General features: G+C 39.8%; 2 protein-coding genes across 4 annotated transcripts; one reads left to right on the forward strand and one right to left on the reverse strand.

Annotated features, from left to right (window-relative positions):
- Positions 1-12290: 12290 nt before the first annotated feature.
- Positions 12291-33560, reverse strand: LOC101400568 (V-type proton ATPase subunit S1-like protein). 3 transcript variants are annotated; one of them, XM_087430319.1, is made up of 7 exons: positions 33466-33560; positions 26912-26952; positions 26595-26656; positions 24804-25039; positions 19836-19886; positions 17153-17393; positions 12291-12735 (listed from the first exon to the last, which is right to left on the reverse strand). In XM_087430319.1, the coding sequence occupies exons 1-7, from the start codon at positions 33558-33560 to the stop codon at positions 12433-12435; spliced, it is 1029 nt and encodes a 342-aa protein (XP_087286445.1). In that variant the 3' UTR covers positions 12291-12432. The 3 variants fall into 3 exon arrangements, with proteins under 3 accessions (XP_087286445.1, XP_087286444.1, XP_004420453.1); XM_087430318.1 differs by having other exon boundaries at positions 26915-26958; XM_004420396.3 differs by having other exon boundaries at positions 26912-26958.
- Positions 33561-49099: 15539 nt separating this feature from the next.
- RPS23 (ribosomal protein S23) lies at positions 49100-51184 on the forward strand. Its single transcript, XM_004420397.3, has 4 exons — positions 49100-49250; positions 49685-49844; positions 50755-50875; positions 50992-51184. Exons 1-4 carry the CDS (start codon positions 49247-49249, stop codon positions 51136-51138), a joined length of 432 nt encoding a protein of 143 aa, XP_004420454.1. The 5' UTR covers positions 49100-49246; the 3' UTR covers positions 51139-51184.
- Positions 51185-60948: the final 9764 nt, after the last annotated feature.

A 60948-nucleotide genomic window follows, 5' to 3' on the forward strand; every position in this document is an offset into this window, starting at 1 on the left:
GTGGCTAAAAACAACCATTTTTTAGCTCGCAATTCTGCAGGTGGGCAATTCGGCTGACTTCAGCTTGGCAGTTTTTCAGGTCTCTGCTAGGCTCACTTAGACATCTGTGGTCAGCTGCTAGGTCAGCTGGGAGCTGGCTAGTCTAGGATGGCCTCAGCCCAGATGGCTTCTCTCTCCTCCAGGTGGTCTCTCATCCTCTAGCAGGCTATACCCCATAATTGTTTACTTGGCAGCTAAGCAGGGTTTCCAGAAAACAAGTGGCTGCTTAGGCTCAGAATTGGCCCAGCATCATTTCTGCTGCATTCTATTGGCCAAAGCAAATCATTGGGCCAGTCCAGATTCAAATGCTGGGGAAACATACTCCGCCTCTTAAGGGGAGCAACTGGGTAGTTACTTCACAAAGGATGTAGACGGAGAGAGGGAAAAACAGTGGCCATTTTGCAAACAATTGACCAAAGACGGCCTCCTAGCCCCAGGGAAGAGTCTATTAACAAAAGAGATGTGAATAATGGCTCAGTTCATCTATGCTCTAAGGCCCTGGGAGAAGAGCTATTTTCCATTTCCCTACCGTCATATATAGAGAGAGTCACAGGACACAGAGGACCAAGTCCAGGGCATGGGCTCACAAGGCTGACCTGTGGACTGGGAAGGTTGCAAGACCAGAGCCTAGAAGCTGGAAAAACAGAAACAGCTGATTTTAACAGTCTAAAAGAAGACTCCATCCAAAGAACAGCACTGCAAACACATCAGTGTATGAGATGGTGCATTTTGACCATGGCAATTTAAAAATATCTCTTTTAACTATAAACTTCCAGTTATAAGATGAATAAGTTCTGGGGATCTAATGTACATGTTTATTACAGCTAATAATACTGTATTATATACTTGAAAGTTGCTAAGTGATTACATCTTAAATGTTCTGATCACAAAAAAAAATAGTAATTATGTGATGTAATGGAGGTTTAGCTAACTCAATGGTAGTAACATTTTACAAAATGTAAATGTATCAAATCAATATATCGTACACTTTAAACTTACAAAATATGTCAATTATATCTCAATAAAGCCGGAATAAAGAAAGGAAATCAAAGTAGAGAAAAAGTCTCTCTTTCGTGTGCTGTTTCAACAAACATCCCTGGATGGAATGTTCGTATTGCTTAAGTGCACCTTCCTGCAGTACCTCTCCCATTCTTGCATGGACTCACAGTCCTTCCAGAGCCGCTAACACAAACTCTACTCATCCAGGCTACCAGTCTTAAGGAGACCAGCAACACTGATTTGAGTGACACAGAGGACGGAGCAGTAGAAAGTGCCATACTATCAAGTCTACAGAACCTCAGAGTAAAACAAACTAACAAGAGAACTTAGTTATCTCAACAGGTGGTGGATCCTAAATAACACTCCAAACACAAGTTTGTACTTGAACAACAAAAACCTCTGAAAGTTTCATGATTTGCCAGACCCAACAACAGGAAGCATTGATGGATACTCAGTGGTAAGCAATAAGGAGTCAGAAAATGCCCTGCACGTGACTGGCATTTACTTGATGTAATTTGAGAAGCTCCAAAATTCCCAGGACTAGCCCGCCACATCACTGAAATTTCTACCATTAGAGTAGTAATTCTTTCAGTGGCTAAGACATAGTCTGCAAAAAACCACAATGAAAATATAAACATTTCAAATATGTTTGGAAATATGTCACTGATTCTTTAACAATTTATCATTTTTCCATCAGAGTTCAAATCCTGAGCAAGAGAATTAAGATCTGCACAAACTTAGCAGCTTAATACAAATTTCTTATCTCACAGTTCTGGAGGTCAGAGTTCCTAAAATCAAGGTGTCTGCAGGGCTGCGTTCCTTCTGGAGGCTCTAGGGGAGAATGTGTTTCCTTGCCTTTTCCAGCTTCCAGAGGCCACCTGCATTCTTTGGTTCATGGCTCCTTCCTTGTGTCACTCCAACCTCCACTTCTGTTATCAGATCCATCTCCTGCTCTCTGACTCTATCTCTCCTGTCTCCCTATTTCTCTTATAAGAACTTTCTTAGTTACATTGGGTCAACCTGGATGAAACAGGATAATCTCCCGATCTCAAGAACCCTTAACTTAACCACACCTGCAAAGTCCCTTTTGCCGTGAAAGCTAACATATTCACAGGTTCCAGGGGTTAGAACATGGACAACTATGGGGGAGGTAGCATTATTCTGCTTACCATAGGGTCCATTTCAAACACACACACCAAGAGTTTAGGGATTATATATCCTTCCCCTGGAACTAAATATAATTAGCAGTAACAAGGAGCAAAAGCTGAATTCCTATGAGGTTGTGCATAAGGAGTCAGCTTGAAGTGTCAGTGGTGGATAGGGACGTTATGTGGAGCCTTTGGCAGGCCCCTATTAGTAAGTCATAGTGAGGATTTTGCAGCAGAGCCATGATACCCTCTGCAGATAACTATTCTTCTTTTGAGAAATACCTTTTGGCTTTCTATGTGACCTTCGTAGAGATGGAATACTTGACCATGGGCCACCAAGTTTCCATGTGATGGGAGGCACCCATCATGAAGTAGATATTGTCTGAATCCCCAAGCCCATAAAGCTAGGCATGCACAGCAGCAGCAGCCCATCATCAAATAAAAGCAGTATCTAGAAAGCAGGCTCAAGCAAGTCTTGGAGGCACAAGTCAGTTGCATGAGAAAGGGGCATATGCCCATGCCCCCCACTCCTGCTAATTGCCTTCTCTCTCTCAACCCACACCAATGGCCTCATGGGAAGTTCTCTATGAGCAGTTGACCAAGGAAGAAAAAACTCAGGCTTGGTTTACAGATGGTTCTATTCAATATATGGCAAAGAAAGGGGTTACTCCAGTGGTTCCCAACTGGGGGGCAATTTTGTCCAGGAGACATTTGCAATGTCTGGAGACATTTTTGGTTGTCACAACTGCAGGAGGAGAGTGTTATTAGCACCTAGTGGGTATAGGTCAAGGATGCTGCTAAACATCCTACAAATGCACAGGATAGCCCCCTAAAACAAAGAGTTATCTAGCCCAAAATGCCAATAGTATGGTAACCCTGGATTACTCCCATGGTCCTGGTGATTGATCCTCACTATCAAGGGGAAATTGGATTGCTACTGCACAATGAGGGCAGAGATCAACCCTCGGGTGCTCCCATGTTCTGTGATTAAAGTCCATGGAAAACTGCAACAAGTCAATTCAGGCAAGATGGCTAATGGCTCAGAAACTTCAGGAGTAAATGTTTAGGTTACCCCACCAGCCAAGGAATTCCAACTAGCAGAATAAGGCAATTATAAATACCAGCTAGACCACGTGACTAATTGCAGAAGCGAGGAGTATGGTAGTTATGAGCATTTCTTCCTTATATTGATATGAACATCTTTCTATATCCATATTAACCAAATATTTTTATTTTCTTTCCCTCTCCCACTCCCTGATCATCTAACATAAGATGTGCCAATAGTTGTTAACCTTATATCTCAGAATTTAAGTTGTGGGATATCAAAGGGTGAGGTTTCATAACCTAAGAGAAGAATGAACACGACTGAAAACACAAAAGAGAATTAGTATCCACCTTTGGGGAAAGGATTAGCATATTTTCAGTTGAACACAGGGTAGTTGTACCATGTTGGGCAGAAGTATGACTTTGTTAATGTATTTGTTTTTAAAATAAGTATGGTTTACAGAGATGTACGTGGGTGCCAAGTTGTCCATCAGCAGGCTGTGGTGGTTGTGCAATACGTCACTATAGCTAGGCTGAACTGTGTTTCCCTGAATTCACTTCCCTGTGTGTTTCTGGTTAAGGTGGACCATAGTTGAGAGATCTATTTGCATGAGATTTAGAAAGTGAAAGTGAAGCAGGAGCCATATTGTTTTTAACCTTCAAAAGGTAGAGTCAGGTGCATTTGTAGCTCAAGCACATTGTCATTTATCTGCTGGCTCACCTCGTTGGCACAGGGCAGCTCCCAGGCCAGCAGCTGCTCCTCCTTCTCCTGGGTCCTCCTTCAATGTCTTCAACTCTTGGGCCACGTGTTTAGCTCTGTTACTTCATCAAGGTTGGAGGCAGTGAAAACTGGCGCAGCTCCCAGTTCATTCTCATGGTCCCAGCTCCTCTTCACGGATTCTAGCTTGTCCTTGCGCTTCTCCACTTCATATCCATCTTCCCTTCCCAATTGCTATGCAGACTTCAAGTTTTAGCATCAGACATGAAGACAAGCTCACAGAGACTGTTTAAGCAGCTTCCACAGTTGTAAGGTCAAGTCTCTTCAAGTATGTATACACGCACACACAAACACGTGCACACACACACACATACACATTTATACAGGTCTCTTCCATGGCCCTGGAAGGGTCCCTAGTATTGTGTTCTCAAGATTGTATGTTTTTGTAAAAGTTGTAAAAATAAGCTATTTCAAACAGTCAGCTTTTAAAATTTTTAGTTATGGTTTGTTTTCTCTCTCTAAATAGATAAGCACCTTCATGCCTAATTTATATTTGTAATTTTATACTCATTTTCCTAAAGAGGGTCTTCTAAATAGCACGTGCTTCAAAATCTGTGTCTGTCCCCACAGAAGTTCCTGCACCTGAGGTCAGTTCAGAGTTGATGTCCCTGAAAACAATCAGAAAACCCTTTTGCAGCTGCAGGATGAAATAGATGCAAACTGCAAACAAATGGAGAAGGTCAGCAGGTCCCAAGTTCTGACTACAAGGCATTTCATTGTGAAGTGAACTCAGCCAATTCAGTCTTCACTGTAGTTTGCATTAAGGAAAATATCACCGTAAGAAGGAGGGTTGTACTGGAAAATTATCTCTGTCTCAGAATACACACATCCTCAACAAGGAGAGGGATTGAATCAAGGGCACTGGAGCTGAGGAAAGGAGGGGAAGATGAATTAAGGTTAGAACATTTATCCAAATCTCCACAAGCGTACTCTCCTGGACCCTGGACCTTCCCAAAGAGCAGAAAAATTAACAACAACACATCAAGAGATTTTCAGATCTCGTTGGAATGATTCATGGAGGTGGGAACAAGAATATGCCTTGTTTAAGGAGAAGAATTTCAGACTATCGAATAGGTTTCTAGATCCAATGCCTCACATAAATACGACAACAAACTCTTAAGACCAGAAATGAGTTTTGCTCAGAATGATGCCATTGCTGGATAAAAATGAACACTTTGGGAAACATTTTATCACTATAATATAGTCAGAAATAAAATTTAGCTTCTTAATCAAAAAACGTAATAATATGCATTCTACACTCGAGTATTTTGCTAAGAACAAAAAAATTTCTTCATGTTCCTAAACTTTTCTGTGATAACTTTCAAACTGAAGAGCTATTTTGCATCTTTCATGGCCTAAACATATAGACTTTAAACATCCTCTAAGTTTTTTAACATTGTAAACCCACATTCGTCTTATATATGTAACAGAATGGATGGGTGGATGGATGGATGAAGAGAAAAACTGAGATCAATAGATGAAAAGTTGTTATTTTAAACCTGGCTATAGTTTTACCTGGGCAGATGAGAAAGAAAGCATTCTGATGAGGGAGGAAGGCTCTTTGCTTTAAGAGCAACACCACATTGAGCATGTTGGTTATGAAACCTAAGGTTTTTGGGGCCCAACCTCCATGAGAGTTCCGACAAAGAATTAAATCGTTCTACGTAATAAAGAAAGAGGAATTCGCAGTGTCTCATTGTGGGTTCAGAAGAGAAAGGTTTGTAGGCTCTGAGATTGGGAAGATACATAGAAAATTTGGGGGAAGAAGAGGGGAAGTCCCCAAGATGGTGAAAGTTCAGGGTCAAAAGAGGAAGATGGCTAGCGAGAAATTCCCTGTGACAGGGAATAAGCGTTAAACTTTCATGAATAGAGAATTTGAAATTATTCCCTGCCCTATGCTGTAATTATCCCATTATTCCCTAACTATCAGTAAAAGTCTGTGATACTCATGTCAAGGGCAGACAGCAGCTCCAGGAACTGAGAGCAATGGGAGGAGGTGAGGCCACCAGAGGGTTTACTGAAAATCAACAGAGGTGGGAAATCAGAACTAGAAGAAACAAGGAGAATATAAGTCACTAGTGCTCATGCCACCAATCCACCCTCCTGCTGAATTCTCAGCTATCTTGGGGAGCAGACTCATTTCTCACATTAAGGGGACTCGAGCCACTTTATTAGGAGAGTTAAAAAAAAGTTGACTGCAGAAGGCCAGAGGATTTGAGGACACCCAGGTGGCCAGCATCAGAGTCACACGTGTTGCAAAATAATAGACATCATAACTGAATTCAACTACCTACATTTGTCCTACTTTTCCTTCATAAAATATCAGAAGGTCCAAACCACATTTTAAATTCCATTTATTTGGAACTAGAGGTTTTGCTCTCGTACCATTTGGTCCTTATAAAATGTTGTTGAACTCAGTAATTGAAACCATCATTTAGCAAACATTGCAAGCTCTATTATACAGAGAGAAATCTGCAATAAAGGCAGGTTGTCTCAAAGAGTCACAGAGAAAAGCTGGATCCATTCATTTCATTAATTGTCTCTCCAGCTCTTGAGGTGTGAGGGCTGAGAAAGCACAAGCAGGGACAGAGGCAGAAGAGACGGCTGTATTCATTCTCCCCAGGAGGTCGTGTCCTTTCCATGCATCTTCACTGAGGAAGGGAGACAAGAAGGAATTTTGAAACACTAAGGTTTCTCTGAAGACCTTGTTTCACCAATTTTCTCCCTTCTCTGGAGTATACTTTTTTAACCTTTCTCTAGACCCTGGTTCCTTCCTCCTAGCCCAGGGGGTCCCAGCTGCAGAGGCAATCAACTTGGTGGAATGTCCATGCAGCTCGTTAGCAATGATTTTTTTATACTGTTTACATAAATTAGAGAATATTCCAGGCCTGCCCAATAATAACAACACTCTCACATTCTGATATATTGTTTTAAGTGAGGAAGCCTCAGTTTCTTACCTAGGAATTGTCTGTAGCCTGCAGCTACCTATCTCAGCTATCCACGGACTCTTATGCAGCAGGGATCTCAAAGGACCATCTGGCTGTGGAGCCCTGAAAATTGGGGCAGAGGGTAACAAGATGTGGACATGCCTATGGGAGCATATTACACATGTGAACATAGTTGTTCATAATGTCACAGCAGGCAAAAAAAATCCCACCACAAGCTCTGAAGTGCTGCCTTTCCCTACAACATGCTCAAGTTTCTCCCATCTTATTAAGATGGCTGTTTTAAATCCATTCTGAAAAAATGCTAGAAATAAAGCAACAAATAAATGTTAATTTGTCTAAGCCTCTGTATAAGTCTCATTCCCAATAGGAAGCAGGCACCCTCAAATTAGGACAATTTAAGGAGGATTTATTTACAAAGGGACCATTCATGTAGGTCCCAGTATGGTATAGGAGACCCACAAGGGACAGTGCAGTAAACCAGGCCTTGTAGCAATGGAGTTGTTTCCATCTCTGAGCCCAAAGGGACAAGAGAAGAAATTACTGAAACCCAGAAGGAGAGAGTCATGTAGAGGAGGCTGTCTTGAGAGAAGAAGTGACCTTCAGAGAAGGGGTGTAACCAGTCCAAAGTATTCCCTCTGGGAGAAAATCAGGGGAATAAGTACTCTGAGCTATCTCTACTTCCTCTTTTCCATGGAGTATCATGTTCATTAATGACCTCTTATTGGCCAAATCCAAGGAATGAACACTCAGTTCTTCTCTTACTTGATCTCTCTCCAGCATTTGACATGACTGACTACTCCCTTCCTCCCTTTGATTTCTGCCTCACTGTTCTTTTCTTGGTTTGCCTTCCTCCTTCTCTGATTGCTTCTACTCTGGCCCCTTCACAGATTTCTTTCTCATCCTACCCCATACTGACGGTGTTCCCCAGGAGTCTATTATAGTCAATGCTTTCTCCTTGGGTGATCTCATTCATTTCTCCATCACCACTACACCCTCACTTCCCACTTTCCCCTACACCCATTATTGCCTGTCTTAGTTTGGGTTTCCTGAGAAGCAGATCCTGAGACAAGGAGTTGAATGCAAGTAGTCTATTTTGGAGGTGATGCAAAGAAACATCATTAGGGGAGCAGGGAAGTAAGACAGGGCAGAGAAGGAGTCAATAAAGTGAACATTATCAAGCAAGATACCACAATGGGCAAGAGCTTAGTCTTGCTAGGGAGCTCCAGGAAATGGTGTAAAACATACTCTAGAATTATCCCAGTCAAGGGATAAGTGACCTGGGGTATTTATACACAACTCCTGAGAGTCACTGGATGAGGGCTACTCCCAAGGGGGCATAAATTCCTCAGTACTTCCAGCCTGCCATGAACACAAGTAGAGCAGCCTCTGAGGGCAGTTACTGGCAATGGCAAGATGGGCTAAATGCACCGAAATGGTAAGGTGCAAAAGAATATGTGTGTGACACTGACAGCATCTGCTACATTTCCAAATTTCCATTTCTAGTCCCGATCTCTCTCTTTTGCCCCAGATTCATACATCTAATTGCCTACTTGGACCTCTATTACAGCACCTGTCTACAGGAATCCCCCACTCCCACTCCCACTCGTACCCTCATCAGTTTCTCCCTGATTACAGAGACTGGCATCTCCATCCACCCAGCACCCCAAATAAGATACCTACCAGTCATTTGTAATTTGCCAATTGGTTTCCAGATCTCATTGAACTAACCTCCTTAAATACCTATTATAGCTCCTTCCTCTCATCCCACTGTCTTAGTGTAGGTCCTATTATTTTTTGTCTGAATTATTGCAATAATTTCCTAATTGGCATTTCTGTCTCTATTCTACTACACTCACATACCATGTAAACATCTTGCTTAAAATCCTCCAAAATCCTCTCAAGGGCTTCTCCATTACCTAAAGTCAAGATTCTAAGCCTTTAGTTGAGCACAATGATCTGTTCTCTCTCTTCATTCCAGCTTCATCTCTCTTTACTCCTCTAAACACAGTATATGTGCCCGCCCACATACATGTATTCCGAGTTCTCCACACAGGTGATAAAGTCCTGTCTTTGCATATATGTTTCCTTCTGCTATGTGTGTCCTTCTCCATGTCACCTACCTGGTCAACTCCTACTCATGTCAAACATCATTTTCTTTGCCATATTGTTCCAGAACTCCCAGGAAGACAGACATCTCAAAGGCTATGCTCCTGCAGCACTAACAATTACAGGGCAATAATCACATATCTGTTGGGTTAATAATGAAGGTATCCATGGGAATATCTGAAGATCAGAATATACCAGAAGTAATGGAAAAAGACAGATACAGGATGGACAAGTATAAAATTGTTCATGATAATGCTCAACATTAGACATGAAGAGCAAAGACCCTTTTTTAAGAGGTCTCTTCTTCATTCAAGGGATCTGAGTTATGAAATGTCTCAGCTCCGGGAATCCACCATAATGGCTCAAGTAAGGTCTTTTTTATACCGTAACTAGATTTTATTATTATTATTATTATTATTATTATTCAGATGAACAAATACTTCAGTGGACTACCCAGCCACATTTGTCATAGATCACTTGACCATTAACAAACAATCTAATCTGATTAACACTCCTGCCCCTCAGCCCTTTAAGGCTGCCGTGCCGCTACTTGACCTCCGCCACTCCAGAATCCCAGCATCCCTAAAGAGACTAAGGATTCCAGTACAAAGATAGCATCTCCCACCTTCATCCACAGCCTGTGGAGGAAAGCCACTAGAGCACTTTTCAAAAATGCTGATACTACGTTCCCAACGTATTTCTCAGTGCTATGACGAAAGGAGTATCCTCTGGGCCTTTACAGAGGAAAATATTTATGGGAAGGGAGAGCAGGTCATACATGATAAATCCATTCCTACATCTCAATTCTCTAAGTTATTAATTTCTTTTCTTTCTCTATATTATACCAAGGAATTTCTGGTCTCTCTGTTTCATTTAGTGTATGCCACCGTTGAGTGCAGATTTTAATTAACCAACTGAGAAAACTGGTAGAAATATTCCCAGCTGCTCAAACCAGGCCATTTAGTCCAAAATCTTGTAAGAAAACCTATATCAAAAAATTCAGCCTAATCTAAAATTATACACCTCACTCTCAGAGCTAGCACCTCCAGAATCCAGTCCCTCACATATATCCCCCAAGTCTTTTACTGCATAACTTATCAAAACCTTGCAATTTTCTTCTCCCAGATTTGTCTTTACAGCTGGTTCCCTAGGATATGCTAGAATGTGACTCTAATTGCATAGAGGCATTTAAGGAAATTGGCACCCCTGGCAAGGGAACTATCTCTGGTGAGGTCATCACAGGGTCTTCAAGCAAGGCAAGAACAGCTTCACCTCATAGGGGTTGCTTCTTCTAGCAAGAAAAACTTAGTAGAATTTGGGGGTTCAATATTCTTAAAGTCATCTAAATTCTCCCAAAAGTTACCATTCCTATTTCAAGGTTCCTCTATTTTGTAATCAACACTCTCATGTTCATATAAGAGACCTGGCAAGGATCTGAATTCCACCTGCAATGCAGTTCACCAATTTGCAGGGTCAGCCCTCTGTCTGATTTTCAACTATGTCAGCCCTTTGACAAGAGGTAAGAGATCCTCGTAGAGTAGTCTTAGAAATACCCCAGATCTTTCACCATGCCTTGAACTGTGAATTTAAAATCCTGAGTTATTATTTTCTTTCTGTAAGCCCTCCAGCACAGTTACAAAGAGCCAGCCTACCCTACAGGATATCACCAGGGTGACTATAAATCTCAGTTTGCCTGGCATCATCCTATGTCTGTTATCTTAGAATTGTTAATGCTATTCCCTTTCACTTTCAGAAGTGTCCCAATTTGAACAATAAATTATGCCTACCCTCATGTACCCATAGCCTATCACAGCAGCCATTTACACCACCAATGGACACTCAAGGCAACCACAATGGAAATCTGTTCCATTACGGAATGATGTGGGCTATCAGTTTCCCATTCTCTAATGCTAACAGAGTCCCCACTGGTTTTAAGCCAAACAGAGTGAGAGAATCAATCCTAGCTTCCAAGTTTCTTGAAGGTCTGTTCTCTGTAATCATCTTTGGTACTAATAAGTACATAAATCAAGATTCTTAGTTGCAGACTACAGAATTTACTCTACATGTTAAAACAGAAAGAAATTCACTGTAGAGTATTAGGAGCTCACAGAATTCTGAGAGGGCTGGAACCAAACCTATATTTTACAACCAAGAATAATGCAACGAGAAGCAATGTCCAACATGAGACTGTTCTATCAGAAATCCCACAGTCACTGTCATTCACTACTTGGCATCAAATGGGACTAGATTGTAGACCCATTACCACAGCTGCCCAAAAGATCCAATTTCTGTGTGCATGACCCCCTGCCCCACATTGTTCCCATGCGGATTCTAAGTTCTGTGCAGCAGCATCTTCTTAGTAGAACCACGGTCATGTGTGGAATCCTAGTAAGAGAAATACAATGTACTTTTTACACTTAAGATCTCCTTAACACAGAAGACATATTAGAGAAGCTTTGGTGAGGATGCACAGTGAGCCAATCTTCCAAGAATTGAAAATGATTATGGGGAAATCTATATGCAAGAAAGTGGTGGTAGGATCAGTTGTGGCTCCAGAATTTCTATTAGAGAAGAGTTTGGGGGACACTATCTCGTTGGAAGGGGGATTAGGGGATTTGCCTTGAAGCTGTGTTTGCACAGAAAGCACACTGTTCTTACTTAGCTCAGCTGTCTATTTCAAGTGGTACCTAGTAGAGCTAATAGAGTTCTAAATCAGACAAATGAGACAAACTTGGGCACCACAACCAGATGGGAAAGGTAAGATACTGCCAAGACTATTACCCCAACTTCACAGATTGAACCGGGCTGCCTCTGAATAGCAAAGTAACCAATAAGAAAGCCCTTAAGTAGAGGGTTCCATCACATCAACAGGAGTCTTCTAAACAGTTCTGTGAAAGAGAAAAAAAGACTATTTTTTAAAACAAAATTTGGACATAATTTCTGAAAAATGCAAACTATGTTCCAAAATATTTTAAATTCTAAACTTCCAGTTAACCTGGGATTTATTATTTCTATACTTATCACAACCAAACTGGCACAAGCAAGGAAGAACAACTGTGTTTTCCCTTCTCCATATTGCATTCTTCTTTTTTTTTGTCTCCTTAACTTGAAACATCCCTTTGCTTTCAAGGTAGCTTTGGGGCAACAATCACATTTATGTCTGTGGGATTCCTGAGATACCTTTTTTATTGCCCCAAGTCTATCTAAATAGGCCAGTAGATGCTTCAAAAGTGATTTATTATGTATTTTCCTTTTCTTTTTTTTAATCAAGCCATTTGGTGAAAACCTTATATCACAAGTCAAACATCAGAGAACAGAAACAAGTCCTTTCAAAGCCCATTGTGGACTTGAGCGAGACGTGCCTGTGCTGTTAAACATAAATTTTGCAGATCTGTTGGCTTCTCAGTTCATAGCATTCAACTCCCTGGCTCTTCAGCAACTCCTTCTCTTCTGCTGCATCTCGGGCTTTCAGCTGGGGGAAGTGGGCCGGAGGGGCGATGAAACTGTAGTGCCGGTCCAGATAGCGCAGGTAGATGAGCATGTGCAGGGCGTAGGCCAGCACCAGCAGCAGGATCAGGGACATCGCCAGGCCGATCAGAACAGCTGGTGAGAAGGAAGAGGCGCAGTCTCGGGCCTTGGCAAATTGTCCTCCCTTGATGGTAAAGCCTTGGATCTGTCAGGAGAAAGAGAAGAGCTTAAGGGACATATTCTTTCTCTCCTAAGATCTACTTCCCAGTTGGGCTGGGGGTTCTGGACCCCTAATCAGCCACATTTAAGATACTGCGGCCATATTTTCTGAATAATTTAAAGACATAATCTAACAAATGTGAGTGTGCTATGCAGACAGTGAAACAATTTTAAACCAAGACTGACCCAGAAACTCTGGGATGTATGGTTGTCATAATTAAAAGGCTCATGAAATTCAAGGCTCTGAAATAAAACCTCTTTTAATCTGATCCTTAGGAATATTCCATTCATCTAAAACCACAACAGTTGTGGTATCTCTAAAATTCAAAGCACACTCAAAATTTTATAAGTGTTAGTATAAACTTCACAAAGAATTTTAAGTCTCAGTTCCTCTGCCTTTGATTCTGTTGACAGGAATTACACAGAAAGAGTCTTTTAAGGGACGATATCATGATTCCTAATGAGGTAAAACATAGACAATAATAAAAGCTAACACTTACTGAAGGTTTTTTATGTACCAGACCCAGCCTTAACTCATTTAATACTCACAAGAGCCTGTGAATAAGTTACTATTTTATCCCTATTTTATGGATGAGACACAGAAAAGTTAAGTAACTTGCCTAGAGTCACACAGCATTAAGTGCAGTGAAGCTATAATTCAAACCCAGGCAGCCTGGCTTCAGACCACTTCTCGGTTCACTACTCCGTAACTCCTGGTGTGTTCTGTCCCTTCTTCCTCCCGTCCCTACCTCTCCCTCTTTATCGGTCATAACCTACAGACTTGGTACTCTTTTTGGAAGAGCTGCATAGCAGCCCCTCCTTGCTCCCGCCCAGAGATAGAAAGGAAAGCTTTCTCATATGTGCAATGAAGTGTTTAACTACTTGGAACTAGGAGAGGTTCAAATCCACAACTGACCTCGATATCTAGATACTGTCACAATGAAAGAAACAGGGCTACAGAGTAACTGTGCTAAACAAGAGCAACCATTTGTGGAAGGCAGCCCTGACATCTAGCTGGCTTTTAGAATATAACCCTACACAGCATCACCTCATGCAGTCAACTAACTGGTTTTAAAAGGGCACATCAGAAAATTGAATTATCCATGAGTGCTTTACTGAGAATTCATTGTTATGACTTAAGTAGGCACTTTAGCATTTTTCTATGCTAAAATTATTGTAGCCTCCCATCATGCCACAGACCTTACGGGCCTCGTTCACTCAATTGTCTGTGCTCTAGACTGAATCCAAAACAGCTTCTGAAGAAAACTCTTGGCCTGGCTTCTGGGATCCCTGGCCTGCCCGCTCTATGAAGAGGCAAAGTGGCCTTCTCTTCAGACTAGTGCCTGAAGAGTCAAGTTCCTCAATGACAAAAGATGGCCTCATTTGATGCTGCAACTCCAGCCAAAGAGAATGTCCTCACATTGACAGCCACTTAATTCTTAACAGGACTTGGCTGAGACCAGTATCTGTGGAGAATGCCTGAAGGACGTGTTGTCCATCCATGTTCTGGACTAGAGGTTGCAAACACTATATCTAGCCCACAGGTGAGTTCTGCTTGGCCCAGAGTTCTGAACGTCCTGAAAATTTCCCATCAGAATCTGGATTTCTAGCTTCTCCTAAAAAGTCAGGAGATCCAGCAACACTGCATTCCTACAAAGCAAAAACTAGCTGAACTTAAATAAAATATGCCCCTTGTGATGCCGGCTACGCTTTGCCGTGGTCCCCAGTGGGCCCTCCTGAGGCACTGGCATCTGAATTTTTCCCCAAGGCATCGGGGTTTGCCATGTTCGTGCCACCACTCTGTACTCCTAGAATAAGCCAGACCAGCAAAGCTGGATATGTGGAATGCAGCCTATTGTACACACACCTTAACCAGCATCTCCACCACCACCTCTCGCCTGGACTGAGCCTGCGCTCTGCCATCTGTCTACATTAACAAGACCCACCTCCAACACCCAATGCTGTATTCACTACAGAGCTGCTACTGAGGATGCTGGCATGTGTCGCACAACACCAGGGATGGACGTGCTCCTCACAGGCACATTTCCAGTAGTCTTATGAACCCTGGGGACATGTAACTGGGTGATTCTTTCTTATGCTGGCTGCTCCAAAGCTTCAGAGCCAAATTACAGTGCCGCTTCCAGCCAAGGCAGACAGATGGTCTTGCAGTTTTGTGTACAGTGGTTCTAACTGATCTTTTCTTCCTTTGTTTTTCTTAACCCTCATGTCTTTGCCCATTTTTTTGTTTTACATTTTTTATTATAAAATATATACAACATAAAATCTACCATCTTAACCATTTTTAGGTGTATAGTTCCGCAGCATTAAGTACACTCAGATTGTCGTGCAACCATCACCACCATCCATCTCCAGAACTCTTCATCTTGCAAAACTGAAACTCTGTACCCATTAAACACTAGTTCCTCACTCCCCTCTTGCTCCAGCCCCTGGCAACCACGATTCTACTTTCTGTCTCCATATTTGACTACTCTAGATACCTCATATAAGTGGAATCATACAAATATTTGTCCTTTTGTGTCTGGCTTATTTCACTTAGCGTAATACCCTCAAGGTTCATTCATGTTGTTGCATGTATTTGAATTTTCTTCCTCTCCAAAGCTGAATAATATTCCATTGTATGTATATACTAGATTTTGTTTTTCATCATTCACCAATGGACATTTGGGCTGTTTCCACTTTTTGGCTATTGTGAATAATGCTGTTACGAACATGGCTGTACAAATATCTGTTCAAGTTCCTGCTTTTAATTCTTTTAGGTATATACCCCAAAGTGAAACTGCTGAATCACACAGTAATTCTCTGCCTATTCTTTGAGGAACTGCCATACTGTTTTCCACAGCAGCTGCACCATTTTACATTCCCGCCAGCAATGTACAAGGGTTCTAATTTCTCCACATCCTTGCCAACACTTATTTTCTGTTTGCCTTGTTTTTTTTGACTAACAGCGATCTAATGGGTGTGAAGTGGTTTGCCCATTTTTCAAAGTTATTTTTCTTGTAGTATTTCTATAAGTCCCCTTAAGTCATGTGTGGAACAGGTGGAGGCATAAATCAGTCAATTCCTCTGTTCTAATTAGGCAAGATTATGTACGAATTATTCCTTGTTTTCACTATTACCTTCTCATTGTCTTTCTGCCTGCTTCTCTTTTGAAAGAGCAAGAGAGAGACATTACAAATATATATATAGATATATAGACATAGATAGATAGAAGTCTTTGGAACCAGACAGTCCAGAATTCAGATTCTGCCTCTACCATTTACCAGTTATATCATTTTGAAAAATTATGTAAATATCAGAGCTTCAGTCACCTCATTTGTCACACAGGGATACTAACAGCTATCTTGCAGCATTATAATAAGCTTTGAAGACAAAGCATATACAATAACTACAACAGCGCCAACACACAGAGGGGACTCGTAAGTAGTTGCTATTGCTAACCCATGCCTGACACAGTCCTGAGTGTTGCCACATATATTAGGCCATGAATTACCTACATCCATGAAGATAGGTCAGAACTTGAGAAAGTGAAGCAACTTGCCCAGGCGTAATTTGAGAAGTAATTTGAAACCAGGTCTTTTGGACTCCAAAATGCCAGCTCCTTCCCTACCCCAAACTGCCTCTCATCAACACCACCACACCTCTCCAGGCTGGGGGAGGGAGAGTTAAACATGTATATATATGAATTTTTGTTTAAATATGGAAACGATTTGTAAAGGGACATGTAAAACCCTGCCCACTTCAGTGAGTTGGAAGAACAAGTTAAGCTTCTTTCACAGGTAAACAGGACAGAGCAACTTGACCGACGCCTCTCAGCCCGAGACTCGGGCGGTGAGAAGGAAGCTCTTGCGCTCCCATGTCTTTCCCCAAATACTTTCAAGAGGATCTCTGGGATATTCTTGACTCCCTGGCTGACAGTTCCTCTCCTATGCTACCTGCCAAAGCTGTCACTCACACTACAGATGTACTTCTTATCTGCCCTGATAGGATCACTGCTCCACTCCCTGAAGGAAATACAATAATTGTCCGACAATTCCTCTCCCCAGAAGGGCCTCTCACTCCAGGAAGTGTCAGTCACTGGGCTTCATGCCACAGCTTCCCCCCGGCTTAGACTGCTGGCATGCCTCACGGATAGGTATTAGCGACTGCTTACACCTGAATGTGAAAGCAAGGCAGGGTGGGCGTGGAGTGCAGGGAGAGAAAATACTCTATCCGAGTCCATTTCATACCTGAGAAGACAAACAATACCGATATTATTTTAAAGGTATCCACTCCTCTCTTTTCCTTCAACACCTATGTTTCAGTTTCAGGTCTTTTCATACAAACACTGAGTTTCTTTGGCACCAAATACGCAGGTGCATCAAACATACGTTTTAGTTTATTACCTGGAAATCAACAAACGTGACCTCCCACAGGCTTGACCTATCACCCGTGTCGCTGGGCACCAAGAGGGCATCGTAGCGCTGCAGGCTGCTGACGTGCTGGCAGTGGTAGGAAGAGCTTGACGGAGCATAGATGCCAGTCGCATTGAAAGTCGCTTGGATGGAATTATTGAAAATAATCTCAACTCGGTGCAAACTAAACCAGCTCTGGATGGACAACTTGTTGTAATTGGTAAGGGTGAATCTGAAAATGATTATAAGATGGTATGACCCCCAGAGCACTTTTACATTTGCTGACACAGGATATCATCTGCGGACAGTACAATCACGCCCTCTGTTGTCAGGTAGTGGAACGGGCGCTAGGGAGGCTTTTGCTTTTCCGGTTCTGAACAAGAGCCTCCTGATGGGTGGGACCGAAAGCAAACGACAGGGCAGCCCCCAAAAGCAAGCAATACAAATTCCTACAAAAGGAAAAACACAAAAAGCTTGGCTTTTTTCTTTTTTAGAATCAACGCTTGATTTTATTATTGCAAAAAAATTGAGAAAAACTTGAATGGACATCAATATAGAATTAGCTAAATAAATAACGGTCAAAAATAATAGTAATAGCTCTTACTATGTGTGAAGCACCCTTCTATGTTCTTTACGTGTATTTTATTTAATCTCCACCACAACACCATGAGGTAGATAACATTATCATCCTCATCTCACAGACAAGGAATCTAAGACACAGAAGTGTTAAATAAATAATTTGTGCGAGTTCACTTAGAGAGTAAGTTATCAGAGTCAGGCTTCAAACCCAGTCTGAGACCAGAGCCCTTATTCTTAGCCATTCTGGAATGGAACATTCTCCAGCCATAAAAATGTAATAATATACACAGGCTATGATCATTTTTTTCACTAAAAAAAATATGTGTGACTGCATAGAAAAAAATTCTGGAAGGATAGAGATCAAAATGTTAATTAGTGATTACAAATGGTGGTTGGATTATGAATGATTTTCATTTTTTTCTTTTTATAGCTCAGTATTTTCTGATTTTTCTGTTTTCAATGGACATGTATTACCTTGTCTTAGTTTGGGGTCCTACAGAAGCAGACCCTGAGACAAGGATGTGAATACAAAAAGTATTTTTGGAAGGTGATCCCAAATTTATTTGGGAATTTAGTCACTCAAAATATGTACAATAGAGAGAAGAGAAATGACGGAGGAATCGAAGGCAGCTAAAAACGACATATTATTAAACACGTTTCCACTGTGGGAAGTGGGGCTTAAGGCCCATGGGGAACCCTGGGAGCCAGAGTAGAATGCATGCCTCTGAGTTATCTCACCTGAGGCTGAGGGAGCTGGGGTACTTATACACTTCCTTCACTCACTGGTTGAGGGCTGCTGGGGTAAGGATGGGAGGTAGTGGGCCCCTTCGGCCAGAGGAAACGTTAGGCAGAGAAAGGCTAGCAGTTGAAAGTTGAGCTGGTGGACTACAGCACCCTCAAGTGGAAATGCCCAAGGTGATATAGATGGGGTACTGACAGTGTCTGCCACATACCTTTATCTCAGAAAAAATAATCATCATAGAGCTATGTTCCTTTTGGGAAAAAAAGTGCTATTTGAATCAAAAATATTCTCCATTCCTATATCAAACATGTAGGTATATGTGTTTGGTCACCTTGTGGGTTTCTATTTTCCTTTTAAACTTTCTCCAAAAGGTGATGGCATGTATTTCCTAAATTATGACCAGTGAAACACTAGTGTCCCACGATACACAGGCAAGTGTTCTGAGGAGAGAGCTTTCCAAGGTGAAACATAGGAAACACTGGGTTAATCAAAGCTACCAGGTACAACACTTTCCTTAAGAGCACGCCTTCACAGAAACCTTCATATACAAAATTTACACAGTGCATCTCCAAGAGCAGCACATGGTGTGCAGTCTCTCTCAAGCACGTTTGACCACAGAACACCTTTTCTGAGGAATTTTGTCAATATTTCCATAGAGCAGAAGTATTTCATAGAACACAGCTTGGGAAAGACTGCCTAGCACATCCTGCTGGTTTTTCAAGTAATGTTAAAGACACAGCTGCTATCTCCACTAAAAGGCTGGTCCTATAGGAACATTATATTTTGATAAGAAAAAGAAATTTAATGCCTTCAAATTGCTGTGCCCCACCCATCCCCAGAGCAGTTCCTAACTGCTCAGATAAACCACTGTTGGCAGATGCATCCTTCCACACATAAAGACAGAAAAATGTGGGCCTGTCTTGATTGTCTGCTGGCGAATTCAGCTTAACAGAGAATTTTTCATTATCATTAAATGATAAGTGTGAGTCATTGTAAGGAGCTAAATAGAAAATAACCTCAAACCAGAGCCTCAGCCCTTGGAGCTTTAAATATATTTTACTCTTTGCTCAGAGGAAAAGAGTGTCACGTTCTCACATTCATGTGTTCATGTGTTCTCAAAGTCCCTAGCTGCGGAAACTATGGACGCTTTGGTAGAAACTAAAGAAAGCATTACTCTAGGATCCCATCATATAACACCACTGACTTTTCAGTGTAATGGGTAGAGGTGACATTTCACATGTCAGAGCTTAGCACACAGCAGGTCCTTCATACTAACATGTTGAATAAATAAATTATATGGAGCTAATCTGAGGTACTGAACCTAAGATACTCCAAAGTGGTATCCATACCTACCTTATATCAAGACATCTGGGATTTTCAGCATCACCAAACTTTAGAGACAACCTAAAAAAACCGAAACAACACAGTCCATCAAAATAAGAAGAACCTTTACTTCACACTATACTGAGAAATTACATCAAAATGGATCAAAGAACTAAATGTAACAATTAAAACTATAAACTCATAGAAGAAACACAGAAGAACATTTATGCAATCTTGGGACAGGCAATGGTTTCTTGAAAAAATACAAAAGTATGAACTATAAAAGAAAAAATTGATAAATTGGACTTTATTAAATTCAAAAACTTTTGCTCTTCAAAAGATACTACTAAGAAAACAAAAAAGACAAGCCACAGAATGGAAGAAAATATTCACAACACATATACACAAAGAACTTGTATCTGGACTATAATAAATAACACTAACAACTCTATACTAAGAAGACAATTCAACTTAAAAATGGTCAAAAGACAGGCACTTCACAAAGGAAGATATACAAATATCCAATAAGTACATGAAAAGATGCTTACATCATTAGTCATCAGAAAAATATAAAATAAAACCACAATAAGATACCATGGTATGGTAATCAGAATGGCTAAAACTTTTTTTTAAAAATCTACTCTTAAGCTTTTAATATCTATATTTATTCACATTTTTCTGAAAGTTAACATGAGATTTCCTAGAGCAGAGACAGATTATTACTAACTCATAGCAATAACCACACTGGTTCCCCTTTTAACCCAATTCTTCCTCCTGGGCAGCGCGATGAGAGCCAGATGCCAGACTGCACGTACTGGGATTTGTAATACAGGAGAAGAACATCAAAATTATAAACCTGGGAGTTTACATAGGAGAGAGACAGTGGCCCCCTTCACTTCCTGAGAGAGGGAGAGAAACATTTGCCTCCTTAGTGTCAAAAATTTTCCTTGGGAAGAAAAAGTGAAGGATCCTGGGTTCTTAGCTCAGAATGTACCTCAAATGAGTTTTATTAGCCTTTGGATGGGAGCAAACAGCTCACCATAAAGGAGACAAACGGCTGCATGTCTAACCCATGTATGTAAATAAATGTCTCCAAGGGGAAGATAAGAAGCCTCTCTGGGTTGCCAAGCCAAGTCTCCATGGTCGAGTTTCATGACTCGCTGACACGTAAACACATTCCTCTGAGGAGGTAAATCTCTTACCAACTCCAAGACTTATCTTTTAACCCAGGTCCCAGCAAAATTTGTTCAAAAATTACTAACCACAAAGAAACATAAAAATATTTTCTCTACAGTCCCACACTGACCATACCAAGTGTTGGTGAGAATGTGAAGCCACTGGAACTCTCATACAATGCTGCTTGGAAAGGTAAATGGTACAACCACTTTAAAACACAGTTTGGTAGTTTCTTAAAAAGCTAAACATATGCCTACCATATGATCCAGCCATTCCACTCCTAGGTATTTACCTAAGAGAAATGAAAATAAATGCTCCTACAAAAAGTTGTATATGAATGTTTATAGCAGCTTTATTTAGAAAGTTATCTAAAAACTGGAGGAAAAAAACAAATTTCCATCAAGAGGTGGAGGGATAAATAAGTTGTGGTATATCCATACAATGGAGTACTTACTACTCAGCAATGGAAAGGAACACATCTTTGATACAAGCAACAAGAAGTATATCAAAATCCTTATACTAACTGAAAGAAGCCAGACTGACAAAGAGTGTACGCTATACAATTATATTTATATAAAATTCTAGAAAATGCCAACTAATCTATTAATGATAGAAAGCATACCAGTGGTTACCTAGACAGGTGGGAGTGGCAGGATGGATGTTACAAAGGGGCAAAGGAAACTTTTGTGAGTGATGTAAACGTTTGCTATCTTGATTGTGGTGATGGTTTCATGGGTAGACACATATGTTGAAACTGATCAAATTGTCTACTTTAAAGATATGCAGTTTAGTATATTTCACTTATATTTCAATTAGATTTAAAACCAGGAATGGTAAAAAGCTAAGTAAATAACTGAAATGGGAAAATGTGAGAAATTTAAACACACAAAGTATGACATTGCTATGTGACATTATAATGTCTAGAAGTTATAACACCTCAATATACATTATAAAACCAAAAAAAGCAAAAGTAGGTAAGTTATAAAATGCCCAATGACAAGCTTGAGAAAAAAATCACACAAATATAATCTCAGTAATTTGGTCCCACTTATCAAGAAATAGAAATGTCAGTGATTGAACTGAAGTTTATCTTCATACTATTCACAGGGAAAAGGGAAAGGGTATTTACAAAACAAACCATAAAATAAGATTGCTAAGAGAAATATCTTTATTTCCTAACATCATAAGTTTAGACACCTTAGAAGCACTCATTTACCAACACTTTGTAAGCTAATTTACACAGTAAGGTAAGTCTTCAAGAGGACCTTTCTCCAACAATATTCTGACAGTTTGTTACAAATTACTGAAAATACTTTAAAGAAATAAAATGCATTTCTTAAATAGTACTTTAGAAATTTGGTCACTTATTCTAACAGAATTTCTCTAGTTCTTCCAAGGAATCAGAACACCTTAGTTACCCATAAACTAGCTCTACAGCTAACGAACTAAACCTCAGAGCGAAGCCATGCTGAGCCCACCCTAGTCTCTGTCCCCCTCCTGATGGAGCAGCTCAGCGGCCTCCACACTGCTGACCTTCCGAGAGCTGTCTCCAGCAGTCCTGGTTTCAGTGAAAGCTTGTTAACATGCTCCGCTGCTGAGTAAAGAAGAGGAGGCCTGATTTCAAGAAAGCAAATTCAACGAGCCCTCAGGGAGCATCTTTTAAGTGCCAGACAGTGCACCATAACCTGGGAACACAAAGGAGAAATACAGCCTCACGAGTCACTCAGAAAGGAGCTTCTTTCACTCTTCCAAGCACCCTACCCTCCCATGCTTAAGAAGGATTCCGAATTCTTCAGACTATAATTGCCTAAATTCAAAAGACACACAGATGCTGGGATTATGCTCTCTTTGTAGGGCTTTCACTATGTAAAAAGACTTCCGTAGCAAATCTGTCTGCCAACAACTTGCCTTTCCCTGAACATTTTGTTTCCAAGTGCTAAAACATGGTCATCTTTTTTAAATCTGTGCTTTTGACCCTACATGGTTATGTCTTTGCTTGGGTTTATTCTTGCAGCAACTCCCTTTCTGGTTCTTGAGAACACAGGATTTCCTCGCCAGCACAGCAAAGGCAGCTCACTAATCTGTACGATTCTCAGGAATCAGGGACACTAAATCTCAGCAGCTGGTCCTTGAGCCCCCCACGCCCTGGGAAGTCTACCACTGTTCCCCTTGGGTGGGCTCTCCAGGATGCCTTTACACTCGCCTGAGCAAGACGCCAGGTGGATGCTGCACACTCAGGACTCGCCCCAAGTAGAATTCCAGGGTGGTGACCAGAAAGAAACAGTCAGGCCCTGCCCAATCATTCATGTGTCACTGTGCGGTAAGCATTCAAGACCTGTTAGTTACAATTAATAGATGCTATCATCTCCATCTCACAGATGATGATCCGAAGGTGGTTCCTGTTTGTAAAGTCACAGAGCTCACTAGCAGAACTGGGCCTAGCAGCCAAGTTTTCATTCTTTTGTCTCTGGGTTCTCAGTGATCATTAAGGTTTCTAAAGCCCAGCAAAAAGCTGTAGTGCCCTGATCCTCCCCACAAATACCCTGGGGTCAGGATAAATGGAATCAAGGCGGGCCAGTCAGCCATGGACAGGCAAGATGATCCCCAGGCAATCAGCCTCTCTCCGCACAGCTGACCACAAATAAAGAGCCCTGTAGGGAATTAATTAGGGCCTGAGGAAAAAGTCCTGAGCTCTCAAGAGTGCTGGAGTCTCTTTGGTAGTCATGCTGTAACAGAATACACAGATCTGGGAGGACTCTGGATGCTTATGCTTACAATTCCCTAATAAGAGATGGTCTTTCTGAGTAGCAAGATACTTACTAAGACTTGTAATATAACTTGTAAGTGTATATTAATATAATCCATGTTTACTCATCAAGAATTTTTAAATGATAAGTAAAGTTCAGGAATAAAAAAGTGTTTCCAGCCAAAGTATATAAAATACAAAAAGAATACACACACACACACACACACACACACACAATTAGGTTATGGTTCATACAAATCAATCTGCCCATCTAAACCAGGCCAGAACAAATGCAGAGAATCTTCCAAAAGCCTCCATTATACCAGCAAATGTTGAAAGCAAGGAGGTTTATAGAAAGCAAGTGGGACATGCCAGACTTCCTCCCCCCGGATCAAAACAAATACAAGCAAAAAACTGCTGCTTGGATGACTGAAAAGCAGAGAAAGGCATTGGAAGTTGACTTCTTCTTTGAAAGGGATACTTGTTTAATCTGCTTATCTCAAATCAAAAGTAATTATTCTAAACATTATGAAATGTCCTAAAGAATTCTCTGAAATTTGCCCATTACAAAGGTTCCCATGCACATTTACAAACAGGCGACGTTCCACAACTTCAGAACACTCCCTACAACCAAACATCTGCGCCGACTAGAGTCCGCCTTCTCTGTTCCACCCACGAGAATATGTATGACTCTGCTCAGTGATATGTAACTTCCTCCCCGGTGGGACAAAAGTAGTTTACACCTCACATTTGGAGTTGATACTAAGCCTGGAATCCTTTTCTCTTGTTCAGGGTGAGTTTGGGAACCTTCATTTTCAGAACCCTGATTTTCCACAAGGTATTGTAACAATCAGCTAAAGCGTTCAGAAGAAAATTGCTGGGAAAAAAATTAAAAATTTTCAAAAATTAATCGACTGGTTCCTCCATTTTAGACGTTAAACATTTCCTCAAAGATGTGTGCCAGAGTCATGTACAAAACAGCCTACTTATTTTTTCCGAAATCTCAGAAAACTGGATGCCCAGTTAATAGACTACAGTCTCCCTCAGGGCTTCCTCCCTCAAAGCGGTCAACTTACGTGGCACTTTCCTGACTGCAGTTTGAGTTGCCAGCATCCACTGTTGCCTTCTGGCCAAAAGCTTCACCTGTAAGGTCCAGCCAGGTCTGATTCTTAAATTTAATTGTTATTCTTTTGGCCCAGAAGAGAATGCAGGGAATTCCATCCATGGAGACATTAACTGGACTATGATGGCTGAACGCATTCCAAGGTTCTTTCTCCAAATGGCCTTGTCTGCTCAGATTGTAGCTGAGAGCCTAATTAACCAAATAAACGAAATTTAAGACATGAATTTGCTTCCATGGTACAAAGGGCTTCTTGGAAGTAAAAGGTTAGTTCACAACCTGCTGAAACTCTGATCTCTCTAGCTCCAGGGTCCACGCTACTGTGGGGCAAAGGAGATGGGTAGACTAGATCATAAAAAGCCTAAAATGATAGGTATACCTGAAAGGTACATGAACCCAGTTCCACAAAGCACCAAAAATGGAAAGAATCAAATTGTAAAAAACAAACGAAATAAACTTTGCAAATAATAATATTAGCAATATAGACTTTAAATCAGCATGCTGCGGGAGGAAGAGGGGATGAACAGGAGAAGCACAGCAGATTTTTGGGGCCATGAAACTGTTATTCTGTATAACACTGTAACAGTGGATAGAGATCATTATACATTTGTTAAAACCCATAAAATGTAAAACACAAAGAGTGAATCCTAATGTAAACTATGGACTTCAGTTAATAATAATGTATCAATATTGGCTCATCAATTTTAACAAATGTACCACACTAACACGTGATGTTAAATATAGGAGAAATTGGAGGGGGGAGTGATAGCGGGGATATGTGGGAACCTTCCATACTTTTAGTTCAATTTTTTCTGTAAACCTAAACCTACTCAAAAAAAAATAAAGTCTATTATTAAAAAAAAAAAATTCACCATGCCATGAAACTAATGGCAGTAATCTCTTCAGAAAATAATATCATAAGAACCCAAATAATGCAGGACTTTAAATAAAGAAATTAACATGTTAAAAAAAGCAAGAGGTTTCTAGAAATCAAGCATAATTCTCCAGACCATCAATATCGAATAGAATATTCTGCAATATTGGATATGTTCTATATCTGCAGTTTTCAGTGCAGTAGCCACTGGCACATATGGCTATTATTATGCACTGGAAATGCGGCCAGTGCAACTAGGGAGTTTTAACATTTACTTTTACTTAATATTATTTCATCTGAATTTAAATTTAGATAGCCACATGTGGCTAGTGGCTAAAAGTCTTGGACAGTGCAGCTCAGGATCATTAAATATACATAAACTAGCAAAGTATTCTAACATGGTTCTACATCTTATGAAACCTTTGCAGTTTCCAGGAAGCCCAAGACAATGCACTTCAGCACCTGACTCTGCTGGTCACAAAGACAGGTTTATATCTGAAAGAAGATTCACTTATCTAGATTAACTATTCCATACCAATTACTCCAGTGTAAGTACAGATAAAAGAGAAATTAAACAGGCAGCAGCAATCCAAGTTTACCAGTAACCAAAGATAAACTGTTACTATAGTGATTCTGTCTGGAAAGCAGCAAAAGTGAAACTGAATATTGTAATGAAAATATATGACAGCAAGCGAAACTTTAGTTTTTTCTCAACTATAAGATTACCATAATACATTTCCCCATCCAAGGTTCAAGCAAGAATGTTAGTTATTAATAGAATTATTATTTATATTTTCACAGTGGCTCTGACCTGACTGAAATGTATTTAAATTTTTTTTAAAGATACAATCTACTTTCCTAACGTATCCATACCTGTGTCATTGGTATTGTTGTGAAATTCTGGATTGTTTTCATATCTCCATTATTCTGTTGATCTGTCAAATAAATGATATGAGTACAAAGGCTAAATGTCATTGATTTATTAATGTAATTGAGTGACAGTTATATGCTAAGCACTGTGAAATACACCCGGCTTGAGCGTCTTTTGACTCATAATTTAGAATACACTAGTGTAAGAGATCTTCACATGAGAGACTCCAGCTCAAGCACCAGTGTTCAGCGAAGCCCACCACAGACTAAACCCTTCCTCAAACCCCACAAGGAACCATAAGGGCAATTACAGGTCTTACCACTGTTTACAACCGTCTCTTTATTTGACGATGTTCGAGAGCTGAAACTAGAAAAAACAAAAATAAAAAGATGTTGAACATCTATTTCAGATTTCATATGAAGTGTTAAGGAGGACATATTTTGGTTTATTACATCTCAGAGTAGAGGACCTTAGCGTGTCAAAACTGTCCACTTTTTAATAGTGAATTTCTGACTTAAAAAGTAATATATGTTCTCCAAGGAAAATAAGAAAAATGCAGAAAAATTTAAAGAAGAAAAAATTTTTAAATATTTACCCTAATCCTTATTGATTGAATAATATTATTGAGAGCCTAGTATGAGTCAAGCAGTATGCTAGACACTGAATTTTAACCAAAAATAAATAATAACCAAATAAACAAATAATAAAACATAAATATTTTACAGTGAAATTTTATACTACATTGTACTGTTAACATATTAAAGTAAAAATATTCAACCCTTTTTACTAAAAGACAGACTCATTTGCCAAAAAGGTATTTCTGAAAATTATGAGGATATAAATTATATAATTATATATCTTTGCAGCGTTTCACTCTACATACACACACACACACCCCCACACACATATAATTTACTTTTTGTGTGTGTGTGTGTGTGTGTGTGTGTGAGGAGGACCAGCCCTGAGCTAACATCCAATGCCAATCCTCCTCTTTTTTGCTGAGGAAGACTGGCCCTGGGCTAACATCCGTGCCCATCTTCCTCTACTTTATATGGGACGCTGCCACAGCATGGCCTGACAAGCGGTGCGTTGGTGCGCGCCTGGGATCCGAACCGGCGAACCCTGGGCCGCCGCTGCGGAGCGCGCACACTTAACTGCTTGCGCCACAGGGCCAGCCCCTAATTTACTTTTCATAAAATTTAAAAACAGATTTTTGTAAACATTCTGTTTTTGAGCCTGCAATTTTTTTCACTTAAAAATATATCATAAATATTTTTCCATGTTATTACATATTTTTCTGACATAATTTTGAATTCCATATGGTATTACATCATACAAATGTATCAATTTATTTAACCAAATTCCTATTATGTATTTAAGTTGTTTCAATTAATAAACAATACTACATTGAACATTATTGTGGATTGTTTGTTCATACCCCTGAGAAGTTCCTTAAGATAAATTCCTAGAAATGAAATTGTTAAGTTAGAAGATAGACACATCTTTTTATGATGAAATATTGCAAACATACACAAATATAAACAGAAAAATATAAGCCTCCTCACCATGTACCTGTACCCATCATCCAGCTTTAGTAATTGTAAAGTCATAACCAATCTTGTTTCACCTATAAGCCTACTCACTTCCCCTCTCTAGTATTATTTTGAAGAAAATATCAGAATTATATCATTTAAGTACATGTTTCTAAAAGACAAGGATTTTTAAAAATAACAGCCCAATTACATCTAGAAAATATTAATAATTCTTTCACATTAAATGTCATGTCAGTGTTTAAATCTCCAATTGTCATAAAAATTTTTAGTTGATTGCATATTTTAAATTTTTCATAAGTTGTACCTGTAGTATATGAGAACGTAGGTCAAACTCTACACTTAAAGAGATTCCTATCCAACACCTGTAGGTATAACTATCATACAAACTCTAAACATTTTCACAATTAGAGAAATATATAAATTACATATCATCATCTATATGCAAAACATAATTTTAGCTAAAGAGTTACTAAGTCTACATCATGGTAAAGTGGTTTAAAATTAATTATATGGAGCCAATTACAAATTAAATGCACCATTCTCTTTGTAATACAATTTCTATTATCTAATGAGAATTTCTGAAGATGACAAATTGGTGACTGTGATGTCTACTAGTTGTTATTAATAAATTCATGCATGTATGCAATTATTCATTCATTTTTATCAACTTTATTGAAGCATAATTTAAGTACAATAAACTGCATCCATTCAATGTGTAAATTTGAGGAGTTTTGGCATATGGATATACCCATGACACCACCACCACAATAAACATACAGAACATTTACATCCTACAAGAGTTTTCCCATGTACTTTTGCAGTGGAGGGGATATTCCCTCCACCCCCAGCCACAGGCAACTACGAATTTGCCTTCTGTCACTTGAGATTAGCCTGCATTTTATAGAATTACATGTAAATAGAATCACATAACATATATTCTTTAGTGTTTGGCTTCTTTCAGTCTTGACACAATGACAGAAATTCATTGCTGTTGTTACATGCATCAATATTTCATTCCTTTTTTATTACTGAGAAATATTTCATTGTATGGATATACCACATTTGTTGGTCTATGCACCTATTGCTGGACATTTAGGGTGTTTCTAGTTTGGGGCTGCTACAAATAAAGATAAAAGAACATTCATGTACAGGGGTTTATGTAGAATATGTTTTTATTTCTCTTGAATACATACCCAAAAGTAGAATGGCTAAGTCATATATTAGGAGTTCGTTTAACTTGTTAAGAAACTGCCAATTTCAGTATAGGAGGTTTTCTGCAGCTCCAACTTCTTGCTAACATTTGGTACTGTCGGTCTGTTTAATTTTAGCCATTTTAATGGGTGTGGGTTGCTATCTCATTGTAGTTTAAATTTCCCTTTCCCTGATGACTAATGATGTGGAGCATCTTTTCTTATATCTATTGACCATTCATGTATTTTCTTTCGTGTGTGTTTAAATCTTTTGCCAATTTTTTAAATTAAATTAATTTTCCTCTGATTATTGAGTTGCAAGAGTTCTTTGTATGTCCTGAATACAAATCTTGCATCAGATATATGCATTGAAAATATTTTCTCCCGTTACATGTTTTGCTTTTTCATTTTCTTAATTGTGACTTTCAAAAAGGAAAAGTTTTAATTTTCATAAAGTCTAATGTATTCAGTTTTTTTCTTTCATGGTCTATGTTTTTTGTCTAAAAGAAATATTTTCCTAACATAAGGTCACAAAGATTTTCTCTTGTGTTTTTATCTAGAAGTTTTAAAGTTTTAGCTTTTATATTTAGGTCTGTGATCCATTTTGAGTTGATATTTGTGAATAAAGTACTTATAACATGTTGGAAACTGAGATAAAGAAAATATCCTATTAGATTCCAGAAACAAAAAACAAGAATCATGCAAGGTTTCAGAAAATGTATCCACCACACCCTTTCACAGCAAGCTAGTGGAGGATGCGCTCCAGCAAAGTAAAGGAGAAAACCAAGCAAGAGGAAAGCACGGGTTCTAATAAATACTGGATCTAACTCAGAAGAGTGATGAAAAGAAGCCTAAGGATGACTATTGCACATCAGACCTAGAAAGAACCGACCCAGACTGGAGCAAGAGGACAAAAGGGCTCTAAAGCGCGGAGACCTACAGGGAGATTTCTAGGAAAAAGGGGGGATTTGAGAGACTACACTACAAGTTAGACGAGGGGATGTGTGAAAAGAATTAAGGACATGCATATTTTTTAAATTGCAAATGAAAAGGGGCAATTTTTAACTCAACAGAAAAGGAAAGAGTTGTACAAAGAAAAAAAAAGGGAACAATTACAGTATGCTAACTGACTTGCCCTTGAATGATGTATACATAGTCACACTGATGCTTGCATTCTGATCTATACTAAATTTCCTGTATAGGAAAGTAGGGTTAGCATGAATCAGTCCTCTGAGCTCAACCACCTCTAGGAGCACGAAGAAATTTAATTTCCTGAGCAGCAAAAGGGAGGTTCCAATCAAAGTAATCATGTAAGTACAACAGAGATATGCTTTAGCCAAAAGATCTCTATCTACCTAAACTCTAAACTCTGTAGTACAAGTTAATTAGTAACTGAATATATGAAAGAAACACTAATACCCAGACAATACCTCTTGAAGAGCTTCAAGCTTTCTAAAAACATAACTATATACAAACAGATCTTTTAAAATTTTTTAATTTAAACTTTATTCAAAATCATATTTCATAATTAGGGTTAAGTATTCAATTTTAAAATGTCTTAATGAAAAAAAAAAGAAAATTATGAGATACATTTTACCCAAATAAGATAAAAATTCATCACATCATTTAGAAATATGTAGTTAGGAGGGGGAGTTTAATAAATGTTTATTGAATAAAAGCATATGAATGAATGAATGAGCTATCATATCCTTAACACGCTTGGCTTGAGATTTCGCTCTACTAATTAAAAATTTTCGTATGTTCACTAATGAAAAGCTTCTAGTAGACAACATAGGCTTATTTTCATTTCAATGGATATGATCATGAATATACAATAATGCTGCTATACTTCTTTTTTAAATAAGCTGTAATTTAGATAGGCCTTGCCCACACCCATAAGCCTGAACTAATGAGGTTTTCTGGGAAGCCATAATCTCAACCAAAGGCAAAATATATATGCATTTTCTCATCATGGCATAATCTCTAAACTAAAGTAGTCACTAAAGAATTATGTGGTTAAAATTATCTGAGTGAATAAACTTAGAAACAATGGCTTAAAAATATTGAACCTAGATTGTCACTAAAATATTCAGACCTTTTTTCAGTAAAAGGGATCTCTGTAATACCTGAAAAGTAATCAAGAGCCTTACACTTGTGGCTGGTGACATATTTTTGATTCACCAGGTTTTCCGTCAGGAGTCTCCCAAGTATGTCAAGCATGAAAGTGAAGGTGAAGCAGCTCTCTCGTGGTCCTACTCAGGATGAAGAACACCTTCCCACCACGGCCTACCAAGCCCTGAGAGACTTCAGCCTGCCAGCTGTGCTCAGCTCACCTCACCTCTTCCCCTCCCTCTCTGCAGCTACAACAGCATTCTTCAGTTCAGGTCCCTGAATCCTTCATGTTCCCTTCCTCCCTCACACGAGCCTTAGCACCTGCTGCTCCCTGCACCGGAATCTTCTCCACCCTCCCCTCTCCCTACCTCCTCGTTATTTCCTACATATCCTCCAGACCACAGCTTCAAATATCACTTCCCAGGAACACTGTCCCTAACTTCTCAGACTAGTTCAGATCCCCCTATTATATGTGGTCATTGCCTCCTATACTTTTCTTTCACAGCACATTCCAAAGTTGACTTGTGATATCTATCCCTTGACTAATGAGCACCTCCCCCACTAGACTCACAGCTCCATGAGGGCAAGGACTCTATCTGATTTGCTCACCACTGTAGACCCAGCACCTAGCTCCGTGCCTACCCATTTAAAAGTACCAAGTATTAAAAAAATGTGTTACATGTATGAATGAACTAACAAATTAATGAACGAACAAACTCTGAAAGGGAAGCAGAAAATGGGAGATCACACAGGATGCTGTCTGAGGGGAAAAGATTTCCTTTTGGTTTCAGCATAAATCCAATCTGGGGAAGGAACGTGTAAGAGAAGAGTGGGGACCTCTACCCTCTCTAAGCTCAGGAAACACATATCAAGCTTAAAATACAATCACCCTCCTAGAGACTTAAGAACCCTGAATTGCCCGATAGAGTTGAAAGATATTTTTAATTATCCATGATTTGAAACAACATTCACAAAACAGCAACTGTTGTTTCCTTCATAATGAATTAATGTGCCATATTAGATTCACATGATCATTGATTTATGTGATTTCTAAGGTCCCTTCTGAAGCTAAGATTATGTAAACCCATGAACCTTGCTTCAAAAATCAGAATTGGAGTTTTTATAGTTCTTGGTGTACATTTTACCAGTGTAATATACAAATCAGTAAACTAAAGAGTACAGGTCACTTATTGTTTGAAAGTAAATCTGAAGGAAAGCAGTAAGTGATTTGGAAACAATGAGGGAAAACAAATTAAAAATGCCTATACTTATAGTTTTTATCAGCTGGTGACTGAAGGATTCTTTAGCACAAGTTTTAGCAGATCATCCTGCTTGCTGTGTCCTTTGTGTTCACATTAAATTCCCTGATGCATTTGTGAGATGGCACACAATGTGTAATTGGCAGATACGACATAAATTAAATGCTACTGAGACTCTGATCATTCCTCCTTAGAGATAAACCTCTGTAGGTTCCCTTACATGGTATGGAAAGAAACCAGAAGGACAAAGGAAATAGAAATAGAAGTTTTGCATGTTATTTTTAAATAGTGTGTACTCCACACAAGTACTGTCTCCTACCAGTTAAAATAATTCAACATCTTTTCTTTGGGGGACAGATTTTATATTTCTGAGGTTTTAAATTTTTTCCTTACTTTCTCTCTCACATAATAATGGTAGGAGAAACTGTGAAATTAACATTTACATATAAGCATAAAAGAAACCTGAACACTGGTTTGAGGAGTCATTTTCTCATAGATATATACTTTGATACATAATACAAATGTTTCTTGAGTATTTTGAACAAATAACTCTTCCCTCCTATAATAAAGACTATATTTTTATTTCTTATTTATAAACTCTAGTTCAATGATTTTAGTAGCTACTGAATGGTCTAATCTAGTATATCCATTTTTAATTATAAACAAATGTCGCATATAAAGAAATTACAGAGCCACATAATTTCACACTTACAATGAAGTTCACAGATGCACTGCATTAAAAGACGTGCAATTACTCACCTTACATTCTTCCTGGCAAATATCTGGTCCAAAGTTAGTGAAAATCCCATACATAAAAAAATAAGTGAAAAACTAAACAAGATTTTTCTTCCCATCAAGAAATGAATCAGTTTCTTCAAACCAAGCACATCTGTTAATTCATAAATGCAAACAGAGCAGAGGCAGTACTTTTCAGGCCATGTGACTGACAATACATTCAACCAATAAGAGGACAGCTTTCCCAGGATGTATTATGTGTGGGGGAGGTTGGAGGGAGGGGCCTGATACTGCTTAATTTAGAGTATAGAGTTAAACCCTGGGTCTATTCAGGTTGTTTGATTATCTCACTGAAAGATTTTTAGGGAGAAGATTTTTAGAGAAAAATTGGCACTGTTTTGATCCTCTTATATAACTCTTAATATGCATCTCATACCACTTTTCTGGAAGCTACTAAATTCTCAAAATCTATTAAGTATACATTATTACATGCATTTTTCAAGTGAATAAGAGTAAAAATCGCTGGAACTTACCTAATTTTACATGTGTCCTAGTTCAGAGTTTCCTGTTGAATTCATGACTCTCCATTTGCTGAGAGGCATGGAACATAATGGTAAAGAACACCGACCTTGGGGTCAGACAGCACTCAAGTGCATTCCCAGTGCCGACATCTTCCTTCTGTCAGATATTAGGCAAGTTGCTTCTACTCCTGAGCCTCGTTTCCTCATCTGCAGAGCGGGGACAAAAGTACTTCACTCAAAGAATTGTTGTGAAGATTAAATGAGGCCCTGAATTGCCAAATCTATCTTGAGAAAGAAGAACAAAGCTGGAGGCAACACACTTCCCGATCTCAAAATACATTACAAAGCTACAGTAATTAAAACAGTACAGTATTGGCATAAAGACAGACATATAGACCAACACAACAGAATAGAGAACCTAGAAATAAATCTATGCATATACAGTAACTGATCTTCAACAAGGGAGCCAAGAACACACAACGGGGAAAGGAAAGTCTCTTCAACAAATGGTGCTGGGAAAACTGGATATCCACATGCAAAAGAACGAAACTGCACCATTATTTCACACCATACAGAAAAATCAAGTCAAAATAGATTAAAACTTAAAACCTCCAAGAAAGCATAGAGGAAAAGCTTCATAACACTGGTCTTGGCAATGATTTCATGAATATGACACCAAAGTACAGGCAATAAAAGTAAAAATAGACGAGTGGGACTACGTCAAACTAAAAAATTTCTGCACAGCAAAGGAAACAATCAATAGAGTAAAAAAGCAACCCACAGAATGGGAGAAAATATTTACAAATCACATATCTGATAAAGGGTTATATACATAACAAAATACATAAAGAACTCCTACAACTCAATAGCAAAAAAAAAAAAAATAACTCAATTTAAAAATGGGCTAAAGACTTGAATAGACATTTCTCCAAAGGCGACATACAAATGGCCAACATGTATATGAAAAGGTGCTCAATGTCACTAATCATTGGGGGAATGCAAATCAAAATCACAAAGAGATATCACCTCATTCCTGTCAGGATGGCTATTATCAAAAAGACAAGACAAATGTTGGCAAGGATGTGGAGAAATTGGAACCCTTGTCCATGTTGGGTGGAATACAAATGAGTGAAGTTTCTATGGAAAATAGTATGGAGAGTCCTTAAAAAATAAAAAATAGAACTACCATATGATCCAGCAACTGCGCTTATAGGTATTTATCCAAAAGAATTGAAATTAGGATCTCAAAGAGGTATTAGCACTCCTAAGTTCACTGTAGCACTAATCACAATTGCCAAGATGTGGAAACAACGTAAGTGTCTGCAGATGGATGAATAGATAAAGAATACGTGGTATACACATACAATAGAATATTATTCAGTCTTAAAAAAAAAAAGAAAATTCTGCAACAAGTGACAACATGGATGAACCTTGAGGACTTGTGCTGAGTGAAATAAGCCCGTCACAAATACTACATGATTCATTTATATGAGGTAACTAAATAAGCAAATTTATAGAATCAAAGCGTGGAATGGTGATTGCCACGTGCTGGGGGGAGGAGGAAACGGGAAATTGCAAAAAGTTTCAACTAAGCAAGATTAATAAATTCCAGAGATCTGCTGTACTTTACTTAATAATATTGTATTGTACACTTAAAAATTTGTTCAGAGGGTAGATCTCATGTTGTGTTTTTACCACAATAAAATAAAATTTTAAATAAATAAATAAATAAATATCATAGATTAAAGCCTTTTCTTACTTCAATGCCTAGCTAAATAAAGAATATCAGTTGTTACTCCTTCTCTGCAGGCCTCCCCTCTCACCCACCCCCACCTAAAAAGCATGCAAAAAACAAAACAACAAAATCCCTAAGAGTTGTTTTATATTAAAAAAACACAATAATCCATCATCTCTGAAATGTCACTTACAAACAGCCCTTGTCAGCAACCAGTACGTCGCCATTAAAGAGATCAAGGTTCTTAAGTGCCGAAAACGCTGACACTTTCTTTTTGGAGGATTTTCTTTATTGTGGTATAAACTTATTTGCTGTTTATCTGAAAACTAAATTTAACCGGATATCTTGTATTTTTGTTCGCTAAGTCTGGCAATCCTAGTGTTAGGGACTCTCTGCTACTCAAACTTTAACATGCACATAAATCACAGGAGATCTTGTTACAATGCGGATTCTGATTCAGTGGGTCTGGGGTGGGGCACAAGCTCCTTTGTTTCTAACAAGTTTCCAGATGATGCTGATGCTGCCTGTGAGAGGACTGCCCTGCGAGTAGCAAGGATCTAGAGCAGCATTGTTCAACAGAAATATAAAAGCTACATATGTCATTTAAAATTTTCCAGTAGCCACAGTGAAAGAAGTAAAAATAAACAGGTGAAGTTAGTAATATAATAGTAATATATTTTATTTAACCTAATACATCTAAAATATTACTTCAAATGTAATTACTTTTAAAAATTATCAATGATCTATTTTACCTTCCTTTTCCACCCTGAGTCTGAAATCCGTTGTATAATTTACAGTTATACACATCTCAATTTGGACTAATCAAAACTTCAAGTGCTCTTGTGGCTGGTGGCCACTGTATTGGACAGTGCAAATACAGAACACCGCCAGCTGCCAGAGCAGTACTTCGTGGTCTCCCATGGCAGCAGCAGTGTCTGATCACATTGCCCCTCAAATCCCCGGTCAGGGGGAGGTGAGAGGTCAAGCCCTTGCTGATCCTGTACTGTGATAATAATGGTTCTGTGAACACTCAGCAACCACAGTGTTAGGCCCGTAGTACTTATCATATAACAATCTTCCATGGACATACGCTTCAGTTATATTTTCAGGCACACAGACGTACATAAAATTTTTATCTTAAATCAGGTATCATTTCAATATATTTTATGACTTGATGATCTTAAAATTTTAACATAGCATTCTTTCTGTTGTTGAAATTTTCTCCCACTTGGTTAAGAATATTTAAGGCAGAATAATTAGTAGCTAGTAGGTTTCACACATGTATCTTAGAAAAGAAGTCACACTTAAGATGTGATTGTCTGAGAATAGCTCATCTTGTGACTTTGGAGGAGAAAAGCAATGACAAAAATGCTAATATGATAGTTTGCAGACTGCAAAGCACTTGGGTATCACCTGCCTGGCATTGTACCTGCCTGCTCAGACGGCTGAGGGGATCCCTGTCCAGAAGTGTGAAAGGTCTGAGATTTTGCCCAACTTGTAAGCTAACAAGTTAGCCTGCCTCAATTTCAGGGATGCTAGCAGAAGACACAAGACTCCTGGGTCAGAGACACAACTTTATTTATTACTCACCACATAGCAAGCAGCATGAGCATGGGTATATTTGCATCAGTTCCCCTTGCCCTTAGAGCAACACAGGTGAGCCCAGATGGACGCTTGTACAAGCAGTGGGTTTCATTTCAGGAGAGAAACCCTGAGTTTCCAAGGCTGTAAGCCAACTTGCCCTTTGCTACAGAGGAAAACACTATTTCTACCTTTAAAGGTTGTTCACTAAACAAATATCCTAAAGATATTTCAAAACAAAGAGCAGTTAGTGACTCACTCACAAGATATGCAGAAAATGCAGAGGCACGTGGAAAATATCCCCTCAACAGTCTCCCCAAGAGAACAGGAAGTTGTACATCCAAGCTGCCTTCTTCTCCACTGACAATACTTTGGGTTTGATTCATTTTCTGATTTACTATATACTACTAAATGAAATGTTACCTGATAATTTGAATGTCAAAAATCTATCTTTCTATAATCATATATGACCATATGGAATTGTGTTCTCATGGGGGAAAAAATGGATCTAACTTAATTCTAACATTTGCCTTAAGCAGCATCTAGCATTTGCCAGACCACAGTCTCTATGCATCCAAATGCTCTCAAACTGAAAAATCCCATTAGTCAAATGTTCAAATCAATTACCACGGTCTTTGCACACTGATTCAAAATCCAAATCCATTCACCTCCTGCAAAGCCCTGCACGCCCTGGCCCTTGCTGGTCTTTCTCACCTCACTTTATGCCAGCCCTTCTCCCTACCACGCTCCAGCAGACTGGCTTGCTCTCAGCTTCTTAACACCCTCCACGTGCCAAGATTTTTTGCACCTCACTGACTGTGCACATATTGTTCCCTCTGTGGGGATCACCTCACACCTTTCTAACTCTCCCTGCATTCTGTTTACTCTCATCATAACTTGTATCACAATGTATATGAGACATTTATTTTCTTGTTACTTATTTATGGTGCCTTTCTTCCCCAGAAGGCCTGCTGCGAGAGGGCAAGAACTATATCCAATTAACTGATATATACCTAGAGCCTAAGATGTTGCTGGTCCAAGTTGGTGCTCAATAAAACATACAGAATAATGAATAAACCTATCCAAAAATGTCACATAATTAGTTCCCACTTCATGCCACATGGTTGTGACTCCCAGAGCCTGAATATTTAGGCAATTGTAACTAGAAAATCAACTAATTCAAGTACTTCATTGAATTCAGTAACTTGAAAATGCAAATGGACAAAACCCAAGTTACATCAGTTCATTAGCAAAATACCATAGTATGTATTTCTTGCCCCTTGTGGAGGGGTATGACTCTGTGATGGTTAATATGTGTCAACCTGGGGCTGGCCCGGTGGCACAGTGATCAAGCTTGTGTGCTCCACTTCGGCGGCCTGGGGTTCGTGGGTTCAGATCCCGGGCCCGGACCTACACACTGCTCATCAAGCCATGCTGTGGCAGCATCCCACATACAAAATAGAGGAAGATTGGCACAGATGTTAGCTCAGCAACAATATTCCTCTAGCCAGAAAAAGAGGAAGATTGGCAACAGATGGCAGCTCAGGGCCAATCATCCTCACCAAAAAAAAAAAAAAAAGCATCAACCTGACTGACTGGGCCATGAGGTGCCCAGACATTTGGTTAAACATTATTCTTGGTGTGTCTCTGGGGGTATTTCTAAATGAGATTAATATTTGAATCAGTAGACTGAGTAAAGCAGATTGCCCTCCCTAATGTGAGTGGGGCTCATCCAATCTAATGAAGGTCTGAAGAGAACAAAAAGCCAGAGTAAAGGAGATTTCACTTTCTCCTCCTGTCTTGGAGCAGGACATCAATCGTCTTCTACCTTCAGACTCAGACTAGGACTCGAACTATACCATCAGCTTTCCTGGGTCCTCAGGTTGCTGAATGCGGATCTTGGGACTTCTCAGCTCCATAAACGCATGAGCCAATTTCTATAATAAATTGCATATATATATCTCTCTCTCCTATTGGTACTTTTTCTCTAGAGAATCCAGACTAATACAGACTCTTTATCAAGTTCAGAGCCTAATTGCTGCCATGATTTCCACCAATTTTTATCAAATCAACTTCCAAGTTGATTAGAATCAGGTTAGTAAATGAAATGCTGTTGATTTAAATGTTAATGTTTCTTACTTTAGATTCTCTTTTGACTTCTTGGAACATGGATAATGTGCCAAACTAGTGACACATATTTACATTCTTGGTTCTCAAGCTAAACTGAGAGAGAGGCCAGCTCTTTCATAAATTTGTCCATTAGACAAATACTGATTGTCATGTGCTAGGTGCCAGGAATGTGAGGTAAGAAAGACCCAGTCCTTGCCCTCAAGAATTTCCCAGCCCAGTGATCTGCAGAAATGTGAACACAGTTGCTGGAGTAAACACCTTTGGGATGATTCATCTAGCAAACCAGTGACCTTTGCTGAGATTGGCCCCACCTCCACTCCAAGCGATGGCTGATTAGATGAGGGGTAGAGAGAGGCAGGTATATAACACATAAAGAGACAAGAGATGCGACATAACATAACTTTGAAGAGTTGAGGCAGCTTTCCAGGTCTTGATTCTACTCCCTCATGAGGTCAGTGTGCATCTCTTGCTGCTGGGGTTTGTGAATTACCCCAGTGTCCTTCCAACAACTTGGCTTTTGTTCTTAACACAGCTTGAAATGGGTTTCTGTTACTTGTAGTGCAAAAGAAGGGTCTGCTAAATAACAAATTTAGTGGAATAATACAGGCATGGACTAGGAAGGGAGGTTTGAGGGCCAGGGAGAAGCTAACAGATCTGGGTCCTAGGGAGGAAATGGCCTCCACTATTGTTAAAAATGCTCTCACCAGGCACCTGCAGGGTCCCCACCTCAACAGAAACAGGAATTAGAGTTTTAATTCACTAAAATAAAGCTCATATTGAGACTATGTACTATTTGATGTTGCTCTATACTTCAGGCAATTATTTATAATAAGAGCAAAATGCATTCTTTGGACAAAAGTTAATCAGCACACTTAGTTTCAAAGAGAGCATTGTATACAACTACTTGGTAAAAATCCAAGATGTTGTTTGCTGAACAATCAACATAAATTTGGAAACTTGAACTTCAAACCTAAGTAAATATAAAAATTCATTGGCACATGAGCACATGATTCCATAGTATGAAAAATGACCATATCTATGAACTGGTAACAGATTCATTCACTGGAGTTATCTTCATAATCAGTAATGACTGCTGGAACCAACAGGATCAAAAAGTAATGTTTTAAATCAGTGGAAAGATCACTCTTGTCCTTCGTGTAGCCACATAAACTCAGAACCCCTCACATCTTTTCTACCTCACTTCCTCCATTTCCTCACTCCTACTTTTTATCTCTTGTTCTTTTTCCTTTCAATTTAAGGAAAAAAATCTCATTTTACCTTATTTAAAGTCCTTCAAGCAATAAAGTCTTAGTAATATAAAATGATCAAAATTTTGCACATCTACTTTTATAGGAGATTTTATATTTATTTATATGTTATAATAATTTACATATTATTATATCTAAATAATCTAGAAATTGTCCTGGTGAATCTTCATTTTCCTGTGGAATGCAAAGGCTGAAAGAGCGACCCCCAGCCACTCCCCATCACCAAAGATAACTGGTCCCCACTGAACTCGCAGACAGCACAGGTCTGGCCCATCCACCAGATTCGCAAACCTCTTCAGGGAATGAGATTCTAAAACGTATTATTCCATTGAATGAAGAAAATTATCTTTTTTTCCTAGTGAGAAAAATTATCTTTCATTCCTTATAACTCAAAGGTCCCTGCTGAAAGAGAAGCCTATTTTCTTTTGTTTGGTTCTCAGCCAAGTTAGAGAACACCTGGAGAATAACTTTTAATATGCATATTATAATGACAACTCCCTCCTGGGAACTTCACAAAGGGCATCAAAGAACAGCACTGTCAATTGCCCTGAGATGCTACACAGAGGTTTAATTATAATAACAAGATTTTAAAGATCAGGCTTGAATATTAGTAAGATCATACAGCAATACACACATATTTCTTTAGTTCCACCTTGGAACAGATATGAGAAGAAATAATCACTGCACCAAAGGTAGCTACAATGAGAGGATAACAAATCTCATTCATTTCAGATACAGGAAAAATTGTGTTTAATAATTTAATCAGGTAAAATGAAGCACTCAACATTCATCACTAGTAGTTGTACAGAGATGTAATCACCGGTCTCACTCTTATGGCTTCTTTTTCCTCACTTAAAGCTGTTATTTTAACTTGTCACATTTCCATAGCAACTAATGCCTCCATTTTTATAGCTAAAGCATTAGGAATCATTTCTAACTATTCTAAATGCTCCAATATCAATTGTCAACATTGTTAAAACCCTTGGCTGTTCTTCCTCCAAAGCTAACTTCTCTTGCATACAGTAAGAGGAATCAGCACCATCCTTGACCCAAATCTCTTCAACAATGGATCTCATTTATGAAGACAAATCTTTCTTTTTAGTTGAGGGGCTCTAAGAGAAGTCAAATAATACCACCTTCCTGCTCCACCTGAGTGGACAAGTGGAGGGCCACATAACACCTTTTTTACCGAGAAAGGCCAGGATGGAGGAGAAAGCTTAGTGCAGAAGCAAAGTGGATTGGAACTGAACTCCCCCCCCAGAAGACAGACACGGCAGCCTATCATGGCAGCACTGGGCTCTCAACAGGGAAGAGAGGGCTGCCCCAGAAGAAACAGGGGGAACTGTGTGCTCCGTGGGCAGGCTGGGTCCCAAAAACGTGTGGACAAACTTTTGGGACTCCTCTCTCTGGTCTAACAGGCGAATCCAGCAAGCAAGCTGCAGAGGCTTAAAGTCAGTACAACAAAAATCCACGCTGTCCTGTGAAAAAGCCGTGCAGTCCTCATAAGCCTGTGTTAGAATGACTTTGCAGCCCCACACCTCATGACTGAAGACACCAGCTGAACAGACCCACAACAGGAAGAGATAAAGGGTACCTCACTCTCACATTTCCCAGCTGCATTTCTTAGAGAATGAGGGAAAAAGTAATGACCCTAGTCCTTGCCTCCCTCCACACATAGATAACACCAACATTACAAGCCTTGTTTGATGTATAACCAAAAAGTTCTTGTTATCCTTGCAGTAGATGACTATCAGATGTGTAACCCCTTTCCTGCATGAACACTGCTTTGTTTAAAAGTATATAAACTGCACTCAGATCTGTAGACCTCAGAGCAGTTCCTCAGAATACCCTGTTGGACTGTTTCCTGGGACTCGAGTTCCTCACTTTGATTACCAAATAAACTCCTTCATTTAACCTTTACCTGGACTCTTTATTTCAGTTGACAAAGGAAAAAAGGAAGAGCTGAACATGCCTAGACTATTTTTCCTAAATTTACCACAGATGTCACCCCTTCTCACCTGGCCTGGAACAAGTAAATTGGCAGAGAAAGAAGGAGTTACACTAATTTAACTTCTTCTACTTGGAAGGAATTACTAGGAAAGAGGAAAACTTGCTCCCCTTCCTGCCCCCACTCCCCCAACATTTCAAAGACCAAATAGAGTCTTTTATGACAAAGTATCTATTGGGTTTCGTATATTTCTATTCACGGGTGGATGTCAGGTTACAATTTATAATAAGAATACCTTAATCTTAGCTACTACATCTCTTAGTTTTCCTGGTGTTTTGCTGGCTAGAAAATTATTTTCCATCAATTTTGTGCCTTATTTATTTAACATTCATTAAAAGTTTTTCTACACTCATTAATAACCAAAATTCTGCCTTATAACTAATCTGAAAACCAACAAACATGTTCTGGTTAAGCAAGTTAACTTCTTTAAGCCTCAATTTCCTCTTTGTAAAATTGGGCTAATAATAGCACCTACCACATAGGAGCTGTTTTGAGGATTAAAAGAAATTATGCTTGTGAAGTCCTATGCCTGGCACCTAAACAGAACTCAATACCTATTAGAGATAGTGGTGGTGGTAGTGATGATGATGATGACGATGTCAATGATTTTGCTCTTTCCACCATGATCTAACTCCAAATTATATCCTGAATCTTATGACATCTCTCCATCTCCAATGCTGCTACTTATGATCTCTCACCTATACTATTGCAACAGACCCTCCTTGGATAACCCAAGTCCTCTCTTGCCCATCTATAGTGCCCTTCCATAGCAGGCACGGTGATTTTTTAAAAATGTAGATTAGATCTTGTCACTCTCTTACTTGAAGCTCTCTGATGGCTTCTCATCACACTCAGAACAAAATCCAAACTCCTTACTCTGGCCTACAGGTTGGACGCGAGCTGGCCCTGCCCACCTCTCTAACTTCACCTTCCTCTATTTTCCCTCTGGCTCACTACCCTTCAGCCATGGCAGTCTTCTTTCTTTTCCTCTAACTCCTCCAGCTGATTCTTGTTTGGGGCCGTTTTAGGAAATTTAGGGCCCAAGGTCAAAGGAAATTCTTTCTCCTTTCAGGCTCCAACTAAGTAGTAAGTTCTTCATCAGGAAGTGGAAAACTCAAAGCTCCAAAAACAAAAATTAAATCCTTTTTTTTTCTTTTCTTTATATTAATCAAAGTTATAGTAATCAAAATCCTTGGTTCATAACACACTCTGACCATTGATTCATGCCTTATTTATTTGTTTCTTTGTTTTTATCATAATACAATAATTAACCCTACTATGTAAAGTAAACCATAACCCAACATCCAACTATGATCTCCAGTCCATCCACCTAATGTCACTATCATCCTGAATACAAGATACAGAAAACCCGAACAGCACTATCAACCACCTTGCACTAATTAACATTTATAGAACATTCTTCCCAACATGAGAAGAATATACTTTCTTTTTAAATGTACATAAAAAATTCACCAAGAGTGACTATATTCTGGGCCATAAAGCAAATCTCATCAACTTTTTTAAAAATTGAAATAAAAAAAGTATGTTCTTAGAATATAATGGAATTAAACTAGAAATGAATAACAGATATTTGGAAAATCCCCAAATATTTGGAAATTAACATAATTCTAAATAATCCATGGGTCAAAAAGGAAATCAAAAGGGAAATTAGTAAATGTTTTGAATTGAATTAAAACTAAAATACAACATGCCCAAATTCATGGCATGCAGCTCAAGCAGTGCTTAGAGAGACATTTATACCATTAAATACATAAGAAAAGAACAAAGGTCTCAAATCAATGACCTAAGCTTCCACTTTAAGAAACCAGAAAAAGAAGAGCAAATTTAAATCCAAAACAAGCAGAAAAAAGTAAATAATAAAGATAAGACCAGAAATCAATGAAATTAAAAACAGAAAAACAATAGAGAAAATCAGTGAAACCAAAAGCCAGTTCTTTGAACAGATCAATAAGATTAATAAACTTCTAACTGACCAAGAAAAAAAGAGAGAGAGAAGACACGACTTACCAATACCAGGAATGGAAGATGAGGCATCACTATAAATATACAAATATTAAAAAGATTATAAAGGAATATTACCAACAACTCTATGCCCATAAATTTTACAACTTAGACAAAATGGACAAATTCCTTGAAAGGCACACAGTACCAAAGCTCACTCAAGAATAAATAAATAATCTGTATAGTTCTACATTAACTAAAGAAATTGAATTCACAGTTAAAAATCCTTCCAACAATAAATGTACAAATACATATAAACATTCATATATTCATGCATAATAGAATGCCACAACAGCTTTATGAAACAATTTTGAAAACTTAGATAAAATTGGCAAACTCTTAGAAAAATGACTTACCAGATCTGACTCAAGAAGAAACCACAGTTCTTTGAATGGTTCTGTAACTATGAGAGATTTAGTCTGTGGTTAATATTCTTCCCACAAAGAAAACACCAGGCCCAGTTGGTTTTATGGGACGTTTTACCAAACTTTCAAGGAACGAGTCATCCCAACTTTATATGAACACTTCCTGTGAATTGAAACTCAATTTGAAACTTGTCTTTTTGCTTTCTTTCAGGTGTTTTTGCTGAACAGAGGTTCTTAATATGGTCATATTTATCATTCTTACCTTGTTTAGAAATAATTTCCTTTCCCAAGTTCAAGAAGATATTCACTTTTGTTTTCTATTAAGAATTTTAAAATTTTGTGGTTGACCTTTAGGCCCTCAATCCATCTGGAGTTGATTTAATGTGGGTAACCACTTCCTGTGCTGCTCTACCTGTTTGCCAGTCCTTCCTTGGTATAATGATCTGACATCTAATTCTGTCATTTAATAACACTCAGATGAATCCCTTGCTGGGCTCTCTATTCTGCTCATCAGTCAATTTATCTACTTATGTACTAACACTGCACTATCTTACTTAGTTTCAGAGAAATTTCTCATATCTGGTAGGCCCAGGCCTTCAGAAGCGTTCTGGCTATTCCTGGATCTTTACTCCTCCAGCTTCAATCTCATGGTTCATTTGTAATCCTTCCCTTGCAATCACTCTCAACTCCCTTGCCCTTCCTCCATCACAGTCACCTGACTAGATCCCACCACTACCCCTGTTAAAACCCAACTCTCCACCCACTCAGTCACTACACTGAATGAATCTGAAGAATACACAAAACCACGCTGACTGATGTAACTTTATAACTACAGTTTCAAATGGGCCCTCAGAACTGTTCAACAATCCTACCTTCTCTTGTTAATCTATCTTCCCACACTCCCAGATTAGGAGGCAAACTCATATGCTGAAACCTAATCCCCAACGCAATGGTATTAGTAGTAGTAGTAGGTGGGGCCTTTGGGAGGTGATTAGGTCAAGAGGGTAGGGCCCTCATGAATGGGATTAGTGCCCTTATAGAGACGCCCAATATATCAATTATATTTCAATAAAACTGGAAAAAAAAATCCAAAAGACAAAAAAAATAAATAAGAGACCCCAGGGAGCTGCCTTAGCCCTCTTGCCATTTGAGGTTATAGCAAAAAGAGAGCCGTCTGAGATCCAAGAAGTGGGCTCTCCACAGACACCGAATCTGCCAGCACCTTGGATCTTGGACTTTCCAGTCTCCAGAACTGTGAGAAATAAATTTCTGTTTATAAGCCACCCAGTCTATGGTATTTTGTTATAGCAGCCTGAATGGACTAAAATACTATCCCTCAGTAAAACAGAGGTAATAAAACTATTTACCTTTTAGCGTCATAAGAATTAAATAAGTTAATAAATGTAAGGCACTTAAAATAGTATGTGGCCCACAGTAAGTACTATTTAATGCTAGTATTGTTATGGTGATTCACACCCTTTCCTCTCTCCTCAAACCTCTTTTCCCTTCTCTTTCTCTTTACTGATGACCTTATTTCACTGAGAAAATAGCAGTCAAAAGAGAAGTGCCACATCTTTCCATCAACAAATCTTCCAACTCACTTACAGTTGTACACCCCTACACTCTGCTTTCTCTAGTACTATAGATAAATTGTTATTATTCCTAAGGTCAATTCCTCCACTTGGGCACCCCTCTAGTCTACTCAAGGACTCGCTAGTGCAATTATCTCCTTTCTCTAATGAATTATCCATTTTTTCTTCTCCACTGGAACGATCCCATCAGCACACAAAAATGTCATAAAATCTGCCATCTTAAACAAACTCATCTTGATTCCACATCCCCGTCCAAATACAGCCCGTTTTTGACATCCAGTATAGAAAAATTCCTTGCAAAAACTGTCTATAGTTGCTGTCTACACTTCCTTCTCTCCCATCTTCTCCTGACTCCAATCGGATCAAGCTTTTATCTTCACCACTCCATGGGATCCCCACTTGACAAAGCCACCAACAAGCTTCACATTGCCAAATCCAGAAGTCCTCATCTTACTCTCCTTTCACACTTGCTCAGTTGCACCTTCTTCACTTGACTTTGGTTAGAGTACAGCATTGGCCACTCCTTCTCAGTCTATTTTGTTTCACCTGTCTTCTCTCCCATATCACTAAACTTTGGTGTGCCAGGGCTCAGGCCATCCATCCTTTCTCTGTTCTACCTGCTGTCATCCTCTAAGCGGTCTCACTCAGAGCCATGGCTTTCAATGCTATCTAGTCACTGATGACTCCTCTGAACTCCACACTCATATATCCAACTACCCACTTCATATCCTTACCTGGATGTCTAACAGGCATCTCAAACTTAACACATCCATAACAGAACTCTTAATTTCTCCTTCAAAATCTGCTCCTCTCCCAGTATTTACTACTCAGTAAATAACACCACAAGTCACCCAATTGCTCAGGTCAAAAATCGTAATTGTAACTCCTCTCTCACATCACAGTCCTTAGCAAATCCTGATGGCTCTACCATCAAACAGTATACCTAATCCAAACATTTTTTGCCACCTCCACTAACAATTCAAGCCTTCATTATCTCTCAACTAAACTATTACAACACCCTTCCGACTGGCCTCAGACTCATCTCTTACAGTTTTTTCGCCTCACAACAGCCAGAGTGATCCTATAAAAATATAAATCCTATCTTGTTACTCCTCTGCTCAAAACTTTCCAATGGCATTAAGTCACCTGAAGAGTAAACAAAGTCTTTACCATTGTCTGCAGGTTCCATATATCCCTGTGCACCTCTCAGACCTCATCTAGTGCCACACTACTCCTCACTCACTGAGCTCCCCCTCTCTGATCCCTCAGTTCTTCAAAAGCACCAGCCCATTCCACTTGGAGAGTGTCTTTTCCTGGAAGGCTCTACCCCATGTATTTGTCTGATTGGCTCCCTCTCTTTAGGATCTCAGCTCTGATGTAATCTCCACAGAGGTGCCTTCCTAAGCCACCCTATCCAGAATAGCCATCCCATCCTCAAGTCCCTATCACCTAACAAATTGTCTTTTCTCTACAGCACTAACCAATATGCAAATTATTTTTTTGTTTATTTATTTATTTATTTATTTTTTTGTGAGATCAGCCCTGTGCTAACACCTGTCAATCCTCCTCTTTTTCTGCTGAGGAAGACTGGTCCTGGGCTAACATCCGTGCCCATCTTCCTCCACTTTATATGGGACGTTGCCAGAGCGTGGTTTGCCAAGCGGTACCTCGTGCAAGGCAGGGATCCAAACCAGCGAACCCCGGGATGTGGCAGCTCCTGCACTTAACTGCTTGTGCCACCCGGCCAGCCCCCTGTTTTGTTTATTTTTAAATACACTTATGTATATTGTCTGTCTCTTCACACATAGAATATAAACTTTATAAGAGCAGAAACCTTCACTCTCTTGTTAATTGTTGTATCCCCAGTGCCTAGAACAGCAGCTGGCATACAAAAGAAATTTTTAAAAATAGTTACCTAATGAACCAACATCTCAGAAAACTCTCCTATCTCTTTCGTCCTACAGGAGAAACTGAGGTTTAAAGAGTTAATTAAATGAACCGCCGAAGGTTGCACCACCAGTAAATGGCAGCCTTGGGGTTTAAGACCTGGTCTACCTCCAAAGCTTAGGTTTTTAATTACTACATCACATTGCCTCACTAAATTTTTTTCTATTTACTATGCTGCTCGCGAGCAGCAGTTAAGGCTCAGAGGCCTAACTTCCCAAACCGTAGGCACGTGCCCACACCACCACACGCAGACCACAAGCCCGCCTTCCGCTGACGCACTCCACTAAGCCCCGCCCCCGTGGTCGGCTGAGAGCGCCTGCGCCGTGGGCGGGCCTCGTGCAAAGAGTTCTGGGATTGGTAGTTCACGTTCCGTCTGTCCCCGGCGTTCATGTAAAAAGAACGATGCAAATTAGTTATCTCTGAATTTCATAAAAATTAAATAAAACGCAGACTCTGGCTCATTTATTCTGGAAAGTGGTGGAAACTTGTCGTATTCAAACGAGAGGCGCCAGCCGTGGGTCAGGCGCGGCGCAGACAGCAGCACGGGTCCTTGGCTGGGCGGGGCCTGCTCGCGGTGGCTTGTGGCTCCTTCCCGTGGGCCTTCTCTCTTTCGCTCAGGCCCGTGGCGCCGGCAGGATGGGTGAGCTGTGTGGGGCCGGGCGGAGGGGCCGGAAGAGGGACGTGGGGTCTTGGGGACGGGCGGGCGGATGGGAGCAGAGCGGTGAGGAGGTCGCCATGGGGAGGACCGATGATGGAGGGCTGGGGAGGCGCCGCTGGTCGGGCACATGGCCCGGCGCGGAAGGGGCGCATGCGGCGCCCAGGCCGCCGAGCTCGCCGCCGAGGGAGGCTGGTGGCCGACGTTGTCCCTGAGCGTTGGCGTGGGGTCTCGTTCCTTTGGGAAGACGCACCCGCTGGAGCGTCGGTGTCCACCTCTCAGGTTGGTTCGGGGGAGACTGAGGCTTGAGTGAACGTGTGGCCCACGTGCCGAGGTGTGATGGGTGAGGCCAGTGTCCTAGAAGGTGCGAGTCTGACGGGCGTGCGTCTGCGGGGGAACTGAGGCGGTTTGGTTTTCAGGCAAGTGTCGCGGTCTTCGTACGGCCAGGAAGCTCCGTAGCCACCGACGAGATCAGAAGTGGCACGATAAACAGTACAAGAAGGCCCATCTGGGCACAGCCCTGAAGGCCAACCCTTTCGGAGGCGCTTCCCACGCAAAGGGAATCGTGCTGGAAAAAGTGTAAGTGCAAGTCCGCAGCTCTTCCGTCAGGGTTTATCTTACTGTGGTCGCTCGAGACTGACGCATGTGAAGAAGTTGTGATGTAAGTTCTGGGTCTTTGTGTAAGCCGTGTTTATTTTAAAGTTGGTAACTTGAGGGTTAGGTAAAAGGTCTTTAATCTGGTAACATTAGCCTGGGAGGAATTGGGGGGAGTGGCATTGGAGGGGAGATAGGAACAATAATGAAGTAAGGGACACATGAGATTACTGCATGTGGGAACGGTTTTAAGCAGTTGGCAGTCGTCACCTGTTTAATCTTTGCAATCACATTTTTCTACTTGAGAAAACTAAGGTAAAGAGGAGTTTCCTGCCTGAGGTTTACAGCTAAGATTGAGCCACATGAACTGGCCAGTGCAGTCCTCCCTCAGTACCTGCAGGGGATTGGTTCCAGGACACCCCCATCTCTAGATTGTTTATAATACCTGATACGATGCAAATGCAACATAAATAGTTGTTATACCATATTGTTTTGGGGATAATACCAGGAGAACAAAGTGGGTGTGTGTTCAGTACAACCATCATAGGCCTTTCTGCCCGTGGATCAGGAAGGCCAGCTGTACTCGACTGTTCTGAGTTCACAAAATGGTGATTTTGTCAAATTTAGTGGCACTCAGGATTTGAACTGAGACTTGAGCTCTAGTTCTTAATTGTCTCAAATTGTTAGAACTGTAAGGGGGCTAGAAGTTTTCCCCCATTGTACTAATGAAACTAAGACTGAGGGAAAACTAAATTGAAATCACAGGAGTTTGGCAATTTAAGATTATATCGAAAACGTAGAAATGTACAATTTCTGGTAAGTTCTCTGCTCAATGAACTAGAATGTATCCCTTTTCAGAAAGCCAGCTCACTCAGCTGTGCTGTTTATGTTTCAGAGGAGTTGAAGCCAAACAGCCAAATTCTGCCATCAGGAAGTGTGTCAGGGTGCAGCTGATCAAGAATGGCAAGAAAATCACAGCCTTTGTACCCAACGATGGTTGCTTGAATTTTATTGAGGTAAGTCTATTGTGGCTTCTGTTCTTAGAATGGTTTCTCCTAGTTTTTATATAACGGATGGGTATTTTTAGTGCTTGCCACCGATACCAGAAGTAAAACTGTTGATTTTATTCCAGGAAAACGATGAAGTTTTGGTTGCTGGATTTGGTCGCAAAGGTCATGCTGTTGGTGACATTCCTGGAGTCCGCTTTAAGGTTGTCAAAGTAGCCAATGTCTCTCTTTTGGCCTTATACAAAGGCAAGAAGGAGAGACCAAGATCATAAGTTTTGATGGTGAAAATGTGGTAGTAATAAATTTTCATATGCCAGAGTTATGTTCTGTCTTATTTTTTCTCCCCACAGAGATGCATTGTCTGCTTTACTGATTTTAGGAGATTGGGAGAACAGAGTTAATTCAGGATTCTCTAGAGTAAATGGGATTCATAACCTAGGACAAAGTTTTCCCCTAAAAATAAAAAAATGTACAGTATAGAGGGCTTAAACTCACTGAACTTCCAGTGGGAATCTTGGGAACCCTTGGAGATGTACATTTTTGCATGCATCTCCCTGAGGACCCAGTATGATAAATACTACCCTCCAGTTGCTCCCTGCTCTGGTGTTTTTGAGTAAAAGTCAGAATCAGTGTTACAGTTCTAGCGACCAGGGCAAAAGTAATGGGAGGTACTGAGTAGAAACTGTCAGGATGAATTGTGTTTTGACAATTGTTAAAACTGGGTGTCGGGTACATGGGGGTTCACTGTCCACAAATTTTTGTTGCAAAACTTCCACAGACAAAAAAAGGAAGTCTCGTGTATAAAATGAGGCCTATTAGCCTTCTGATTTAAATCTGTGATCTGAGAAACTGCTGTTGACTGCATTAGTAAATTAGGTTAAGTTGCTCTGATTCAAGCCCAGTGCTAGTTTATGTTTAGGATCCTTGGAAAATAGAATTCTTTGGCTTCCTCTTTCCCATACTATCAAGAAGACTAGACTCCTTACCATGGCCCAGGAGACCCTGGGTCCTGTCTGGTCCCTGCCTACTCCAGCCTTAGGCTGCCATCCCTCTCGCTCCCCACGCTCCAGCAACAGCGGCCTCAGTGCATTCGCCATCCAGCTTCCACACCTCCATTCCCTATGTTTAGAGCGCCTTGCTTGTTACCTGCTGCTCCTCCCATCTCAGACCTCACCAATCCCCAACTCCTAGCACACTTGTGCTTATACTTGTAACAAATGATTGTGTGACTGTCTCCACAAGGGTGGAGAGACTGGCGGATGCTTTCAGTTGGTTGTAACTGACCCAACCCAGAGATCCCTGGACCTGAACAGGAAGAGGTGGCGAGGGCTGCATGGTTCTATCTTTGCAGTCAGGTGATGGGGGTCCTGGCAGGGCTGCACAGAAGGGAGGTGTCCTGGAGGGAGGGCTGTGGGGGTGGGTTAAGACCTCAGCCAAACCTGTGAAGACCAACATGCCTAGAAGATGTTAAGACACCCTGCACCAATGACTTGCACTTGTTTCCTGGGTGCACCTGGGACACTTGTCCTATAGCTAAGTGACAGATTGACCCATACATCCACCTCATGCACCTGAAACCCAAGTGTTTGAAACTGATCCCAGTTCCTTCTGCCTCGTATGTATTCCTCCCACCCTTGCCCCCTAATCCCCTGACACCTGGTGACTTAATGCCCCTTCATTCATGGATCCAGCATGGAGCGTGTGCCTGTCACTGCTGTGCCTAGAGTGACGAATGAAGCACTTAGCGCAAAATCCCAGCAGCTTTTTTGTAGATCTAGAAAAACTAATTCTTAGATGGAGTTTGTACCTATAGTAATCAAGAGGGTGTGGTATTAGAGGGACAGACACACAGATCAATGAAATAGAGTCTATAAATGGACATATACAGATACGATCAACTGATTTTTGACAAAGATACAAAAGCACCTCAATGGAGGAAAGATAGTCTTTTCAATAGTGTGGACTTACACTGGCAACAAAATGAACCTCAGCCTAACCTTACACCTTACCTAACCTCATAATTGATACAAAAATTAACTGAAAATGGATCATGTATCAGAATATAAAAGGGAAAGCTATAACATTTGTAGAAGAAAACAGAACATCTTCATGACTTAGGTGGAGTCCTTAGATACAATATCAAAAACACATTCTATAAAAGAAAAAATGGATAAATTGGACTTCATCAAAATTAAAAACTTTTGCTCTCTGAAAAGATCTTGTTAAGAGAATGAAAAGACAAACCACAAACGGAGAAAATTCTTGCAAATCACATATCCAACAAAGGACTTGTATTGAAAATATATAAAGAACTGTCTAAACTCAAAAGTAGGAAAAGAAACAATCCCATTACAAAACAGACAAATGAACACTTTGCCCAAGAGAAGACAAGCACATGAAAAGGTGATCAACATCATTAGCCGTTAGGAAAATGCAAATTAAAGCCACAATGAGATATCATTATACACCCACCAGAAAGGCTAAAATTAAAAAGAATACCAAGTACCGGGCAGGCTGGAGCAACAGTACCTCATAAATTGTTGCTGGGAATATAAAATGGTCCCCACCCTGGAAAAGTTTGTCAGATTCTTATATACTTAGGATATGATGCAGCAATTGCATTCCTGGGAAGTTATCATACAGAAATGAAATGTACGCCTACATAAAAACCTGTACACGCGTATTCATGGCAGCTTTATGCTAAATTGTCTTTCAGTGGGCAAACAGATAAACTGTGGTACATCCATAAATGAAATGTTAGCCATAAAAAGAAACTTGGTTATATACAACTTCTATGGATCTCAGTGGCATTAAGCTAAGTACAAAACGTCAGTCTCAAAAGGTTACACACATCCTGTATGATTTCATTTATATAACACTCTCGAAATGACAAAATTACAGCAATGGAGAAGAGATCAGTGGTTGCCAGATTAAGATTGGAGGTAGAGTCTTTAATAATAATAATAATAATAAAAAAAGGGTGGCATGAGGGAGTTTCATTGTGGTGATGGAACAGTTCTGTGTCCTGATTGTGGTAGTGTTTACACAAATCAATACTTGTGATGGAATTTCATAGTACCAAATACCAAAAAAACTGCATATAAAAATTGGTTAAATACAAGTAAGGTCAGTAGTTAATAGTGTTGTACCAATGTCAGTGTTCTAGTTTTGAAAATACACTCCGGTTATGAAAGATGTTATCATTTGGGAATGCTGGGTGAAGGTTATATACAAACTATATACTATTTTTTTGTCAACTTTGTTTGTCTTAAATTATTTATAAATGGAAAAGTTTTAAAAAATTGTGAATGGGCAGTTATTTAATTTGTGTTACCACTTATATTTGCCTAGCAAAACCCAAACAAATCAGAAATGGTTAGAGCAGAAAAAATCTGGAGATTACTTAGCACTGTGGTTCCAAAATCTAGGGAACATCAGAATTCCTTAAGGCATTTATTAGATTACAGATACTCCCGACCTTCTGGGAAACAGTCTTTGGGGTATTTCAGTAGAAATCTGTTGACAAGCTCTCAGGAGGCAGTCCTTACGTAGCCATCCCAGTGCTTCCCCCACTTTTGGGAACTACTAACCTTGTAACCTCATTTTACAAGTCAGAGGCCCAAAAAAGCTAGCTCTTAAGTATCTTAGAAATGATTTGCCCAAGCGATCGGGACAGCTGAAATCATAATAAGTCTGTCCTCTAAGTGAAACTGCTTCCTGTCAGAGATTTACCCCATTCCAGACAGTGACCACTGCCTCACAGGTAGCTACTCAGCCAGTTCAGGCATAAATGTATGTGGGTATTTTAAGAGTTTTTGTTTTGTGCTATTTGAAGGAAAGAGGGATAGTACCACATGATTAGTACATTTCTATGTGTTTATATGGAAATATTGAAACACTCTATTTAGTGATATTCTGAAAAAATCTATATTAGGGAAACCCACAAGGCCTCAAATATGTGGAGGTTTTCCCTTTTATCATTTGATAGAGCTGAGAGACTGGACAACTATACCAATTTGAATGTGCATCTCTCTGTATATGAATTTCCTGTGTTTCACTCTAGGAAAATGGCTGGTGGCAGGATCTGGTCATAATGGTCATTCTGTGGATAACATCCCTGGAGTCTGTTTCAAGCTTGTCAGAGTAGCTAACATTTTTTTATTGGCTTTGCACAGAGTTGAGAAAAGAGACCAAGATCATAAATTACTATATTACAATAAATTTTTCACAGCTACTTGTACAACCTTTATTTTAACCTATAAAATCTATTTAAATGGATCATCCAAGTATTAACTCGCATTTCTTAAGACGTTGTAGTTGGGGGACTGCCTTCACAGATTGTACTGAGCATTCTTAGTTTTCTAGCACAATTTCTGTCCGTATTATTTGGCAGTGATGTTATGTTTGTTAGTATGTGAGGAAAAGACATGGAAATATCACCACAGGAGTTCTAGAGCAAAGCATTAAAACATTTAATAATTGAATGTTTTTAAGCATAAATTGTCTCATAGGAGAAAATCATTTTTAGGGTGACACATTTGAAAGGACTCATGAGTGACAGATAACCAGTATTTCCAAATATGCACCCACACAGTCGCCACTCATTCAGACTGTCACTTATGCCCTAATATGTTGTGTGTATCTTCAAAAAGGAGGGAGCCACTCACACAGTCCTCGTTAGAACTTCAATCAGGCGTGATGAGAGCCCGAAATCCCTTCCTTGAACACACTGCTTCCCAGACGACCTGAAGCTTTCCAACAGCAATTCTGGTGCTGAGGAGAGCTGCTCCCTCCGTAGGGAGAGGAGGAAATCACGGCCCCAGATTGCCCTTCAGCTCCCTCCCCAGGTCCTTACCAGTGATCTACTTGATTATTTGTGGGAATAAGTTATTGACATGAATTCTCTTCTCTAATCTACTCACAGTGTAGAAATTTTTGTTTTTATAAGTAAGTTTAGCTTTATAAAATCTTTTTCACTGTAGCTAATTAGAAACAGAACAAGGGGTCATGTTACTTGGCTGGGTTAAAAGTGTGGGACATACTGAGCATACCCAAATTTTCAAACACGTGTAGATGCTAATGAATATATTATAATGCTTCCTTACCTCTTTTGGCAACCAGCTAATGTTTATATCTGTACAATAGTGGGCAGAGGGAGCCACATTTTAAATGTTTCCATTTCAATCACAGCTGAGAACAGTTGAGGGAAATGTTACTTGTTGAAACATGTTTTGTCCATTAACTCTGGCTTGGGAAACTGACACAAAATAGATTATTTTGTCATATCTTTTCCCCCCCAACAGCTTTGTGAATTTATCCAGTTTATAATAAGATATATTTTTTCTATATCTTGACACTTGACAGCTTCAGGTGCTCTGCTTGTGTGTGTTTGCAGGTAAGTTGGACCACTTTCCCCCTGCTTAGCTTCCCAATAGGTTCCAAGTATTTCCTTAGAATTTTAATTCCAGTATGCAGTACTGGAATTGATTTGGTTCATTCTGTATTTTACACATTTTCTTATGTTTTTAATTAGGTCATTTTTTTCATTATACAGTCACCATTATTCACTATATATTTGTCACTATACTCCTCTTCCTCCTTCCCATGACATAATATAGGGGTGTGTGTAATAGAAGAAAGCCATTGTGAATGGGATTTATTGACCAAGAGTCTTGATCTAGGGTTTGACCTAGATTTTAGAGGCTCTAGGAACCTCCTGAAACTGTATGCAGAATTTTCTGATACAAATATGTGTGTGTATGGGGGGCTTGCCCCGTGACATAGGGGTTAAGTGCGGGTTCAGATCCCGGGCGCGCACCGACGCACTGCTTGTCAGGCCATGCTGTGGCGGCGTCCCATATAAAGTGGAGGAAGATGGGCGTGGATGTTAGCCCAGGGCCAGTCTTCCTCAGCAAAAAAAAAGAGGAAGATTGGCATGGATGTTAGCTCAGGGCTGATCTTCCTCACACACAAAAAAAATGTGTATGGATATACATACACATATATACACACACATACATTTTTCTGAAAAAAGATTCTATACATGTTTCAGATTTTCAAAGGGGTTCCTTTCCAAAAAGCCAGCTACTATTTAAATTTGTACAATAGTGGGAAGAATTAGTCACATGTTACATAATTTTCCACTTTAATCACAGCTGGGAACAGTTGCAAGTTGTCTGTGATTTGGCATATTTATGAAATGTCCCCAATGTGGTGAGGGTCTGTGGAACCTGCAAAATGCACATTTCACATTCTGCTTTGATGGCACCAGCTGACCTAATTATGGAAATTGGCCATTTTAGAGAAAAGTTCCCCAATGTCACTGGTAAATGCAGAATCAGAAAGAGAGTATAAAGCCTCACCCTGGGGAGTGAAAGCAGAGGACAAAACCTCAAAGACGTTTTAACATCTAAGACTAGAGTAAAACTTGATAGAATAGGTCAAATGATGTTTGGTATGCACTTGTAAAAACAAATGACACAATGTCTGCATTTTGCTTTAAAATTTTTGAGCAAATATAAAATAAAAAAGGATTAAATGAAGCATATATGGCAAAAATCTTGGTAATTGCTGATTCTGATTTATAGGTGTGTGAGGGTTCACTGTACTATTTTCTTTTAAGTATGTATGAAATCTTCCAGAATAATTTTTTTTTAATTACATACATGTCCTAATTGTTTAACTGCCATGCTCTCTGCTTGTACTAGAACCAGTACACAGACAGTCAGCTCGGATAGGAGATGGAGATGTGGGGTGGGGTAATCAAGTGGAGAATAAAGGAGCTGGGAAACTAACCCCAGCAGCATTGAGAAATAGATGACACATTGGGAAGAAATGAAGCTGAGAATCCATGCAAATATTAGCAAAAGTAGAAGACAATCATGTTCAAATCAGTAATAAAAGCACAGTAAAATAAGATTATTTTCAAAGATTTTAGGAAATGGTAAAACACAGTCTGCTGCTGGGAATGTAAATTGGTATAGTCTTACCAGCGAACAATTTAGCGACATAAATCAAAAATCTTAAGACGTTCCATATGCTTTGATCTGTTCATTCCCTTAGTAACAGTGTAACATAAAGAAACAGAACGTGAACAACTGTTCCTGCAAACAAATCTCACTGCATTCCATTCTGAAAGCTCTTTAAGAGAGGGGATTCGTCTGCCCTACTGACCACTGTATCTCGAACACAGGGCCTGACCACAGGGAGCAGGTGCTCAGCGAATGTATGATAAATGAACAGTAAGAGTGAGATACAACCTCCAAGTCCAAGGATAGGAGAATTATTTGGTACATTTTGATATAGAAGAAATACTAGTCATTTTATTTTTTCAAAGAACATTAAATGACATGGGAAAATGTTGCAAATATAATGTTAACTGGGAAAAATCAGGATGCCAAACCATATACCGAATGATCCTAATGCAATCTGTTTAAACTAGTATGAGGAAGTAGAAAGTACATCAAAATTTTAACTGCAGTTATCCCTGGGTTATACACACTTAAGTGATTTTTAAATTTTCTCCTTCAAATGTTTCTGTCTTCCAAATTATCTATGAGGACTAAAATCTTTTTTAAAAATGAATTTGTAGTTTCACAGTCTATGGATAGATAAGTGAAGCATTACAAAAAGAGCCTTCTAGACCAGTTTTTGTTTTTATATACATATACTGTATATATACTATAGAAATTGTGTGGTATTTGGTGTATTATTTTTCCTGTTTTTTTTGCTTAAGATTAGCCCTGAGCTAACATCTGTGCCAGTCTTCCTCCACTTTATATATGGGTCACCACCACAGCATGTCTGACCAGTGGCGTAGGTCTGCACCTGGGATCTGAACCTGCGAACCCAGGCTGCCAAAGCAGAGCGTGCCGAACTATGCCATGGGGCCAGCCCCAGGTGTATTTTTGATATAAATAGTGTTAAGTTGCATGTTGCATGCATAGTTAGCATCTAGGTTTTGTTTTCCGTTTTAATTCAACAATCTTTTGATGAGATCTGTCTATTTGATACACGGAGATGGAATTCATTCCCCTTAACTGCTATACAGTGCAACATTTTATTTACCATTTCCCTATTAACAAGCAGGAAAAGCCTGGGTATTCTGTCTCTGAACCTAATGAAGGAAGGGGCTGAGGAGACCACATCCACTCTGCTGCTGGTGTCAGGGGAAAGAAATCTTCTCAAAGGCTACAGTGGGCCGCAATTCCTCACAGAGGAAAGCAGGTCCAGTCCCTGGCGCCTGCAGAAAGGAGACCATGGGAGCCTTCCCCTGGGCTCAGTGATCACCCACATATACAAACATTCCACAAACACGCACTGAGTACTGCTAAGGGCCAGGCACCGTGCTAGACCCTGAAGATCTGGCATGCACGTGTAAATAACAGTGCACCAAAGGCTATAGATGCACTGAACCATGATTTCCTGCTAACCTATCAGGGCATGCTTTGTTAAATTTCTGCCTCCTAGTTACAACTAACAGTGATTTCTGGGTATTTGAAAAGCTTCAAAGTAATCCAAGAAAGCATCACACAGCCATACGCTTTATTTATTCTCATGTAAAGTCTATTTGAATGTAGAAATACATGTGAGTTTCCAGTTTGTTTTCAATAATTGACATAAGGGGACTACCTTGGTGCTCTAAAATCCCTTTCAGCTCTAAGCGTCTAGAATACAGAGTACTTGCAATGGGGCTCCTTCACCATTAGGTGTCACTATTGACAATACAAAAGTTAAATAAAAGCAAGGGCTTCACATTACAATACTGCTTAAAAGAACACTAGCAAATATAAGAATAAACGTGTGAAAGCACTTCCACAGACAAGCCCTATACAAATCCAGGAGGGTAGCTGTGGGGACCTATGTGCACACTGAAGTAGCCCAGTGCCGTGGGCACGATAACGGTTGAGGGCTTCCTATAACCTTCGAGAGCCACCTTCAGCAACTTACTGCTCAGCAGCATAAAGAAGGAACCAGAGGGTCTGAGAATTGGAAGGGAGCTTAGTTGTCCATTAGTTTTCAAATCTCTGACTGTTGTCTAGAGTTAGAAATACATCTACATCACAACCTAGCACATACCCACACAGCCATAAATATCGATTTTAGATACATATATGTAGTTGAAACCAAAGTTTCACAAAACAATAATACCCTTACTGTGGGCACTGCACTTTTTTCCTATGTATTTGTGAAATAACAGAAAATATATATAGTGGTCTCTGCCCCCGGTTCCTGACACAGGACTCCTAAACCCCTTGTAATTTCCTCAGTGATGAGAGCAAGAGGAGCATCCTTTGTTCTAATATTTGATCTTTGACCCTGTCCCTGACACAGACCTCCTAAAGCTCTTGTAATTTCACAGGTGATACGAGTGTCTTCTTCTAATGAGCTGAGTCTTGGTGGGCTCCTGGATGGGGGCTGGTCACCAGAAGACCAAGCTATGATTAGAAGCTTGGAACTTTCCACCCACCCTCCACCCTCCGGGAAGTGGAGAGGGACTAGATGAGGAGTTAATGATCAATCATGCCTATGTGATGAAGCCTCCATAAACATCCCAAAAGTACGGGTTCAGAGAGCTTCCAGGTCAGTGGCCACATCTACACGCCAGGAGGTTGGTGCACCCCAACTCCACGGGGACAGAAGCTCCTGCACTCGGGACCCTTCTGGCCCTCGCCCTATGTATCTCTTCATATCCTGTATTATATAATAAACCAGTATACACAAGTGTTTCCCTGAATTATTAAACCCAAGCAGGGGTCATGGGAACCCCAACTGATAGCTGGTTGCTTGGAAATACAGGAGACTACCTGGGACTTGTGACTGGTGTCTTAAGTGGGACAGTCTTGTGGGATTTAACCCTTAACCTGTAGGACCTGACACTAACTCCAGGTAGATAGATAGTGTCAGAACTGACAGAACTGAATTGAATTATAGGACACCCAGCAGGTGCTGCAGAATTGTGTGGAGAACCCGTACATCTAGTGTCAGGAGGGTTGTAAGTGTGGGAGTATTGTGAGAGTAAAGGAGAAATATGCAGAATGTTTTTCCCAGACATGTTCTATTTCATTAATATATATATGTAT

Source organism: Ceratotherium simum, chromosome 4 (genome assembly GCF_057802395.1).
Source record: "Ceratotherium simum simum isolate JZ-2026a chromosome 4, ASM5780239v1, whole genome shotgun sequence".
NCBI lineage: Eukaryota > Metazoa > Chordata > Mammalia > Perissodactyla > Rhinocerotidae > Ceratotherium > Ceratotherium simum.

Coding starts and splice junctions, on each gene's coding strand:
- LOC101400568 (XM_004420396.3), bottom strand. CDS start 33,560: ATGGGAAGAAAAATCTTGTTTAGTTTTTCACTTATTTTTTTATGTATG. Junction 17,394..19,835: donor CCCAGATGTCTTGATATAAG/GTAGGTATGGAT, acceptor AATCATTTTCAG/ATTCACCCTTACCAATTACA. Junction 12,736..17,152: donor TCACGTTTGTTGATTTCCAG/GTAATAAACTAA, acceptor TTCTCCTGACAG/ATCCAAGGCTTTACCATCAA.
- RPS23 (XM_004420397.3), top strand. Junction 49,845..50,754: donor GGAATCGTGCTGGAAAAAGT/GTAAGTGCAAGT, acceptor TTTATGTTTCAG/AGGAGTTGAAGCCAAACAGC. Junction 50,876..50,991: donor GTTGCTTGAATTTTATTGAG/GTAAGTCTATTG, acceptor ATTTTATTCCAG/GAAAACGATGAAGTTTTGGT.